This window comes from Zingiber officinale, chromosome 9B (assembly GCF_018446385.1).
Source record: "Zingiber officinale cultivar Zhangliang chromosome 9B, Zo_v1.1, whole genome shotgun sequence".
In the NCBI taxonomy this organism is placed as follows: Eukaryota; Viridiplantae; Streptophyta; class Magnoliopsida; order Zingiberales; family Zingiberaceae; genus Zingiber; species Zingiber officinale.
In genome coordinates, this window is record NC_056003.1 from 119776428 (window position 1) to 119828676 (window position 52249).

The following is a 52249-nucleotide window of genomic DNA, read 5'->3' on the forward strand; positions in this document are numbered from 1 at the left end:
AAGCAAAGGAAACTTTGCATGTAGGGAGTGGAAACAAAATTTTTTGGATAGGGGGACTGCATGCAAAATTAAGAATGGGATTGGGGATTTTTCTCCAATTTACCGTTATTTTAAATCTTCAAATGTAGGACTAATACACCTTTAATTCATTAAATTTGTTAATCTAACTTTCTTAATAATATGTTACTTATTGTCTTATTCTAGTTTTAATATTATGACGGTAAATTGGAGAAAAATCCCCAATCCCATTCTTAATTTTGCATGCAGTCCCCCTATCCAAAAAATTTTGTTTCCACTCCCTACATGCAAAGTAGGGTTTAGGGTTTAGGGTTTAGGATTTAGGGTTTAGGGTTAGGGTTTAGAGTTTAGGGTTTAGGGTTTAGGGTTTAGGGTTTTGGGTTTAGGGTTTTCATCTAATTGAAGTGAAAAAAAAATCGTACTCAATTTGATAGAAAATATACTGTATTCTAATTTTAATGTACTGAATTTAAGAGAAATGATACTGATTTTTGAATTTTTTATACCCAAAAGTATCATGGGCAATTAGGTAAACATATTTGACTAGGGAGTGAAAATAAAGTTTTTCACCACTAGGGACTGCATGCAAAGTTTTATTTACCAATGGGGAGTGCATGTAAAATTTCCCTTAAAATAAATAGGTTAAAAAATTAACTCGATAGAAATGTAGAATAGTCCCACATTAAAAAATTTTAAACAAATGACTTAAGTTATATTGAACTACACCATTAATACTAATAAAATATTATTAAATAATTTAATAAATTTAAGATATTTTTATAAATAAATAAATAAATAAATAGATGGTTAATCGGAGGTTCAAATTGTCTGTTGGATTTTTTGGAACTCAACCCTTAGGGCATCCATAGTCATTGGAGTTCTTAGAGAGCGCTCCTTGATCAGATTGCAAAGTAAAAAAACTTCACACATCTTTTCATTGTCAAAAATCTCTCAACAGTTTCTTTGTTTATATTTTTTATTATATATATTTCTCATCTCTTCTTTATATCTTATATTATATATAATTAAAATTAGTGGTCGTGCACACGTCGCAGGTGTAATATAATACATTGAAATCATATTGACCTTTTATAATGAAATTATATTAATTAAAATATTTTAGCATTAAAATACTAAAGTAGAGTCATTAGTAGAGTCCTGACTTTTGAAAATCTGAATTATTTGGGTCTTTGAAAATCTAAATTGTTTGGATTTTTAAGTGTCACACTTACGTTCAAAATTAAGAATTAATTATTTGGGTAAGATTCGTCAAACCCATGCAATAGTACAATAATTCAAGGTGACGCGCTAGAGAATCCTAGCAACAAACTACTGTAACGGACTTCCCTATAAAAAAATTTAATTTAATTTAATATTATACTTATCTTAGTAAAAAAATTAAGAAAAATATATTTTTTTAATATTATCAGCCTAAAATATTTATAAAAACTTCTTTAATCATAGTGTTGTCAATTCTAAGATGTGGGACTAAAGAAACTATATTTTTTTATATAAAACAACCAGAGAAAATTAATGATGAGAAAAATTCATAATAATATGCCGCAGCTGAGTCTCGAACTCTAGATCACTAATTGTTTCGCTTGTGGAATTACTAATAAATCTTGAAATTATTTTTAGTGTGAATAGAAAAAAGGATATTAACATAAATTCATTTTAGGTTTAACTAAAATTAGTTAGTAAAGGGGGAAGATTTTTAATAAAATAGTAAGATTTTATAAAATTTAAATTCATAAATTATTAACCTAAAATAACATTAATAATTTTTTCATCTCCCATCTTTTTTAATATCTTAATATTTTGGTTGGATGCTTTAGGGATTGTGGGTTGTAAATCATGTGGAGGTCGCATCCAATTATGCCCCGCAAGTAATTGTGCTACTAAGAGAATTGGAGGCACTATTACTTGCTACTAAGAGAATGGGAGGCACTCGTGGTTTGTGTTGAGGTTACAAGGTTGCAAAAATAGTTTCACATTGAAAACACATGGGAAAGATCATAGATTTATAAGAGAAAATATATCTCCATTAGAATGAGGCTTCTTGGGTAGAGCCCAAGAGCAAAATCACGAGGGCTTAGGCCCAAAGTGGACAATATCATACCATTGTGAAGATATTTAAATTCTTTTCGATCCTACAATTAGTATCAGAGCTCGGACTGCCAGAAGGTTTAACCACCGACTGTGCACAAGTAGGAAGTCCTAGTTGCGACTAGGCAAGGAAGAACTGTCGAAAATCGGACATGGGAAGCCTATGGTTCTTTGTTTTGAGGGGAGATTGTTGGGGTTGCAATGTTGCAAAATGGGGGGCGTAATTAAAGGATACTGGGCTTCTGGACTGGCCACCACGTGCACTTCCCGATTTACCCTGGTGACCGGTGGAAAAATTCTGTGGAATTGAACCGGTCAATAGTCAATGGTTAACTGGGATTATCATTTTTTACTAAGAGAATTGGGAACTTTGTACTAGGTACAGTATTATTATCAATTTTGTTAGGAGAATGGGGAACTCAAGATATCAAACTCAACACGGACTAAAGAGTTTACATGAGATATTCTAGAGGTCGAGAACTATGTAGAGAACTCGAGAAATTAAGTAGGATGAAGAAACTCAAAAGGTCAAATCACACGGACTGCTCGCGAGTCCAAACTAGTAGGGTCGATACTGGTAGTATGAAAAAATAATAATAAATTCAGTTAGTTTCTTTGATTAGTTTTGAGGTGATTAGCCTTGTCCTATAGGATTTTTCCACCAGCCATTATAGTAAATCGGAAAGCGCTTACGGCAAGTAGTCAAGAAGTCCAGTATCCTTTAAAATTACATCACATTTAGAATGACAATCTGAGTGCTCTAGTACTATATCATAACCCCGAGGGTAATACTATAGTTAGTATATATATATATATATATATATATATAGCTCTCTCTTTCTTTGTTAAACAAAATGATCCTAGGAAGTTAGGAACGCCCAAACACCTTTTCTTTTATATACCATAGATGGCACAAGACTCCCACACCATAATTGTTTCCTTCACTGTACTCCACTTCAGCTAGACCACATCCATCTTCCTCTTCCTCCTCTTGTTAATTAACTCATTCATTTGCGCCTTTTTGCCCTTCATTCAAGCGATCGATGAAGGTTAGACCGATCTAGTTTGTGTTTCATTATGGTTATATATCTATATGTAGTTCTCTTCGAAGTGTACATATGCTGGTACATTTTTTGTTATTGATCTATGTTTCTTCATTTGCAGAAGATTGTGCTAAATTTGGACATAAACGACGCGAAGGAGAAGCAAAAGGCCATGAAGGTCGTCTCGTCCCTCCCAGGCAAATCTCCCTCTCCTTCTTCTCCCCCTTCCAATTTGACTTATACTAATTGCACCGTACGTGGTTCACTCGATCGGGCAGGAATCGATTCGATAGGAATCGATGTGAATGAAAAGAAAATGACAGTGGTCGGGTCGGTGGATCCCGTTAGCCTCGTGATGAAGCTGAGAAAATCTCGGCACACCGACATCCTCTCCGTCGGCCCCGCAAAGGACGAGGAGGAGAAGGAGGAAGAGGAAGCAATCGAGGTGGAAGTAAAAGAAGAAAAGCAAGAGGAGGAGGCTAAGAAAGAGGTGCCCGACGATGATCAGCAAATGGCAGCAGTGGAGCTTGTGAATCCATACAAAATCTACTACAATCCGTACGATGCCGCACAGTTTTACTATGTGCAAAGTGCTCAAGACAATCCAAATTTTTGCACCATCTTGTGAACATGATCATTAGTTTAATCAGAGGTGCTAATTAAACTGTCTTTTGGCACACGAATAAGCTAAGGGTTTGGAAGGTAGGGACTGTTCATTCTTTTTCAAGGCTGGAAAGTGTTGGTGCATGCTTGGCTTTGGCCTTTGGGGTGTAGTAGCTGCTGCTTGTTTGGAGCTTTGCTGATGGAATCTCTTTTTCTATGTGAAGAATTGCTCACTCTCCAGCAAAATTTTACTCCTGCCCTGATCTTCCATCCATTAGTATTTAGAGTGAAAGCTGTTATTTGACGTACGATTGCACCTATAATCTTCTCAATCCACTTTCTCTAACTTGACCATTTCAAGATAAACTAACAGAGAGAGGATTGCACCTATTTTCTCAGGACCTCACATCAATAGGACTTTCATGCAATGGACTGTCTTGTTGCATGAAGTTGACTTACTATTAAGCTTCTATTATGTCCCTTTTGGCACATGCATAAAAGCTTTGCAGTCAAATGTCATCACATGAACAATAATTAGTCCTTTCTTATTCATACTTTCTCTTGTGTATCAAACTACAAAGGGCATATTCACTAGAGTCGTGACCTAAAAATGTTTGAGGACTTGTTGGTGTAATCATATCATTAGATGGTTTTGATGCTTAGATAAAAGTTTAAGCTATTGTATGTGATGTTTACTAACAAAGTGTAAGTGTGCATGTGCAAGTTACTTGACATCAGTAGTGTAGGTACAATAAGGAAAGTCTGGATAAGTTAAAAATAATCAAATACTCAACAAATGAAAATTTTTATAGGTTAAGAGTGATTAAATGCTATACAGAAAAGAAAGACCTACAAGTAAGACTTCTTTGCAAACGAAATCTAAGGAAAAGATACTCTTAGCAATGAGAGCATTTGTGCAAAAGAAGTTTACTCATGGTCTAGATTAGACCAGGAATATATAAAACTTTAGTTAGTGGTCAATGACACAATTCATGAATGTATTTTGTAACCAATTAAAGCTTGAGAAGCTGATAAGTCAACTCAAGATAAATGAAATGTCAAAAGAGTTTTGTAAAAAAATTCATATAGCTGAACTATCTAGTGAAATAAAATTTAATTATTGTTGTTGTATTCCACTTGATCTCTCTTTCCCTAATTATAACTTTTCTCTTATGCCAAAAGTTTCATTCATAAGAAGAGTAGAAGATATCTAAATTTTGGTCATAGGCTATGATCCTGTCCGAGCGCTGAGTCGATGGACGCTGGGAACGTGGCGCTCTTCGCTGTCCTCGGATGATGGTGTAGACCTCCAATGAACCTGCAAAGAAGCCGAGCCGGGAGGGGTTTCCTGGCGACGACCCTCCGACGCTCAAGTCAGGCAATGAAGAAGAAGATGAGCAAAGTAACGCTACTGTGACTACAGTGATGAGAATCGCATACCTCCGTCGAAGTCTGGGGGTCCTTATATAGGACTCCAGGGAAGCGCGTGCATGCTTCTCGATGCGTGCACGCTTCCCCAAACATACCTCAATAGAGTTGTGTCAGAAAAGCATGTCTGACGTCATTCCGCAATTGTCCGAGCATATCCCTGATGTGTCGGTGGAAACTTCCACCGTACGATACTCTGTCTTGTCCGGCCGCCGACCATGCTGTTTGTCGGCGGCAGGTGTCTCGAGGATGATTGTTACTAGCTGTCCCTTTGCGCCTCTTGCCTATTCCCAGTCTGAGCGGACCATTCTCTCGGCGCTCATGGCCTCCAGGAATGCGCATACCTCGGACTGGGCGGGGAAGCCCTGCTCATGTGCCCGGATGGGATTGCGCCTTATTGTTCTGTGGCTCGGCCGAGCGGCCTGTCCGCTCGGCCCAGAGATTCTTTTACCTTGAGCATCGGAAACCCGACCCTGGTCGGGCTGTCTTTCGTCCGGCCTGGGAGCCCCTTGGCCGGATGTTCGGTTGGTCGAATGCTCGGTCGGCCCCCCAGTCCGCTCGGGGTGACCTCTGTCCACTCGGCACGACCTTGGGGTTGACCCTCTTGGCTATTGATCTCCATGTGTCGTTGACCTCCCGCCAACGAGGGTCCCCCGTCCTTACCACCAGATCAGGCTATATAGTAAGAGTTGGTCGGGGTTTCAAATCATATAAATCCTCTTGTTTGCATTGTTTTTTCACATGTACTGGAAATACTGTTGGAGACACCTTCAAATGAAGTTGAAGGTGCCTCCGAGGCGTCTCCACACTTTCACTATGGAAGGCGCCTTTCATGTATGGAAGACATCTTCGATGAACAGTACGAAGGCGCCTTCGACCAGGCTGAGTTTAGCCGTTGTCAAAGGATAAAGTTTTATCCTTTGACGCCTCGTTGGAGGCGCCTTCCAGTCTGTTGGAGGCGCCTTCCAATTTGTTGGAGGCGTCTTCCAGCCACGGATAACTTTTCCCATGGGTTATAAAAAGACCCCTGGACCTAGGAAATATGGTAACAACTTCTGTATTCATTTCCTAGTTACTTTCCGAACTTACAACGCGTGTAAGAGGCTTCTTCTCCTTCAAAAAAAAAGATATTTAATGTCTTTATTTGTCTTGGATTAACAACCTTTCTAGTTATAACCAAATAACTCTTTTAGCAATATATTTTTTTGTTCATTTATTCTATTTTTTTAATACTACTAATCTGAGTTAAAAATTCGAGAAAAATTTTTCTTAACGGATAGTTCACCTTCCCTCCCTCTAACCTAACTAAGCTAACATATATGTGATAAAGACAAATCAACAGAACTAATTAACCACAATAACAACTAACTAACTAACTTGAACACTATCATCCATTAATGAATGCAAATCCTTCACGTCAGCATTGTGACAATTAATAATATTATATTAAGGCACCTTTTTATTTTTATAAAAAAAACAAAAGCATAATAATGTTTATTCTAAAAACATTCTTCTTTACTAGAATAATTCTCTTGGACTTTCATCTGCTAAGACCTTCACCTCTTGAACTTTCATCTGTTAGACCGGCCAAATTGCAAAAGGCAAGCTTCCTAAAATTTGATCGCCAACAATCTCATTGATTCCACTATTAGGAAAGTTATAGGGTTGGGGATAGATAGCTCGCAAGACTATCGGTGTAGCATGGACGAATCCAAGAATTAAAATTTGCGATGAGCTTGAAATTAATATAACAATCTAGTGCATGAAGCTCTTGTAAATACGGAGTTCTGGAGAAAAATTTTATAATTTTATCACCACACATGCTCATATTATTATGAAAGATATAGTAAATCATATATATAATAAAAAAATCATTATATTACATTACACTCTCCAATAAAACAATTTCAAGGCTGAAACTAAAAGTCTTATCCTCTTTGATAAAATAAGAGTAGCTCTGGTTGGAGATGAAGAAGGATTAGGGTGCTATAGTCAGGCTGGAAAATAACAAAAGAAAAAGAAGAAGAAGGGTTAAATCAAAATTAAATCAATCCCGATTTAAATTAACATATTCCTTATTTTCATATCTATCCGATGAAATTTATTTGACCTCAATCTAATTTCTAAATCATCATCTTCACTACTTCGTGTTTGATGATTCGATTTATTTATTTATTTATTTTGTTAAAAATTAAATACTTAATAAAATTTATATAGATAATAATAATTAAAAAAATTAGGATGAGTTAACAGCCCAAGACAAAGCAAACGAGGTTCCGTCCACAAATTCTTCACTTGGAATGAGATTTAAGAGCATCCACAGTGGTTAAACCTCACTGTGAGCTCCTTCGTTGTCACATCTGTGCCACATCAAAAATTAAAAATCCCATACCTCTTTCCACTATCAAAAAACCTCTCAACAACTTTTTCATGGGTCCCACACTTTTCATTATATATATTTCATTATCTCTTTTTCATATTTACATTTTATATAATTAAATTTTAATAAAATTTAAATTCATAAATTACTAACATAAAATAACTTTCATAATTAAAAAAATTACATAAATATCACAATACATATATCACAATTAATAAATTATTTTTCCACTGATTACAATTATAGCGTGTCCAGATATACTCAACTAAGTCGGCTCGAAGTTGATGATGTAGCTGATTATCACGTAGCTCTTAATTTCTACGGATATATGCTTGAAATTCTTGAGTGGAGCCTTGAAATATTTGTGATTGAGAATCTCCTTCATCGTCCGACCAATTGACTACTGCATCTCCCTCATTCTCAATAATCATGTTGTGCAAAATAATACAGGTATACATGATGTCCTTCAAATTATCCTTGTACCAAAATCGTCCTGGACCTTTTATCATTGCCCATCGTGATTGGAGCACCCCAAATGCCCTCTCGACATCTTTTCTCGCAACCTCCTGTCGTTCCTTAAATATTTTTCTTTTAGGATCCTGGGACATGGAAAGCTCTTGACGAAAGTAGCCCATTCTGGATAGATCCCATCGGTCAGATAGTATCCTTTTGTATATTGTGTATTATTAATCGTGAAATTAACCTCTGGTGCATTCCCTTGTAAGACGTCGTTGAATAATGGTGATTCATTAAGCACATTGATATCATTGCGTGACCCTGCAATCCCAAAAAAGGCATGCCATATCCACAAGTCCGAAGATGCAACGGCTTCGAGCACAATTGTTGGGACGCCATGATCTCCTCGAGTAAACTGACCTTTCCAAGCGACGGGGCAATTTTTCCATTGCCAATGCATACAATCAAGACTGCCCAACATGCCAGGGAAACCATGTCTCTGCTCATGCATTTCAAGCAAGTGTTGGATATCAGCAGCATTAGGTCTTCTTAAATATTGGGCACCAAACACTTCAATTACACATCGGCAAAAGTTGAATAAACATTGGATGGCAGTTGTTTCAGCAATCCGTAGATACTCATCATAATGATCAGCAGGGGCTCCATACGCCAATTGACGAATAGCCGCTGTGCATTTCTGAAGTGGTGACAAACCTTTTTTCCCTGCTGCATCGACCTTCCATTGAAAATATTCGGAATGATTTTTCACGGCATCAACTATACGAAGGAATAACTCTTTTTTCATTCGAAATCGACGTCGAAATATGTCATCAGGATATACCGGATCATCAGAAAAGTAATCATTGAAAAGACGAGCATGCCCAACTTCACGATCCCGATTCAAATACCTTCTCCTCTGTGTTCTACTGGAAGAACTTTGAGCTCTTTGATGTACCGTTTGTCGCTGCTCATATAGTTGGAGCATTCTTCGTTCATCTATATCCTCCGCATCTTCCGCCAATTCATTTCTCCAGAATTCCTGAAGCATAGATCGATCTGGATTGTGAGTCATTGGAAATAAATCAAGATATTTTTGTGGTTGAAAAATATAGAGAATTGAGGAAAGAAATAGAAAGCAAAGATAACAAGGAGATGAATGAAAAATATAAAATCGATCATGTATTTATAAAAAAATAAATTAAAAAAATAATAATTATGACCGTTGAACAACGGCTAAAAATTAGCCGTTGTCCAACGGCTGTTCTCACTGAAATGAGAAGCAGATTTAATTATTAAGTTTTTTGTTTTTTTTTAATTATTAAATAAAGAAAAAATGAAAAAGATGAAGAAGCGGCTCCACAGCGACGGAGCCGTTCTTCATTTTAATCAAAAAACCTCCCTCCACCATGGGAGGGAGGTTTTTCATCCCATCCACGTCACAGTGGGAGCTCGGAAGAGCTCCCACTGTGGTTGCTCTAACTATTAAGATGGAGATCCATCCGAATAATCTGGACCCAATTAAAATAGTCTTTTTTTAGTTTTTTCCTAATAATTGTTTACTTTTATTTTTTAATATTTCATTATTATTATATTAATATTACGTTATTAGGTATATAAATCAGCTTAATTTTTAAAATATAATATGATTTAGCCTTAAGAAAATTATAAATTCAAGACCATCTGAATCAATTCAAATCTAAACGGATCCTAACACAATCCAAAAATTCTTAATTCGAACTTAAAAATCTCCAATTCTAATATAATATTTTTCAGATTGACTCGGATCGAATTAACAAATTATATTTATTTTTGACACCCTAGATTGGCTCATCCAAGCTAATCAATCCAATCAACCCTATCTAGATCAACTAAACTAACCAGCTTTTCTGAATTGACAAGCCTATTTAATCATAATTTAAACCGACCAACATGATCTAATCAATTTGTTTTGACAACCCCTCTTAACTTTTTGAGCAACACCGTCAACTTAGCAATCTTGACGACTCTACATTCTTTAGGAGTAAATTACGAGGACATTTGTCCTATCACAGCGTGAGGCAGGGGCGTAGTCAGGATTTTTGATTAGAAGAGACAATTTTAAAAAATTCATGAAACAAGAAAGGAATAACTTACAACTCTTGGAAGATCATTGTTTTTGAGAAAAATAGAGAAGATAAAATAGAGAGGAAAAAGTAAAAAAAAAAAAAAGAACTTTACTTTCTTCGTTAGAAACCTTGACTAGCTTCGGTGAGCTCGGCAATAACACAAGGAGAAAAGGTAAGATAAAACATGATTATTTTGTTGTGCCAATAAAATCTTAAAAAAATACCAGAAGAGGAAGAAGATAGGGGGGTTGATGGCTGCTTGATCTTGTTGCTAAAAGAGGACAGCAACTGGTATTGCATTTCTTGCTTATAGGAGAAGAGAAAGGAGAAGAAAAAAACTCTTGTGCTTTAAAAAGGAGAGGAAAAAATTATAGGTTTACTAACATTGGAGAAGAGAAGGAGAAGAAGCAAATGAGGAAGAAGAGGAAAAAAAATAAAAGAGAGGAATGGACGAAGGGGTGACATACGGTACGGTTGGGGTGTAACATGCATAGGGAGAAGAGGGAGAGAAAAAAAAATGAAAAGTTTCGTCAAAAATATCCTAATTCTTTTTAAATCGTTCGAACTCGTTTAAATATTAAACTTAGTTTGGTCATAACTCAACTTCAAATCAATTTCAATTTGAACCAACATAATACTTATCTTCATATCTATCCGTTAAATTTAGTTCAAACTCGATTTAATTTTAATTTAACTTCCTTACTTTGTGTCCTATAATTTAGTTTATCCGTTTATTATTATATATTTTATTTTTAAAATTCAATACTTAACGGTGTTCGACATTGAATGGAAATGAATCAATTACTCAAAGTGAGGATAAGCACTTTATATATATATAGATATATATAATTTTTTAATAAAATATGAGTAGGGAGGATAAGCACTTTATATATATATATGTTTTAATAAAATATGAGAGGGGGTGGTCGCACCCCTTCTCCTTAAGGTGGCTACGCCCCTAGCGTGAGGTACTATGCGCGCTTCCAAATTTATTCTGATAGTCGATAAAAATTTTTTGTGGAGCTGAATCGGTCACCTCTAAGACTTAATATATTCAAAAAATTGAATATATATACAAATCTGTTAGTTAGAGCTCTAGAGCCAATCATTTGATGATTGTATGGACTCATGTATATCATACTCTTGTATATTAATAAAGGCATTTGTTTGGTTATTATACTTATTTATATTAGTGCCAAATAGACTAAGTATAATAGCGTCCTTGAGTAGAAGGTTCATACCTATATCAATCGATTAGTTGAATCGATAGTGAGATGATATAGGGAACACTACTCTAAATCATTCCTAGTCGAGTATTAGCATTCAGGGACAATGTTAATACAATAAGACTAGCATGTAGGTCAGCTCGATGACTTGATCTCACAAGTCATGGATATAGAGATATCAAGCTGACACATGGGTATGCATTAGAGAATGTATACTGAATGACCCGCCATGAGAAAGTATCATGGATCGTTATATGAGTGTCATATACTTTCTCATGTGGCTATTAGTATGACTATTAGTCCTTAGACCTGAAGTCACCATGGATCCCTACATAAGGAGTTATGCACTTTAGTTTCGTCAAACGTCACCCGTAACTGGGTGGACTATAAAGGCGATTACTGGGTATATAACGAATTATGTAGAGGGATGTGAGTGATGTAGATGGAATCTATCCCTCCCATATGACGGGAGCGACATCGCGCGGTATTCTTGATAGAGTGAGACCACTAAGTGCATGACCATGCCCAAATGAGTCAACATTAGATGTTGAGCTCATTTGATCGAGTGAGTGTACTTGGAGTTCAAGATTTAGATTGATTAGAGGATGACACGGTCTATGCCTCATATTGATCAATTTAGATGTCTAGGATAGAAGGACACTTGTCATTATTTTGTGAGTAGTCACAATTGGTAGTCACAAGGTGATGTCGGATCTCGACATTCTTGTAACTTGGGTAGTAATGATGTGTTGCTAGATACCGCTCATTACTTATGCTCCTAAATGGGTTTAGGGCATTGCCAACGTTACAAGAACCTATAGGGTCACACACTTAGGACAATTAGGTGGAGATTAGGTTCATATGATGAACCAAGAGGATTAGATTCATTTGATGAATCAAATTAGATTAAGAGTAATCCTAATTGGGCTAACTTGAGTTCGACTCAAGTTGATTCATGTGTTAAATGAGTCTAATTTAGATTTTGACTCATTGAATCAATTTAATTTAATGAATTAGATTCATTATATTAAGTTGGCTCGAATCAAATGGTTGGATTAGATCCACCATGGTAGAGATTGAGTCAAGTTTGACTTGACTTGAGAAGGAAGACCAAAGGTCAATTTTGACTTGACCTTTTGCCACCTCATTGGTGAGTTGGCATTAGGTGGACCAATAATGATGTTCCACATCATCATGGGTGCCACCTCATGGAAGTGACAAAGTCACTCTCTTAATGATTTCATATTAATTGCAATTAATGCAATTAATGTGATTTTATGGTTTCATATTAATTGCAATTAATGCAATTAATGTGAATTTTGAAATGTGGCCGGCCACTTTGTTTTGGGTGAAGAAATTCATTTTTCATTCATTTGTGTGCATCTTCCTCCTTCTCCCTCTCAAGCTCTCCCTCTCCCTCTCCTCCCTTGGCCGAACCACATAGGTGCTAGCACACCTTGGTTTTTGGTCATTTCCATCTAGTGTGTCCGTGTGGATACTTCTAGAGGACGGTCTTGAGATCCGGCATCATTTGGACGAGCGGGAACGCGAAGGGCATCGCATCAAAGGTATAAATGGTTTATCCTTATATAGATCTACTGTAAATTAAAGTTTTTCAAACTCGTACTCGTATTTTCGTTCGGTTTTACCTTGCACGAGATCCGTGGCTTGGGCGATTCGGGATTTCCGCGACGCGAAAAGCGGTTTTCGCGGCCCGAAAAACTCAACAGTGGTATCAGAGCCACGTGCAAGGCTTGTACGAGTTTATTTTTATTTTTATGAAAAATAAAACCTTCTGTGATTTTCTGTAAAAATTAGTTTTTTATGATTTTATGGGTAATTTTTCCATAGAAGCGAAGCACAAGTGTCTCGGCACTTGTAGGCTTCGGCTACCGGAAAGATCTTTCAAAACCGGCTTCGTTTTGCCCCAAATCCTTTTGGGACAACGAGCTTGGGTGCCATTAGATCGCAAAGGAGCAACTCACGATGGTTAGATCGTGGGTAGGGGTACTGCCCCTAACCCCGCAAGGGGATTTGCTCCGCGATTGCACTCGAAATCGCTAAAAACGAACCCGCCGGGAAGATTTTTCCGAAACGGCAATGTCTCGACCCAAATCGTTTTGGGACAGCGGGTTTAGGCGCTGTTGGATTGCAAAGGAACCCTCGCGATGGTTAGATCGCGGGTAGGGGCGATGCCCCTGGGCCCCGCAAGGGGATCCGTTCCGCGATTGCGCCCGAAGCCGCTAAACGGGACCGCCGGGAAATTTTATTCGTAAAATTGTAAAAATTAATTTTAAAATTATAAAAAATTATGAAAATATATAATTTTGAATTATATATATTAATTTGTGATAGTCATGGCCCAAAGCCCAATATGATTGGTTGTGTTGTAATTCATAATACGGCCTGCGTGCCGTTATGTGTTTGCGAGTGTTGTATTATATTCGCGACCTGCGTGTCGTGCCTTCTCATATTTTCTTGTTGTAAATTAGATTTAGACTCGAATGTAACTCGAGTTTCAAATTGTAATGTACAAATTGGAGCGGTGGAGGGTCCACACGAGACGGAGTTCCGAGGCGGGCACGAGCAACACAAGGTGGTCAAAGGGAGGCGCTTGGAGAAGCTGTTGACCCTAGGTTGACCAATCGATCTTCTCATTGGCTTGAGAAGATCGTAGTAGGGTCATGACTAAATCACAAATAGATTAATTAATTAATTATTATGTATTTGATGCATGTTTAATAATTAATTAATTAATTAGTGCCTTAACGATTAGATTAGATCTAAGTCGTGCACATGATGCACCCTTGCGATTAGATTAGATCTAAGTCGTGCACAAGATGCATTCTTCTCGATTAGATTAGATCTAGATCGAACCAACTCTAAAATGCCTAACCGTGCCGTGATACCTATCACTACCTCGATCACATGTATTGTTGAATCTGCCAAAGCAGAGTAATACATATTATCTTGCTAGGGTACGGAGGGACAATCTTGGTCCCGCCTATCAACGCATGGGTGAATACAAACTCAATTAGATTGAGTATTCCTAGTTGCTCGGTTAGATCGAGTCAACTATAGGCATTCTTCTAATAGTTGGAAAGATAGGTCAATATCACATCTAACTCTCGGGCATAGCCAAAGCTAACTCGAGTTTTAATATAAATGCGGATATTGATCCTATAAACAAGAGTTGCATAGAGATGTAATTGGTAATCGTTACCTACCGATCATACTAAGCCTTGGGCGTATTAGCCAAAGCTAACTCAAGGGTTAGTATGATGTGGATCTTGTCCCACAAGAATTATAGAATTCAGTGGGAGCATCATTTAATTAAAAGGCCTAATTAAATGATTTTTAAAGAATATGATATTTATTTCTGCAAATTTTCTGTTGTAGATAACCATGACGTCAAACACGAATTCCTTCTCCCGCGATCCGTCATTGAGAAGGACAAGCTCAACGAGCGAATTTCCTGGTACAGGAACTTGAGAATAGTTCTCACCCGGGAGCGTAAACTGGAGCAGCCCATTCGGAGGCTCCTCCCGCCAATGCCCCGTGAGCCGACAAAAATGCTTACAAGAAGCATCAAGACGACGCATTAGATGTGTCTCTAATGCTCGCGACCATGAACTCGGAGCTTGAAGCAACATGAGTTGATGAACGCTACGATATGGTTGAACATCTTTGTCACCTATATCAAGGACAAGCAAGGCAATCGGAAGAGGAACTCCAAAGAATACCTAGAAGATCTTAAGAAGAAGAGAAATAAGATTTCTACTCAGGTATAAATGTTATAGAAGTCAACCTCTATTTCTTCATCGTGGGTATTAGATACTGGATGTGCTTGCACATTTGTACTAATGTACAATCGCTGAGAGGCATTGACGAAGGGTGAGATAGACCTACGAGTAGGCAATGGAGCACGAGTTTGCTATTGCTATAGGAACTTATCATCTATCTGCCCTCCGGGCTTGTACTAGATTTAGATGATTGTTGTTATGTGCCCGCTTTTACTAAGAACATAGTTTCGTTTCTTGTTTAGACAAGAAAGGGTACTCTTTATAATAAAAGACAAATGTTGTTCGCTTATTTGAAAGATATGTTCTATTGTAGTGCACCACTAATAAACGGACTCTATATTCTAGACCTTGAGAGCCCTATCTATAACATTAGTACCAAGAGGTTCAAGTCAAATGACATGAACCAAACATACCTCTAGCACTGTCGCTTAGGTCATATAAATGACAAGCGCTTATCCCAGCTCCATAAGGATGGTTTGCTGGACTCATTTGATTTAGAATCATATGAGATATACGAGTCATGCCTACGAGGCAAGATGACCAAGACCCCCTTTAGTGGGCATAGCGAGAGAGCAACTGATTTGTTAGGACTCATACATAGTGATGTATGTGGCCCTTTCAATGTTGCTGCTAGAGGCGGTTATAGATACTTCATCACATTTACTAATGATTTTAGTAGATACGGTTATGTGTACTTGATGACACATAAGTCTGAATCCTTTAAAAAGTTCAAAGAATTCAAGAATGAAGTACAAAACCAGCTTGGCAAGAGTATTAAGGTACTTCGATCAGATCGAGGTGGTGAATACTTAAGCCATGAGTTTCGTGACTACTTAGCTGAGTGTGAGATTTTATCTCAACTCACTCCTCCTGGAACACCACAGTGGAATGGTGTATCCGAAAGGAGGAATCGTACCTTATTAGATATGGTGCGATCTATGATGAGTCACACAGATCTTCCGACATATCTATGGGGATATGCTCTAGACACGGCAGCTTTCATACTCAACCGAGTTCCATCAAAGGCCGTGATAAAGACATCATATAGGATATGGACTGGGAGAGATGCCCAGGTGTCTTTCATGAGGATTTGGGGTTGTGAGGCTTACGTTCACGTCAGTCTCGGACAAGTTAGGACCCAACCGACAAGTGCTATTTCATCGGATATCCCAAGGAAACTAAGGATATTACTTCTACATTCGACAAGGTAGTTGTGGCAAAGACGGGGTCTTTCTAGAAAGGGACTTTGTTTCTAGAAAGACTAGTGGGCGCGCTTCGATCTTGAAGAAGTTCAAGATGCGAACAATAGCACGAATGCCTCGATGGAAATTGAACCGAACCACAAAGTGTTGTGGATGATGTTGTTCCACAAGGAGTTGAGGAACAACAACCAGTTCAAGTAGACATACCTCTTCGCAGGTCCGATAGGGTACGTCGTCACCGAGAGATACTCATTTCTCTTGTCTGACCATGATGACATTGTGCTCATAGAGGATGAGCCTACCACCTATCAAGAAGCTGTGATGAGACCAGATTCTGAGAAATGGCTAGAAGCCATGAGATCCGAGATAGAATCCATGTACACCAACCAAGTATGGACTTTGGTTGATCCACCTGAAGGGGTAAAACTCATTGGGTGCAAGTGGGTCTTTAAGAGAAAGACTGACATGGATGGACTTATCTATAAGGGTCGCTTGGTAGCTAAAGGTTTCAAGCAGATTAATGGTATTGACTATGATGAAACCTTTTCTCCAGTGGCGATGTTTAAGTCCATTCGGATCATGCTTGCTATTGCAGCCTACCATGACTATGAGATATGACAGATGGATGTCAAAACCACGTTTCTGAATGGAAACCTACTCGAGGATGTGTACATGACACAACCTGAGGGTTTTGTAGATCCACAGCATACTAGTAGAGTATGCAAGCTGCATAGGTCCATTTATGGACTAAAGCAAGCTTCTCAGAGCTGGAATCTTCGATTCGATGATGCGATCAAACAGTTTGATTTCATCAAGAACGAAGATGAGCCTTGTGTCTACAAGAAGGTTGTAGGGGACATAGTTGTCTTCCTCATATTATATGTGGATGACATACTACTCATTGGGAAGGACATCCCTATGCTTCAGTCTGTCAAGACCTGGCTAGGGAGTTGCTTCTCAATGAAGGACTTAGGTGAGACATCCCGCATTCTAGGGATACAGATCTATAGAGATAGATCTAAAAGATTGCTTGGCCTAAGTCAGAGTACATATATTGACAAGGTACTCCTTCGGTTTGCCATGCAGAACTCTAAGAAGGGATTTCTGCCGATGTCACATGGTGTGAGTCTTCAAGACTCAAGGTCCCTCTTCTAGAGAGAGAGACCGCATGGATCGATCCCTTATGCCTCGGCCATAGGATCGATCATGTACGCCACGCCTGTGTACTCGACCGATGTCTCGTATGCTTTGAACATGACGAGAAGATACCAGTCTGAAACCGGATAGCGGTCAAGAATATTCTTAAGTACTTACGAAGGACTAAAGAATATTTCTTGATATATGGAGGCAATGATGAGCTAACTGTAAAGGGTTACAGTGATGCCAGCTTTCAGACCGATCAGGATGATTACCGATCGCAGTCAGGGTTCGTATTTTGCATTAATGGTGGTGCTGTCAGCTGGAAGAGTTCGAAGCTGATTCTACAACAGAAGCCGAGTATATTGCTGCATCAGAGGTAGCAAAGGAGGCAGTTTGGATCCGCAAGTTCATCACTGAACTTGGGGTGGTTCCTAGCATCGCTGACCTAGTTGAGCTCTATTGTGACAACAATGGAGCTATAGCACAGGCGAAGGAACCTCGCTCACACCAGCGGACCAAGCACATACTACGGCGCTTCCATCTCATTCGAGAGATTATCGATAGAAGAGATGTGAAGATTTGCAGAGTACCTACAGAGGCTAACATCGCAGATCCCTTGACCAAGGCTTTGGCACAGAGGAAGCATGATGGTCACACTAGGTCTTTAGGCCTTAGAGCCTATACTGATTGACACTAGTACTAGTGGGAGATTGTTAGTTAGAGCCCTAGAGCCAATCATTTGATGATTGTATGGACTCATGTATATCATATTCTTGTATATTAATAAAGACATTTGTTTGGTTATTATACTTATTTATATTAGTGTCAAATAGACTAAGTATAATAGCGTCCTTGAGTAGAAGGTTCATACCTATATCAATCGATTAGTTGAATCGATAGTGAGATGATATAGGGAACACTACTCTAAATCATTCCTAGTCGAGTATTAGCATTCAGGGACAATGTTAATACAATAAGACTAGCATGTAGGTCAGCTCGATGACTTGATCTCACAAGTCATGGATATAGAGATATCAAGCTGACACATGGGTATGCATTAGAGAATGTATACTGAATGACCCGCCATGAGAAAGTATCATGGATCGTTATATGAGTGTCATATACTTTCTCATGTGGCTATTAGTATGACTATTAGTCCTTAGACCTGAAGTCACCATGGATCCCTACATAAGGAGTTATGTACTTTAGTTTCGTCAAACGTCACCCGTAACTGGGTGGACTATAAAGGCGATTACTAGGTATGTAACAAATTATGCGGAGGGATGTGAGTGATGTAGATGGAATCTATCCCTCCCATATGACGGGAGCGACATCGGTATTCTTGATAGAGTGAGACCACTAAGTGCATGGTCATGCCCAAATGAGTCAACATTAGATGTTGAGCTCATTTGATCGAGTGAGTCTACTTGGAGTTCAAGATTTAGATTGATTAGAGGATGACACGGTCTATGCCTCATATTGATCAATCTAGATGTCTAGGATAGAAGGACACTTGTCATTATTTTGTGAGTAGTCATAATTGGTAGTCACAAGGTGATGTCGGATCTCGACATTCTTGCAACTTGGGTAGTAATGATGTGTTGCTAGATACCGCTCATTACTTATGCTCCTAAATGGGTTTAGGGCATTGCCAACGTTACAAGAACCTATAGGGTCACACACTTAGGACAATTAGGTGGAGATTAGGTTCATATGATGAACCAAGAGGATTAGATTCATTTGATGAATCAAATTGGATTAAGAGTAATCCTAATTGGGCTAACTTGAGTTCGACTCAAGTTGATTCATGTGTTAAATGAGTCTAATTTAGATTTTGACTCATTGAATCAATTTTATTTAATGAATTAGATTCATTATATTAAGTTGGCTCGAATCAAATGGTTGGATTAGATCCACCATGGTAGAGATTGAGTCAAGTTTGACTTGACTTGAGAAGGAAGACCAAAGGTCAATTTTGACTTGACCTTTTGCCACCTCATTGGTGAGTTGGCATTAGGTGGACCAATAATGATGTTCCACATCATCATGGGTGCCACCTCATGGAAGTGACAAAGTCACTCTCTTAATGGTTTCATATTAATTGCAATTAATGCAATTAATGTGATTTTATGGTTTCATATTAATTGCAATTAATGCAATTAATGTGAATTTTGAAATGTGGCCGGCCACTTTGTTTTGGGTGAAGAAATTCATTTTTCATTCATTTGTGTGCATCTTCCTCCTTCTCCCTCTCAAGCTCTCCCTCTCCCTCTCCTCCCTTGGCCGAACCACATAGGTGCTAGCACACCTTGGTTTTTGGTCATTTCCATCTAGTGTGTCCGTATGGATACTTCTAGAGGACCGGCGCTTGACGGTCTTGAGATCCGGCATCATTTGGACGAGCGAGAACGCGAAGGGCATCGCATCAAAGGTATAAATGGTTTATCCTTATGTAGATCTACTGTAGATTAAAGTTTTTCAAACTCGTACTCGTATTTTCGTTCGGTTTTACCTTGCACGAGATCCGTGGCTTGGGCGATTCGGGATTTCCGCGACGCGAAAAGCGGTTTTCGCGGTCCGAAAAATCCAACAAAATCAAGTTAAACAATCATTTTAACAGTTTGATTTATTTAAAGATCGATTTGATTTAGTTTGATGATTTTTTTATTTGGCATTAGGTCAGTGTTTTAAACCAACTAATCCTACGAATGATTGATTCAGTCTCATAGAAATTTTCTATCGACCATCAATCTCACAAAATTTTCTACCGATCATCATATAAATCATGAAGATTTATTCAGACGATCAGTATTCTTATCTAAGAATACGCTTTTCACGAGAGAAAAAATCTTTAACAATACACCACAACTAAGATTTGAGATTTGAATCTTAATCCCTTGATTTTCCATTGAAAACCCAATCATTAGGCCATTGTCCCGCGCTAACTGGGTGAGCTTTGAATAATATAGGGCGTTATTTATTTGGAAATGATGTTTAATACTTTAATGAAAACGAAAGAGGAAATAAAAATGATTTCTCTCTCCGCTTTTGCCTGGCCGTATATTAAAATTAGGGTTCGCGAGCCCAAGTTGAAGCCTTTGCGGTACGCTCCCCCGTTTCTTCCGTTCCGCTTCTTCAGTCCTCGCGCATTGCATCTTTTCCTGTTTGTCTCGGACCAATCCCGCCCATGTCTGTGCTTCTCTGTGCGATCTCGACCTTCGGTTGATCCATTCGCGGAGCCATGACGTACCAGGCTCGCAATGCCGATACCGGCCTGATCCTCGGCGCGAAGCTGGGGGATGGCCGGGCGAATGGCGATTATGTGAGGCTGGGTGGGGGAGAGCCCGTCGGGTTTGTGGCGGAGCCTCCCGATTCCGGTCCTAGGATATGGAATTCGCTCGGGCGGTGGGTGAAGGTGGCTCTCTGCATTTGCTTGTTTGCTGCGACTGTGCCGCTCGTCGTCTTCGCCGGCCCTTGGATTCTCAAAAAGGTCTCACCTTTCGTCTAATACTACTGTTCGTTTGGATAGATCAATGTTGGATTTCTTTGTTTCAGTCGTTGGAAGACGATCTGGTCGATTATTCTTCTTCGTACGCACAATCCTCAGTGTTAGGGTTGCCCTGAGGGAAACTTTTTGGTGTCATATAATTAGTTTCTTGACAGACATCGATATCAAAGATCGTTTCCATAGAAAATAATCTCTATGGGGAGCCAAAAGAGAAGAGACGTTACTTTAAGACATTCTAAGATCTTGATTAACAATGATAATAGGATGTTGACAATTAACAATTTGCATTGTACGACTGTTGAGTTCATTTGATCATGATATTCAAGTGTTGAATGCTTGTTGTATGACCTCAACAACAAACAGAAAACCATTTGGCCAACTACTTGATTCATGGATTTATTCCACTTCAAAACACTGCATCATGCCATATAAATACTTCTTAAGTGCTGGTTATGGAATCACAAGAGTGATTGTGATCAAATTTAATATTATCTTTCTTATAAATTAAATTTAGTTGGATTCAATGAGCCACAATCCTTCTTTTTCTCATACCATTCACTTTGCAAATCCGAATGTAAGTCATCCAAACATTTTTGATGTGATAGAACGTTTTGAACCCCTCCATAGTAGCTGTTTGATCTGGAACTTAGTTGTTAAGTAGACCTTATGATGTCCAATATTATCATTGAAGTAATTAGGGATTGTTACTTTGTTCTTCTTTTTAAATTTAACTGCTAGGAGTTTAATGTGTTTCGAAATATGGATGTAGCTACAGTTTAAATGTATAATTATTGGCAAATCATTTTACCAAATCTTAAACTAGACTGCATTTTCTCACTTGAAAAATAATCTTCAAAACTAGACAGAATTTTCTATATATTCCTTGCTTGCACTGATAGATTTTATGCTTCTGGCAGGTGGTTATTCCTGTTTTGGACTGGGAAATGGCATCCTTTAGCAGACTAACACTTGCTCTATTACTTTTTGCTACAATCGCATTGTTTCCAACTCTTCTGTTGCCCTCATCACCCTCTATGTGGTTAGCAGGGACGACATTCGGTTATGGTTATGGTTTTCTGCTGATTATGTCTGGGATGATAATAGGCATGTCATTGCCTTTTATTATTGGTTCATTATTCCATCACCAAATACACGTTAGTCTCTGCTTCTGATCTACTTCAGTATCACTTGTAATTCTTAAGATACTTATGTAACTTCGGTCGTTACTTCTTAGAAATGGTTAGAGAAATGGCCCAAGAAAGCATCTTTTGTAAGATTAGCTGGTGAAGGAGATTGGTTTCACCAGTTCCAATCTGTCATCTTGATCAGGGTCTCTCCATTTCCATATATAATTTTCAATTACGCTGCAGTTGCTACCAATGTTAGATATGGTCCATATATCTCAGGTTCAATGGTAGGAACCATGCATGAGATCTTTATTGCAATTTACAGGTTAGTAAATCTCCTCGCGGATCTGCTCTAGTAAACTATATCAGTTTTTTATTCGTGCTGCTATTATCTTCTCCTTTGCAGTATGTGATAGGGTCATATAGATTCACAGTCTACATGTTTAGATTTCATGATCAACTTGTAGTCTGTTTATTTACACCTAGTCATTATTCATACATTACCTTAGTTTCTATTCCTTTGAGAAGTAAACTGAATGCTGTTGCCAACATCTCCAAATGGCACTGGTTTAATGGTTTCATAACTATCCTTTAGTGCGTGAATTTTGCATTTGTGACTATGTAGTGAACCAAAAGGTTATCTGTGACCAGACGACTTAAATGAGATTTAGGCACTTGTTTTCCTGTTTTCATGTGTTTCATTATTATTATTATTTTTTATCTTTTACTTTCCAAATTTAATATGGTAAATGTGCTTTTACGAGTCAAATTAAATTATGCCATGTAATGTGACAGATGCTTTTGCAGAAATTTGTTCCTCTTCGAAAACTAACATTGTTTCATTCTCCTTACAACTTGTTTACATGAGCAGTGGGAGGCTATTTCAAAGCTTAGCAGATGCAACTGATGATGGTGGTTTCTTTTCTTTGGAACAGATTATCTACAATATAGTTGGCTTTTCCATTACTGCCGGTGCCACTGCAGCTATTACCATCTACGCTAAGCGAACTCTTCAAACTCTTCGAGTGGAGGATGAGCTTAGCTAGAATAGAACAGTTTGCTAAAAGATACTCAAAACTGCTAATCACATTCAGTTTGAGGTTTGTTGTGTATTTATGACCAGTTGTGAGTTCTGAAATACAGGTTTCCTGGTTGGAGCTATACCATACTAAGCTCGACTACGGGAAGATACATACAGAGTTGCAAGTTATTAGTAGTGCATTTTCTCAATCACATTCTTTTGTAAATGTCAGAAGCTTTTGTTGTATCTACGATCGCTAAGGACTAAATGTCCCAATGGGAGGGATGTATACTTGGAATTGTTTGTAGGAGCAAGTTCTTTTAGGATTTTTGTTGTTTCAGCTCAAGTCACAAACTGTGTTTATGTCTGCGTTAGCTATGATTTTTGATAGTATTATTTAGTGAGTGAATTGCTGTGCAGAGTTATATGGAATGAGACTGTTTTTATTTATTTCTTTTCCTTTTATAATTCTTTCTTATTTTTGTTTCACTGGCTTCTAAGTGTTCAAAATTGGGGGTTATTTGACATAAATCTTTTTTTATTAGTTGATCAAATAAGTTAATTTTACGTTCATTGAAAAAGTTTGAAAAACCTTAAAAGGCCAAAAGCTTACAAATGGACTAGATACGCGCCATGAGGGTTTAAGTACAAAATCACTAAGTTCTTGAAATAGATCTAGTTCTTGTCTTTAAGATGACTCCACTACTTGTTTGGGAAGACAGACATGAGTTTTGTATATGCCCTTGGAAGTGAACCTTCTCTTCTTTTATTTCATTCATCCTTCTTCTCGACACGAGGATGATTGATTGTGTGAACGTAAACTCCTAGCTGAGTGAAACTCAACCTTATACTAAGTAGTACACAATTAACTAATACTAAATAAACCTTCTACTAATAAATTTCATAAACTTCAACGCTTTCTTCAACTAACATTCTTATATTAACTTCAAAAATTTTACATTCTTTTAACACTTTCTTCTAATCTAAGGATAGAAACTCTTGATGTCCTTTCGACTGACATTCTTATTTCTTAGCGCCATCTTTTTTACAAGGTGTGTTAATCTTAACTTTGTCATTTCATGATGCTTCTTTGAACTCGAAGGATGATGAGCATCCACCTTTTTGTGGCTTTTCTTATTCATATCTTCCTTCGCAACAAAAACTATACTTTTTAGATTGTTCTATTTCACAAAAGAATTCATCTATTTTAGTAAAAGATGAGTCATGAATACCTTATATACATCTATCAATCATGCAAAAATGATGGGGAAATACCTCTAGAACATACCTTTTCCCCTTTTTCTTTAGAGGGCCGAGTTTGACAAAGCAACCGCCCTATGGGAAAATACCTTTAGAACATACCTTTTCCCCTTTTTCTTTAGAAAAAACCTTTAAAACATACCATGGTTCATTTGTGCTTTCCATATTTACCCAGTGGGCGATAAGAATCTTCTATGGAATTGGATCGGCCATCTCCAGATTAATGAAGAGTACAAATACCTGGGCTTCAGAGAAATTATTTATCATTTACTCTTTGAACTTTTAGATTGACCTCCCACATTACCATGCAAACACCATGACTAGACACTAAACATCATCTATTTAGGCTCGTGCCTCGCATAGTTCAAGTGCTCCAAAAAGTCTATCCTACCATTACTAACAATATAAGACATTACTCAATCCATAATGCAACTCAATCTAAAATGCAATTAATTGTCTCAACACCAATAAGAAAAATACAGCATGTATTTTGAAAACAAAAAACACAAACAAGTCTAAGAAAATCAATCTCGTCTGGATATCTGAAACAACATTCTCGCGACCTAAGTAGCAATTCTAAATTTCAATTACACTCAATACAATATGCTATAGGGAGGGGTAAAGCACACAGCTCTGTTGGCTGAAGTAAATATTAGTGAACTTGCAACCACTTCTTTGTGCCAAATGAAGTTCTTTTAACTCGTACGCAGATCCTGTTAAAGATACGATATATTTGCAGGTTTCATAAGAACAGCATTAGAAGATCATGAAGGCGACTGAGGCAGAGGTATTACAGGAAGCATAGGTAGAGAGGAATTGCAGAATTATGAAGCACCTACCTGAAAATCTACTATGTATCAGGTGAATATTACTCATGTAGTGAGAGTGAGATCCTTGAAGTACTCGTGCTTCAGAGCGTGTCGAGCTGTGATTCTCTTACTTGGGTCTAAGCTAAGCATTCTCTGATAACCAAGGTATTAATTGGGAGATTAGTGACAAGGGGCTTAATTTGGCCACAAGGGGAGGATAAGTAATAAAGGAGACACATCAACTCAGTGAAAACATAGTAACTTTATCGGCATAATCTGATCAGAGTGGCATCATCATTCAGAAACTGATGTTAATTTCCATTTTCCAGGGAGGGAAGGCTAGTTGGATACCAGCACTTGCTGAGATTTAAGTGAATCTAAATACTTCAAATATGTTGAATATACTACGAACAATAGAAAATAATATCAGATATGAGATATGTTCATTGTGCATATATATCAATTTTGGTAGGACTTACTGAGAGAAGATCAATCCCTGGAGCTTCAAGATTCGGAACTACTGTTGCCAGATCCTGCAAAACAGAAATCCAATTACATGTCTTTTAAGAGCAACTTAAAACATGATAATTGTGTCATGGCACTGAACAGTGCCACAAGCCCAAATTGAACATTGTTTTAATCAATTTGGAGTTGTTTCACATTCAATGATTTATCCAAAAGACAATCTCATAGATCTTGTCCGGTAGGACATAAAGAGGAGAGATTCTTTTTCTTCTCAATGAACCAAGAAAATGTTGGATAAACAATCTGTTACCGAAGATTTTTGGGACTTAGCTGAATTTAAAATTACAGAATTTAAATTCAACTTACAATAGAGATGATCTGAGCGCATAATCTCAGGCTGCTAGCAGGAACTGGTTTCTGCTATATGCAAAAGAGCGGCAGATCTGTGTTGCCGAGCGGGCAGATTGGCCGAGCGGCAGAGCAGCACTAGCGGACGAGCCGATCAGAAAGGCCGACCGGGCCGACCGGGCGAACAAAGAAAGGCCGACCGGACAAAGTAGTCGTCCGATCAGAGAGACAGAGAGTCGACCACATGAGTAGACAGGCCTACAGGCCAGTCGGGCGGACAAAGAGGCAGATCGGGCAAGCTGGTGTCGGTCGGGCGAATAGACAAGCAAGTCGGCCGAAGCAAAACAGGTCGGGTGAGAGGCAGACCGGGCGGACAGACAGGTCTGGCGAGAGGCAGACCGGGAGGGTAGACAGGTCTGGCGAGAGGCAGATCGAGCGGACAGACAGGTCTGACGAGAGGCAGACCGAGTGGACGGACAGGTATGGCGAGAGGCAGACCGGGCGGGTAGACAGGTCTGGCGAGAGGCAGACCGAGCGGACGGGCAGGTCTGGCGAGAGGCAGACCGAGCGGACGGACAGGTCTGGCGAGCATACATGCCGACCGGGCGAGCAGACAGGTCGGGCGAACAGACTGGCCGACCGAGCGAGAAGACAGGCCGACCGGACGAGCAGACAGGCCGACCGGGCAAGCAGACCGAAGCCTGATATTAACGTAGTTTCCTTGACGGCAGTGCTTCGAGGTTTACTCGGGTCGTCTGTTTCCCAAGATACAACGGTTGACCGTGATTCCACCAAGCACTAGTGGTCACGGCGAATTGAGTGTCACTCGAATGCTATCACGGCACTCTGCCGAGCAGGAGTTGCTTGACAGAGGATGAGAGTACGGAGGTGGAGAGCTTCTGCTTGTGTTGCTGTCTATCTTCTACCTGTGATCGCAGCCTCCTTATACAGGAGCTCAGATCAACGACAGTGTTAATGGTTGATTAATGACCATTACTTGCCGAGTAGTGAAACGCCCACCGTTTCACTCATTATCGCTCGACCGTTTTGATTATGCATTAATCTCGACTTCAATGCATTAGTTACACAGCAGCAAAAGGTTGGTTGTTCCACTTGGGCAAATTTTGCCCCGGCCGGTCCGACATTCGGCGCGCGCAAGTCGTGCCCGCACACGAGTCAACATGGTTCAGTGCAATCCGAGCCCTGGATTTGCACCCCCCTGCGCACCCACACGTAAGAGAGAGTCTCTCCCCATGCATTTGTTTACATCCTCAATGCATGTGAAACTAACCAACATGCCTTGAAACTTTCAATGTGGGACTAAAGTCCCATTCACAATGGATCTTCTATCCTCTTCCACCTCTTCTCCATTCACACATATTCAACAGAAAACACCACATTGTTGAATCATGGATCCTTAGAATGAATTTGTAGGCCAAGTAGTAACAAATCACTCGCTTTCTTTCACTTATCCTATTAATGTGTTGTGGGGGAAGTGAAAAAGATTAAGCAACCACTCGTGAATGATTTTATTCACTTACAATTCACAAGGCCAACATGTGCAAGAAAAGAAAATTATCCTTAATTAAATACCTGAGGCTGCCACTTGGGGAAAGCAGACTTGAAATCGGGTAGTGAAGTAACTCCTGGCCATGTCCCTTCATTTGGGGTACCCAATATGCTGCAGAGGAATAAAATAGGTGCAAAGATTAAGCACGAGGAACCGATACCAGAAGTTAAGACGAGCATTTTCAACATTTCACTAATAACAAAACCTGAATATCTTAAACAATTCATCAATCTCAGAATCTCCAGGAAATAATGGTCGTTGATTCACCATTTCAGCAAAAATACACCCCACTGACCACACATCAACAGGCGTAGAATAGTGTCTGGATCCAAGGAGGATTTCCGGAGCTCTATACCAGAGCGTCACAACCTGAAAGATCAAACATAATAACAATAGAGATATACGAGAATTTGAAAGCCTTTCATTGATAACATCTAAATGACCTGTGAGGACATAGCCTGAATAAAATTGAATACACAGAAGGTTCTAAGACCTGTATGTCAGGCTTAGCCTACGACTGCACAAAATAGCTAGAGATGACCTTGTGAAATAAAAACATTGTTAAATCTTTTTGCAATTGTGTTGTTGCTAAAGGATTGGAAATTTAAAAGCCCCTGAGTCATTATGCTTTGCTGAATTCAGAAGCTCCTCAGCATGCCAAAAGAAGCCCAATGAATACAGCATTTGGTACATCTAATCAGCTCCTAGAATGCCCCATGATCTGCACAACATTGATAAAGGGGGCAATGGTGCATAGTTACCATGCAAATAGGTTATCATGATAAAGCTACTATAGTCTTGATTCCTGAAAATATATGTTGTGCAATATGTAGGGGAAAGAATTAGAATCACATTCCTACAATATGGTTTGTTGAACCAAATGTCATTTAAAATGTCTGGCAAGAGGCCATACTGCATTATCATCAAGTGGAAATCTTTAGTGTTCTGACCAAAACATACCTTTCTTTTGATTATTCATAAATAATGGTCATATTGCCTAAAATAATGTGAAATATTCCTATTTGTGTTACGTCAGATATTCTTTTAATATAACATACTAATCTTATATAAGTATAAAAAGTGAAGGCCAAAATATGTTATATAACATGAAAACCAAAACATTAAAGCAACATTCTCAATAGTGTTGAACCAATTTTCATGGCCTTCAATGATGGCAAGTTTAATTTCAAGAGAACCAAATGTACAACCTCACATGCCTATCTATTTAATCAACAGAGATTCTAGAAATGTGGTTCTTTATGGGGGCTTCAATGCCCATGAATCAAATGAACTCTTACCGCAAAATAATTGCCACATGTCATAGAAGAATAAGCTTAAGTTGCTAAAAGGTAAATCTTCATTTCCATGGAAATATTGATAATAAAAACATAACTTTAAAGAAAGCTTCAAGTATATATTTAAAGGTGATAGTAAAAGCAATATAATGCAAATTAGCACCTCATGTGTGAGCGTCCGAACAGGAATGCCAAAAGCTCTAGCCAGCCCAAAGTCTGCAAGCTTCAATACATTTGTTCTTCGATCAATCAAGAGATTTTGCGGTTTTAGATCTCGATGAAGCACCCTATGGGAATGACAATAGGAAATGCCACGAAGTATCTGATACAAGTAAGTCTGCAGATGAAGCAATTAGAGATGAACACCTTAGATTTAGCCGTAGAAACCAGAACATATTTCTTAGATCCAGTACATAATGATATAGCATAGACAAATAAAAAGAACTTCTAGTTGTGCATAGAACTGTGAATTTTCTGCAAACTCATTCTCATGCAATTCGTCGACATGGTAAATTTTAGTAGCATTATCACAAGCATCAACATTATGAGTCTCCCATCATAAGCCAGTGAACTCTAACCTTGAGGAATACATGTGTTTTTAGAAAGTTAAACATTGACCAGAGAAGACATAAACATTTTAAGAGACAGACCAAGGAAATGAATTCACAAACATATTTTGTTCAACAAAGCCTTGAACTCCCTCAGCATATCTCATTAAGCTAAACCTCACCAAGATGATTTTGCCAACCAATGTCCATACCAAAAATTATTTGTAAGTGATTAATGAGTCTAAATCCAAGAAGACAGAGAAGAAACTCACTTTGACTAGTCGTGGATCTTTAGCAAATTCTGGGCAAGAGTCCATGAATTTCTTCAAGTCTAAGTCAAGATACTCAAATACTAAATAAACTCTTTTCTCAGTGTGGACTACATCCTGCAACCTGTCGTGCCAATAGAATTACTAAATCACCCTAAAGTATAATACAAAGATCAGAATGTAATGTCCAATTGAACTGACTTATCAGATCCATGCTTATGAGTATCCTACAACCTTCAGATAACCATGAACCATCATCTTTTTAGAGGAAGAACACAAGAGCCAGACCCTAGAAGAATGCCACCTCAATTTGATAGGCAATTCATACAGTTCTATTCTATCATATGCCCATAAAGTTCATCCTCTTGAGCAATATAGGTTTTACATTTTGCATAATAGACCGCTGGTCAATTGCAAGCATTTCCTAGTAAATGAAATAAACCAGTAGATAGATTCTAATGTGACCCTCAGAAGTTACGTTTATACTGCAGGCGTACACGCAGAAAGCGAAAGGAAGAAGCATAATAAGATTAGGTCGATTACATGTGAAAACAACTATCAAAATCCAAAGATGTGAAGAGAAATGACCGAAGAGAGGGACCTGACAACATTGCTATGCTGCATTTCCTTCAGGAGAGAGATCTCTCTGATTGCAGTACTTGAAACCCCCTTTTCTTCATTCTTCAGCCGAATCTTCTTCAGAGCAATCGTCTCGTTAGTGAGACGATCCCGAGCCCTGTACACCACCCCATAGGTCCCCTCCCCAATCTTCTCCACCTTCTCATACTGCTATCAATCCGCCACTTTACGACCATAAACAAAAGGCATCAAAAACTTTTATTTGCGAGAAGCGCTCACCTGGTCCATTCAAAATGGTGGAAAGCGACTCTCCTCCCGGAATTCGGAGAGCAGGAAATCGAAATCTAGCGATAACAGTCAAGTGAAAAAGAAAGAATATTTATACAAGATTGGCAAAAGGAAGCACATTTGCACCAAAACCCTAATTCAAACATTGTTTCGAAAGCAGAACTGCACAAGACTGACGCAAGAAACAAACCACAGATAAAAAAGAACAAGAACAAGAAATCCTACCCACAAAATCACGGGGGAAGCAGGAACACTGACGGAGGCTGATCGAGCAAGTGCGATCTGACTCCAAATCAGTGAAAGGTTGGAAGATGGATAGGGGAAGGGCGAGGAGGGGCCGTGAGAGGTAGAACGGTGGCGGGAGAGCGAGACGGAACAAGCTCGCTTCAATCTGTAGGGGAAAGCGATCCGCTGTCCCAACCACATCAGGAAACCTGGTAGAATTATCAAGTGGGCCCCAGAGTGAAACGTTCGACATGCTTACCTAATTTACCTGCATTCCATAAGCCGCGGCCCCTCCGATGGATCGAGGTACCGTAAGGTGTATGTATTGGAAGCGGTGACATCATCCGACGTGTCATTTTCCTGTGCTTCGGTTAAGAACTCGGGAGGAAAGTAGGGGACGGCAATCTGCTGTGCCAACCGACAAAAAATTGTCTACGTTTGGTAGGGTGTGTAATCTATCTTGTAATATAATCAAGATTATATTACAATATTGATTATTTTATTTGATTTAATTTTAAATTTATAATGTAATATAATTTGGATTACAAAAGATAGTGAAGTTTTGTAATCTAGATTACAAAGTAAATACTATGTAATCAGATTACATTACGATGTCACCGTTTAATCAAAATTTAAATGTCGAATATACCCTTAGTCTACCGTCGCCGCTGTCCACTATCGTCGGTTGCCACCGCCCAACGCCGTCGGCCCTGCCTGCCGGCGACCACCGTCGACCACCACCGGGGACCACCGTCGGCCGCCACCGCCTTTGTCGTCGCCGCCGACGGCCGTCGCGGTCGCCGATTGCCGGTGGCGACCGTCGGTGGAGGAGGCCAACGACGACTGTCGTTGGTTGCCGCAAGTTCCGACGGCCGTCGGTAGAGGTCGCAAGATATTTTTGTCATTTTATAATAAGAAGAATTACATTTCTTATAAAAAATAATGGACACCAAACAAAAGAATATAATAATCCTTGTAATAAAAAATTACATATATTAAATTACCAAACTTAGTAATGTAATCAAGATTACATTACATTACATTACATTACAAATTTAATTACAATACAAACAAGATTACATTGCACCCAACCAAACTTAACAGCAAGTAGACCAAAGGATCTGTGCTTACTCTCTTGCGTTCCATATGCCACAACACTACCGACTCAATCTCACACGGAAGTTTTTCATTGACACCGACATAAATTAAGAAGTGCTTGTGACATAAGTCATAGTTGTGAATTGAATCGTGAATATTTGGAGAACAATCTAAATATTCTACCATGACACAATCAATCAATTAACATCCCAATTTTATTAATAATTTAATCATCTATATAAATTTAACTCTAGTTATCCAAGGAGTCATGATTAAATTTTCTAATAATAGAACAGAGATTTTAGAGTTCGAGACACTGACATATTATTAAGAATGTTTTTCTTTAATAAATAACAGATTTAAAAATATTTACTGTTAGAATAAATCTTCATGTATACTTCCTTCCTATTATCATCATACTAAGCCTAGAGTGATAGAGGTGCAACAATTATTTTTTTAGCGTGTACTAGGCATCTAGTCCTTCAATCCCATTAATTATAAGGATGATCGATCTAATCTTATGAAAATTTTCTACATCCCATTAAAGTAAATGTGAAAACTCATGGGGGTTAACAATCTAACATCCTAAGTTTGTCATTCCACCGGAGGAAAATACTCTGCAGTATATCGTAATTAAGAATCAAATCATGAATACTAAAGAGACTCTATGGACATTCTATCACTTCACCATAGCTTGATAGTAAGAGGTACAATAATTGTGATGCAAAAAGATAATAACACTCACCTCAAGCACCCTTCCACTGTTTGGCCCAAGATCTTATGGAAGAGAGGTAAATCACGATACTAAGCGGTCTCCTAGATTGAAAAAAAACTTATTTCTAATGGAATAAATCCTAAGGGATTAACTCTAACAACAATTATGGCAAAAAGAGGCGAAGCGCTTGCCCCAGCGCCTTCACTAGTCCGTCTCAGGATCAATATAGAAGAGGTAAATCACGGTGACTAAACAGGCAAATGTATAGAGGGTGAGTTACATTGGGTGTAGGGATTTATACTCCACTAACCCCTAGATTTGACTCTAATACCTTATATTACAAACAACCATCTACTTACTACCTTAGACATGTGGGAACTACTTTGTCAATAATTGTGTGTGTACTAAAAGTGGATGAGGGCATTCAACGTGTTAATTTTTTTTATATCCAATTTTTGCATCGATTAATCTTAAACATAACTTATTCAATTCAATGAAAGTTTTCCATTAACCATCACAATAAAAATAAAAAAAATACTCATAAAGGCCCGTCTAAACAGATAATTTTCTTACACTAGAAAAAAACCTCAACAATATGTTGTGGCTAGAATTCGAATATTCACCATCTGATTCACTATTTAGATGTCTAATCACTATAACCTGAGCATCCGATGTGTTACTTTTTGTGAAATACAGTCAATAGACAAATCACGTGTTAATTGAACGACCTTGATACTTAAAGTTGTAAACCAACGACTCAACTCAAGTTTTATAATGTTTAAATTTATTTAATAAGATATTAAATCAAATATAAAACTAATTAAATTATTAAAATTATTATTCAAATTTGATTTATTTTTTAGGAACTTATTTAATTATTTAAAATTATTTATAATTTTAATTTTCTTTAATTTATTATTAAATTTGATAATATAAATTTATTTATTCATTTTAAAAAATATTTATTTATTTATTATATTCATGAATATTATTTATGAATACACGTGTTCAATATTTTTATTTAATTTAATGAATTATTTAATTGATTTATATATATTGAATAAATATATATAAAATTTTTATCTAGTCTAATATTAAATTTGGTCATGAATCAATATCAACATACTCCATCTATATTTCACACTCTCATAGTGAGATATTATAAACATAAAATAAATTTACTTTAAATAAATATCAATAAAGGTTAATTAGGATTTTGTAGCATTAAATTGGAATATTGAGATTTCATGGGTTGTTTTAGAAAAAAATCATGCACGCTTTGGTTCGAGTTACTCGGGGCCGATATGAACCAAGTTGAACCGGTTCAGTGGATTGGTTTGGTTAGGTTTTCGGGGAGATTAAAGTCCCTGCTTCCTCCCGTTCGGCACGAATCCAGTTCACCGCCGGCGCCGCTTGGAGCCAACTTCACCCACGACGGAACGCCTCCCTCCTCCTCCTTCAATTGACGCAGCTCCGCCACCGAATTTTCGTCATTTCTCCGAACCCCTCTACTTCCTACGATCGGAGCAGAAGAGCGATCCTCGATCGAAGCTTTCTCTGTCCCCTTCGTCTCAAATTTCTTGCTCCTTTTTTTACGACCGCTAGATCCGCCGCCGCACACCGCACCTCACGGATCGTTGGTCGCTTCCTCTTGTCTTTCCTTTCTGAGTTTTGCTGGTGATTGAGTACGATTGTAATAGTGAAGAAGTGCTTTAATGATTCATAGCCGTTTTGGCAAATCTCTGCACAGAGGTATGTGTCATGCATTGACATGCCTAATTCTGTGGGAAGTCCCGATATTGCCTTGTTTATTCACCTGCCTGTTATTGTTTGTATAGTGCCTTTTGAATGGATTTGCGTTGAGCATAAGCATCACGTTAGTTAAGTTTGTAAGCTGTTACTTGTGTTAGTTGCATTATTTTTTATTACTATTTACATGCTTATATCATACATGTATTATGTTGCTCATGTTTTTAGTTATTGTAGTGCAGATAGTTAACCTGGCGGTCACATGATAACCTATAATAGAATATAATAACTGAATAGTATTTCTTATGATTGTGGATTATAAAGAGAATGCTATACTGTTGATGAGAACTTTAGCCTGTTAGGATGATGATGGACCACATAACATATTGTACCACCATTTTTTTACACTCCAACCATACTTGTCCTGCGGATGAGGGTGATGGACCATGTAACATATTGCAGATGAGAAAGTTTACACTACCTTTGATAGTCATGCACATGCACATGTTGGAGTGTAGGTGAGTCCCACTCTACCACAGAATGGGAGAGTGTAGGGGTTCATGCCCATTGGATGGACCCGACTCACTCAATGATTGGAAAGTAGTAATTTAATATGGGGTATTTTTTGTAGCTAGTAGATTTTTTTTTTTTGCAATTTTTTGCATAGTAATATTTTATTGGTTACCTTATAATTATTCGCCATATTTCTTGAGTTGCTCAATTTTCTATACTAACCTTTTCCTTTGTTACTCCAAAAATACAAGTGGAAGTTATTTTGGGTTGGTTAAAGATTTGGCCATGGGTAAATGTAGGTTTTGAGGATATTTTACAATGTATTTCATAGCTTTTGTGCTTTATATTTTCCATCATTAGTTTATTGCTTACCAATGTGTTTAGAATTTTTTTGCATGTATCAATTTTTATGCCACCTTTATCCTGTTGCTAGTGTGTCATAACTTTTCTTTAATGTTCATCAATCTGTTCATTTATTGTTTATTTAAGACCTTTAATTAATTATGCAAAGGTCATTTTCTTTTGGTTCTTCTTTATAAAGGGTTAAAAACAATTTATTAAACCATTATATGTGATTCTTTTCAATTAGTTGGTTGGCCAAGTAGGTACTGGGGTAATTGTTGTGTGGCCATACCTACAGCCATGGAGATCAACTTTGGGCATGATATATTGGCAATCAATCAAGTACCAATTCTCATGTTGTGCAGTTGAGCTAGCTAGAGGCCTATTGCAATTAAGTAACCAACTAAATCCCTAAATTAGTTTAGATTATAAGCAAAGCTAGCGGAATGTGTATCATTGTGCAGTGTGTTAAAAGAAATGTTAAGCTTTAATCATGTTAGAATAGTCTAAATAGCATATTAAGTTATGTATATTTCACGAAATTTATCACTATAAAGAAAGAAATAACAGCTAGCAATTAATATTACTAAACATGCAACACACTATTTATAGCAAATAATAAGCAGTAACATATTTGCATGCCATAGTGTATATGTACAAAAGAAACAAGAGTTGATATAGAAAAACAAGATAAACAACTAAAAGCAAAAGATCTAACAGTTCTTCCTCTGTCAACTATAATTTCCAACGAAGGTCCCCTTACATACCCACAAAGCACCACAACTTGAGTTTATTCATGTCCAATTAAGGTATAATACTTAGCATGGTAGCAACCAAGAACCCTGTACATTCTATTATAGTTTTGCTTTAGAATTCATCAATTTAGTTTATTCATATCCAATAAGTCTTGAAACTATATCAGCATGGACAGACTACTGATATTATATCATTTTAGTTTTTAAAATACTGAAATTCAAACTTGCTAGCACCACAACCACTGGCATCCAAATAATGACTCTTAGATCCCTACTCTTCATTTTAGGCAGTAGCTGTACGGTTTGAAATTGCCAAGATTCTACCTATAACACTTCGCAATTACCTCTAAGATTTATAGAGCTATGCTCTAATATTTCATTTATAATCATTTTGTTTGTCTATGCTATGGATTTCATCCATTCAGTTTTAATTACCTTTTATCATTAAACCAAGGTAATATATTTTTGGATGGGATTGACAACATGGAGGGATGTGTGGTGATAGATCGAACTATTTCTAGATCTGGTCTCCATCAAGTTTTTCCCCACTTTGTAGGTTCTCCTCAATGCAAAATATTCTTGCAATTGTATCTATGTAAAAGGAAAAATACACAAGCACAATTTTAACAATGATTCACCCTCTAAACCACTACGATAGCAGCACTAGTGTTGAAGGATGACTCTAATAGTGAGAGTAAGGATTCTACCTCTTTTGCATGTTTGAGGACATTGCCACTAGTACAAGGCCATTATTTGTTTGCTAATAGCACATGAATTATTGTCCAAATTGAAGAGAATACCAGTGTTAAGACTAGTCCAACATATAAGAAAACTCAGGGTCTTACTGTTGGATAACTTGCAAGGTTGCTACAATAGATGCAGACACAATAAGGCAGGAACCTGATGGATCTTTTATTCAGTGTTGTCAAAATCAAGAGTTTAGGTAAAATCGTTAGAGCAGTCATAAAATCGGATCGTAAAATCGAATCGTAAAATCGCAAGATTTTATATCATTCTTTAAATCAATTTTAAAAGAAACATGATATATTCTTTTTAATTGATCATTAAATATTTTAATCCAAATTATAACATAAATTTACATATAGAACATTTTAATTCATATAATCATAAACTACTCATAATTTTAAACTTTTAAACAACCAAATACTTGCCATGAAAACACAATATAAACATAAATTCAAGTCTAAAGCTTAAGTCCAAAGATAAATAAAACACAAGATAACAAATTAATATAAATCATTAATAGACAAGTGCAAATCTAAAATAATCCCAAAATGATATCGTTTTGTCCAAAATGGTTCCTTTTTATTAATGACACAAAATCGATAAAATTATCTCAAAAATCATGTTTTTTACAAGTTTAAATGCGATTTTACGATTTTGATCCGATTTTACTTTAATACACGATGTTATCACGATTTCACTCGATTTTCATAAGTAAACTCGTGATTTTGTATGAGTTTATGAGTCAACTCACGATTTTGATAACATTGCTTTTATTGGCTACCTAATAATGAAGGTATACATGACTTGTTAGAAAACCTTCTAGTTGTTTTAAAGATTATGACATCCATAAGGCTTAGCTGACAATCAACAGATTTGACTTGATTTTGTGTCACACATCCATAAGAAGCACTCATTTATTTTGGGTCAGTGATAGAGAAAAATGAGGCCCGATTGTGCAGGAGAAAAGCAGGGCTTGGTTTCACTCACTGCTTATGGAGAAATGCAAGTTAACTATGATTTGACTTGGATCAGGTGAAAAGAGGTGCTCATAGTTGCAAGGATGACTCAGGGAGTACTTGTGTGATGAGGAAATGTTGGCAAATGGAATTGGAGAGCAATCCAAGGATTTAGAAGATGAACTTGGGTGAGGAGTGCCTTGCTATTTAAAGGAGGGGATTGCCTTTCTACACCCATTGGTTGAGTCCTATAAATCTGTAAAAACATAGTTAGTCTCCTTTCTTTGAGTTGGTGGTGTGTGACACAAATGTGGGAGAGAGCAGTTGTGGCTGCTCACCTTAGTGGGAGGACTAATTCCTCTTTGCTTATGTGAGAATTAGGATGGGACGAAGATAAATTGGGTAATGAGTTTTGATCTTGAGATTGGACTATTAGGTCAGGTTTTGTAAATGGTGTAATTGCGAGTGAATAAGTGATAGTTTAGTTAGTTGAGAATTGAGTTTTAGCCACCTATATAGTTTACTATCTGGCTTGATTTGTGTCATACTAGGCCACTTCTAATCCATGAGAGACCCAAATAATAAGCTTTTATTTTATATGTAGATTTAACAACCATTTTCATTAAATTATATTTTTTATAACTATTTACAGATAACTATTTACAGTTGGCAATATGGATCTTATAACTCCAATAAGCTTTGTTAAATAAAAATAATATCATTAGTAATATTAAAATTAATTAAACTATTTTTTATTTATTAATATTTTCTTTGGTCATTCACACTCTATTACACCTTCCACTCTAATAAATTAACTCATTTAAATATATTATCTATCGACCAATTTTTACTATGCCTATTATTTTTAGCAATTCCACCCACCTATCTTAGTGTATCATCTCTTTTACATTAACCCAATAACTCAACATTTATTTATAAATTATGGCAAGTTGTGCCATAGCCTATAATTTTCCTTTTAGCCTAAGGGGATCATGACAATTATCTAACATTATATATTTTCCTCTCTATTTTGACTCCCCAATCATTTTCTTATTATTTATATTTTGATCAATATCTTTTTCTTGTTGGATTATATATTTGAGATACCTAAAACTATTATTGGCAAGACATTATCCATCCATATAGACTCTTTTATCATTTTTTTTTCTGTTTTGAAACTACATTTTTATATATTTATTTTTTATTTGACTTATTTTAAATTCTTTAGATATTTTCTACCATAACTCAAGATTTAAATTTAATCTAAATAGAAGATTGATTATATTATAGTTGATTATATCATAGTTAACATAATGGGCCAATACCTGTATAGATTGCTCGAGCAGTAGCGATATTTGTAATGACTGATTCAATAATTGTTTAGAAATCGATATCTCACAAAAATTGAGAAGTTTATTAAAAAATTAGAAATTATAATTCATTAGGTAGAAATTAGTTAAAGAATATTAGAAAATTAATGAAATCTATTGAAATTTAATTGAATTGAGAATGAAAATGAAATAAAAATTTGATCAGATACTGATGATTTTAGAAAATTTGACTCATCAAGCCTTCCCTTTATTTATTACTTGATTCTTAGAGAACTTGCATAGGAAGTAGGGAGGAAGGAGGGAGTCTTTGTTGCCCTTGTAAATTGTTTAGTCTTGCCATAGCTTGAGATTCACCAGGGATCAAGGGTCAGTTGTTGTCGCTAATTAGACTTGACTCTATCTCACTCATTATCACTCAATACTCTCACTCTATTGAGGTTATTGTGAATTGAGATACTATTGTGCAGCAAGAGAGAACACAATAATGCCTCAATCAACATAACATGGATCCTAAAATCGTCCAACAAAAAATCACTGTGAATGTAACTAGGAACATGATTAAACCCTATAGGAACACAATAATACCTCAATCAACATAACATTTTCAGAGTGAATATTAAGATCAATTTGGGAAAACTTGTACTGATTAATAAATTTAAAAATTTGGATTCTATAATTAGACTGATTGATTCGATTAAATTGTAATGAGTAAAGGATAACCGACAGAACACAATAGAGGGATATAATCCATATAACAATCTTCAAATTGTGGCGAACAATTTGAGGATCATGATGAATAGTACACCTTAAGGAAGAGAGGTGTCTGTCATCTTGATTGGACAGAATATTTGTCTTAATCGTCAGTGTGGAAGAACTAACAATCAGGCTAGTCTGTTGCCATCTTGTTTTTATGACATTGTTGGTGGTTCTAACCATTTGATTGGGTAATTGAGAGGAAGTTGAGAATATTGTAGGAATCTCCAGAGAAATGGAGATTTCTTGGATGTTTGTTCTATAAATAATGGTTTCACTTGTGTTGGATCTCTTGAATTGTTGAGTATTGTTCTGAAAATAGATGTTCTTTCTTTCTTGGAATTCAAGCATGAAGGATACCCTATATTGGAATATAATCTCTGGTGATTCCATGGTTTGATTATTTATCTTTTTTACACGGATATTGATAACTGACAAAGTTTGTTTCAGGATGTCGATGTTGGAATTTCGAGCTGGGAAAATGTTTCTTGATGGCACTCGAGTGATACCAGACACTCGGAGGGGTCTTGTACGCATAGGAAGAGTATGATTTACTATTGGATCAGTTATTCCTTCTTTTATGTTCAATGCGTATAAAATATTTCTTATTCCTTTATCTTATCTAATACCAACTATATTTTTCATGTATTGAACTGTTAGGGTGAGGAAGGGCTAGTTCACTTCCAGTGGCTTGATCGGACGCAAAATATTGTTGAAGATGTATCCTGTGAAAACAAACATCAAACACTTTTAGCTTCTATCGGAAACTCATGTTATTTCCATTTCCAGCTAATGGATTATGCAAATACATCTCCAATTTTCTTTGTCTGATCAACAATGTCCTTAATTTATTTCACATTTATGAAGGAAATCATTCCCACTGTCTGCTATGCAACTATTCAAACATCCTTAATGTTGATAACTTCTCTAATAAAAAATGTTTTTTCAGTCCACTTGCCTTCTTGATGCATATCTGTAATGTTATAGAAGTTTGCTTGTTTATCTTGTGGTAGGTTTTGTTGTGTGGATATTATTGCACATTTCCTTGACCAGATAATAGGATCAGATTATTTTTCCAGATGAAGCAATTTTTGAGAAGGTTCATGTTTTGTGTGACTATTTACTTTTATTTGATTATGCTTGTTAAACTTTTATGATCTTCATAGTTAATTGTTAATTGCAACTTCAGGTGTCTCAATCATCAGACAGGGTGTACATTCTGAGGTTTAATTCTGATAGTAGGAAGTTTTTCTTTTGGATGCAGGTCAGCTAATTTATGTAATAAATTAAGGCAACTTGTATGTACACCCTTATAATTTCTACAATTCCATGCACTCCATTTCCCTCCTAAATTATCAACTATAGTCTGAAACATATCTCATTCATTCCCAATTAGTATAAGTAAGGGTACACATGTAATTTAACCCTTATTTATTCAAAATTTCCATGTATTATTCTGACCATATCTTTGGATTGCCAACTTCTAATTAATCTTAGGAGCCAAGAGCCGACGAGGATTCGCAGATCTGCACCTCTGTTAATTTCTACATTAACCAACCTTTAGGTAAGTCAGAATCATGGAGGCATACACGATGTTCATTCTGATTCACATTATCTACAGAGTTTACTTCACCAGATCTGATGGCAGAAGATGAGACTGAAGCTTCAGTACCACTGCAAATGTCTGACACAGGGGAGGATGATTTTTCATCCAGGTATTAGCATGATAAGGCACATATTAAGATACTTTTACCATTTTTATGAATAATTACATAGTTAAAAATTATGGAATTCACTGGTATATTCTTTGATAGATAATACGGAAAAAAGCAATGAGCATATGATTAAATAAAGTCAATTAGGAGACATGTTGAGTCTGCTGTATAACTTTGTATTACCGAATATGAAAAAAGGTTCCTAGCATGAGACGTTAACCTCTCTGTACTACCTAGTTGTTACTTGTCAGATGTAATTGACAATGGAAGACAGCTTGATTTAGCCATTGCTTTGAACCATTTGTCTCACTCTACAGTGATAATCTTTTGCATTGCCCTCTTGAGTAGTTAGATTATGGTTAAACCATTTAAGTTGCTCTTAAAAAACATGTTCCATTCTTTTTTGTTCTGTTAGTTGTGAATTGAGATGACAAAAGTAATGGAGAAGAGACTGAATTTGTCAATCTTTTCATGAGATCAAACTGACGTTTCATGGTTGAGTGAAGATTGTAAATATATAGGGAGCATTCAAGAAATGGCCAATTTGCTTTTCTAACAGTATTCATTTTAATATTTGGCAAAGTTTTTGTGTTGCCATTGCACCTATTCTTAGTAATGTATCTGTTTCAAGGCTCAACTGTCATTTATTTCGTGAAGCAATTGACTTCATTTTTTTCTGATACATAGAGCTGGAAACCTTGTTGATCATAATATGGCCAGCGAGCTAGGTGGAGAAGTTACTTCTTCTGGTGGACCGGTGCGGTTGGAGGATTTGCAGAGGATTCTAAGAAGCATCCAAACACCAGGTATTGTTGAATAATGATTCTCTTGTTAAGGTTTTTTTGGGGTTGGATGTTTTAGTTCCTGTCAATTATTGTGTGGCTCATCTCATGTTTGTGTTTCCAGATGCTGTTGAAGATCCCGATGCAGGTAAGTTTCTGACATGATTAGGTGTTGTACGATTAAATTGCAGTGCTTCTCACAATCAGAGTTTCAGGATTTGGCTTAGCTGATATTTTAAAGCCTGATTTGATCTTGCCTGTTGTCGAAACCTTGCCAGTTGAGCAACACTTTTCACAATACTTGCCTGAGGTGCCTACCGATCAGTAAATTTTGTGGATATGGTGATTTTGCTACGATCTCTTTTTTATTTTGGGATTCTATTTCAGGGCTCATGGACTCCTGCTGATCTCATGGAGCTGTTGCAGAGTCCACAATTCCACCAGCAAGTAGACACATTCACTCATGTAAGCATTGGTTTCTGTTGGAAAAAAGATAAGACCTTTCCCCCAGTTTCTCAGTGTCCTACTTTATTGTAAGCAGGTGATTCGAACAGGGCAGATAGATCTTTCGCAATTCGGAATCAACCCGAGCAAATGTAAGTATCTTCTTGTTTTGACTGCCATCCGTTTGCACAGTGACTATAACTAAGATTAAGCACATCATACGACTGGACTTGGTGGATTTTTTTTTTCCTAAAAATTGTGCTCTAATTAAATTGTGTATATTTTACTTTTTTGCATAGAAATTTACACATTTTTCTCAGAACAGATACCAGAGTTTGGATGATGTTAGAATCAAGAGTCCAATTATTTTAGCATGTTCTTTGTCACCTAGAACATACGGTAGTAGTACATTCAATATTGGAACACCTGCTGCAAAGCTCCTGCAGATTTTTCCCATGGAATGTTGTATCATGAGGACACGAAGAACCTGGCAATGCTTACAAAACTCATCTTCATCTATTTGTATTCCTCATTGATGAAAAAAAAAAATCTAGGAATATGCCGCTGCTCTCATCTGATTGAATTGTTTATTTTTTGGATCTCTTGTTTTATAGGGTTTGCTTTATGTTATGTTGAAGTGATGGCTAAACCTTATTTCACAACTCACGCAGACAAATTTACCGTTCTCTCTTTCCTGGAGGCTCTGGAGGACTCCGTGACAAAAACATCAGACACTGTCGGAGAAGAGACACAAAGGGATGGTAGTCGTGATGCCATGGATGAGAGCTGAAACCATCAATTTCATTGCTGTTGAACAAGTTTCTCATGTGCGGCTGTTTGGTAGTGGTCTGGGGAATTCTTTTTCAGTTTGATTCGACTATTCAATAGGGGATTTGGCTGTAACATTATACCTAATTTACAAACTTGGACTAGATGCATTCATCAATAAATTAATTTACTTGAGATTCAGATAAATGTTTAATCCTGGTAGTTAGTAGTTAATGGAAGCCTGTCATTTGCTTGTTGGATTTGATATCCACATGGTTTCATATGATTAGGTGAATTTGGCATTCAACATTGAATTTCTGATTTTATATTTCATCTAGGCATTGTCACTGCTGCTTTGGTAGGAGATCTCCAATCCCCTTCTCTACTTGTAGTTGGTGTCCCAAGTGATTGTGATGTTTAACAAAGCCTTTTTAAATTGTAGTGTTCTTGTATTCTTCAAGTTGGTGTTGGTGTTTTAAGCGGTTGTGCTTATTCTTGTTCTTTAAAAGGGGCACTCCATATCTACTATCATTGTTGGTGTCGGTTTCTTTGATGATTGGAAATGATCTAGGTTTTGGTGTGTGAATAAAAAATTAAAAATTTTGATGTGTGTATTTGAGTCGTATAGGACTTGGTGGAATACATATGGAGACGACTTAGCCACACCAATTCATCTCCATCTAAGTCTCAATGTACTTAGACATACATATCAAAGACAAATGCAAGACTTAGTTAACCTCTTTAAGTCTTGAGCTGAATCAACTTGGCCATGCCAAGTCACCATCACAACACAACTTGATCATGTCAAGTTACAAGCTCCATAAGCTTTATGTACTTGTTACCAAACCTTGCAAACGCCACACTCACATCATCATTACAATCAAATACCTAACGTAAAATCCTATGCCAAACACATCAAAACATGTTGGTCAAACCCGATTGCTTAGGACATGATTGCACCAATAGAGCAGCAAAGTATAATTAAGTTGGAAGAGGTGAACTTAGGTGAAGCATGAACAATGATATATTGAGTGAGTTGAGCATTTAGTGTATTCAAGGTATGAGTAGCTTGATAGGGAACAACCGTGATGGAGAAGGGGATGCAAGGTAAACTCTTAAGTGAGTTGAGAGTTAAGAGATTTGTCCTAGAGGATTTTCTTCGACTTAGGTGAAGACTTAACCATTAAGATAGTCATGGTCACCCATGTAGTCAACTCAAGTAAATCAAATAATGAATTGAATATTTTTTATTCATGACTTAGTCGACTAGATTATGGATTGATATAACATAAAGCCTACTGATGATAACTTTCAGTTGATTGATGACAATAGAAAAGCTAGAGATAATTATTGATGACCTAAGAACTACAATAAGCTAATGGGATGATGGTGGAATTTAGTAAATCAATTGAGATAGTCATTAATAGTCTAGGAGTTATATGATAAAAAGTAGTTAACAATGATAGATCCGCTAAATTGATCGACAATAGCACAATAAAATGGCAAAATAAAGCTAAAGATGATTAAAGCTTATGAAAGGGGACCAAGGGTAGCAATTTGCAACTAATGTTAATAATATTTTTTTATTATGAAATTTTCAATGTGAAACTAAAGTATCATTCATAATAGAGTCTCATTTTTTTTTTCATCTCTTTTCCAATTACGTTTTCAACAATCTTGATCAGTAAGAAGAATACACGTGTCGAGACTGCGTTTGATAGGGGTAATCTACCTTATAATATAATCCAGATTATATTACAAGGCTGATTAATTTGTTTGATTTCATTTTTAAAAAAATGATTAATCTGGATTACAAAATGTAATGAAGTTTTGTAATCTGGATTACAAAACAAACACATTGTAATCCGATTACATTACAAGGTCATCGTTTAACAAAAATTTAAATATCAAATATACCCCTAATTTGTCGCCGCCCATCGTCGCCCTCCGTCGCCCGTCGGTGACCGACGACGGCGGCGGTCGGCGGTTGGCCGGCGGCCGGCGGCGGCGGCGGCCGACGACGGCGACGACCGCAAACTCCGACAAAGATGTAGCGCCCACTGGTAGAAGTCGTAGGATATTTTTGTCATTTTATAATAATATGAATTACATTCCTTATAAAGAATAATTGACACCAAACAAAAAAATATAATCACCCTTGTAATCAAATATTACATACATTACATTACCAAATATAGTAATGTAATCAAGATTACATTACATTATAAATTTGATTACAAGCTCAATTACATTACACTCAATTAAACGTAGTCTTAGGATTTAAGTTTAGAGTTGAAGATCTTCGTAGAAAATAAATTAATTTTAATATCCAATAATAAATTAGAGGACAAGTGAAGGATATCACTGAACCCTAATAACCGGCCAAACACCCGACGTCAAGAATCTCTAGTCTCTTTTAAGAAACGATCCGATCATGCCCGAGAAGGCCGACGACGACGAAGATGCGAGGAATAACGACGGCGCCGGCGGAGACTCGAAGCCGAAGAATTCGGCTGGAGTCATAAAGATCCCTTCTTATCAAGAGGTCTTCGGCACAGCGGGTTCCTCTACCCCTCCACCCCACAATCCTTACCCTTCCTTCTCGCAAGCCTTCTCCTTCATTAAATCCTCCGAGTTCTATACGCCGCCTCCTGCTCCTCCTCCTCCATCTTCCGAAACTACCCCGCCGTCGGTGCCGCCTTCCACGGTTTCCTCGGTGAGTGGGTCGGGTCAGAATCGGAATTCAATTCTTGTGAGCCAACGCCAGGTGACAGCTTTTGTCTTTATCATTATCATTATTATTATTATCATTTGTTTACATAATTTACTTCATTCTGCTACGCTCTGTTCTTGAGTCCTGAAAATGAGAAATTTTGTTTGCTTGTTGGCTTCCGATACGCAGAAGGGGAACCCATTGCTGAAGCATGTTAGGAATGTAAGATGGATGTTTGCTGACGTTGTTTGCGACTATTTTCTGGGCCAGAGTTCTTGTGCTCTTTATATAAGGTACACGAGGTTTCTTCTATCATTTACAATATTCCTTTTTTTTTATTCTTAATTATGTTTGTTTTTTGGAATGTAGTAGAAAAACTTTTGGAATTTATGGTGGTAATTGTTTAAATATTGTTACTTTTTGTTTCTCTTGTAACTCTTTTCTTTCATCCCCCTTTGTTCCTCTTATCACTGACATCTATAATTTGCAGCTCCGTTATCATCTTCTTCATCCTAGCTAATATTATCATTTACAGTGTTGCTGTTGTTGTTTTTATTTATTTATTATTTTTAATCTTAATTATGTATTTTTTTTGAAATGTACTAGAAAGCTTTTGGAATTGGTAATTGTTTACATATTACTACATTTTGTTTCTCTTGTAACCAGAATCGGCTATTGCTAATTTCTTAATAGTTACTCATTTCTTTTATCCTCCTCTTTTCCTCTTATAACTGGTATCTACAATTTGCAGTCTCCGTTATCATCTTCTTCATCCTGACTACTTATATTATCGAATTAGAGAATTACAAAACAACTATAAGCTGCGAGTTGTCTTGTGCCATGTTGATGTGGTAAACCTGATTGACTTGAATTTCTTATTTTTGAAGTAATTTTTTGAGATATTTATGTTCTAGATCTACTCACCTTATCTCCTTAGGAAGATGTTGTGAAGCCATTGCTGGAAGTTACCAGGACAGCCATGCTTCATGATTGCACTCTTCTTTGTGGATGGAGGTACTACCGATACAGAAATTGAGGAAACATAATGACAGATGTAATTGTGTAAAGTTGGTCTGCTGAAGTTTCTTGCATACTATATTAGGTTCACTTGGTTTTTGTGTATTGTTCTTCATATGAATGCTTCTTAGCAGTGATGTTACTTTCAGTTTTATCAACAGATGATTTTGGGGATTCTTTTAACAAATTTGGTATATTTCTTTATATTGATAAAACCATAAATTCTTTGAAATAGGATATGCAATAGAACAATTTTCTTGGAAAACCATGACATTGTATTATCAAATCCGTCTAGTTCTTTATAGTTAATAAACATTTTTGCTTTGTATGAATAAATATTTCTCTAACATTGCACATAACAACAATTTATTATAATAGGCTTCACTAGGAGCATCCTTTAATAGTGCTACAAGCGCAGCTAAAAAAGGTGGGGTTGCATTGAGCCCTTACTACCAATGTAAAATTATGTCAACAGTCCCATGAACATGGATCTAATATTATCTCGGCAAAATAATCTATGGTGATTGTGTATCTTGAGCAAATTTTGCCTCATCTTATTCTTTCTGTAAGGGACCAAAAAAAATTATTTATTTGCAAATACGATTATTAAATTCTGTGACAATGTTATGCAAAGACAAAATCTAATGTCTGAATGTATTGCCTTTATAGTCCTTAGAAATGAGTGAGGCTTGATCAGCTGTTCGTCTCCATTTTTGCTTCCAGTCTCCAAGTTCTCCTTACATGACAATTTTTTGGAATACCTTAAATGTTTTATCTTTTGTAATCATTTTCTGCATTTTTACCCCATTTTATTTCTTGTTAAATAAACCCATAAAGGTTAGCTTTTCCTAATAAAAAAAATGTTATTTACGAATTCTTTTTCCTTATTACCATCCACCTATTAGTCTAACTGATGCAAACTCGATAGAGGCCTAATCTCACCTTATTTCTTCTCATCCATTTTGTAAAGAATTATCCATGGATTGTGTAAAAGCTTAATACTGTTGTAGAAAATCACCACTTTTGTGGATATTTATTACCTCATGCTTTCTAGTTTTGTTTTTGGGAAACTTGCCTGTGTTTCAGATTGTTTCTAGTTTGCATAAATTGTTAATTAGAATTTTTTTTGGTCTATGCATTTGTTCGTTGTCCTGTTCCATTTGTATGTATAGCTGCTCCTTGAGTAGTAGAGATGCAGCTCAGGTTCTAAACTTTACTGTTTCATTTTAATATTTTTATTCTTTTCTAGCTTTGAAGAATGTGCTCGATACTTGGAGACATTAAAAGTGTATGAGAACAAACCCTCCGACAGCATTCGTGAGCATATGCATACAGACTATCTTTCACGGGTATTCTTCCATCCCAATATCAGGACTGTTGGTCATTGTTCTTCATCTTGGACTTATATAGTCTAGTCCAGTAGTTTGTCCTTGTAAAATTTTTATTTCATTTTGAATTTAATGGAAATGGGCATATGTTAAGTTTTAATATTCCAGACTTGTCATCAACTTTTCTAGGTTATGTTAAGCTAGGGAGGTTATTCTGATTTTCATGCAATGGATTGGAGAATCCGATTAGTTTAATTTCTTAAACTTCAGCAATAACATTAACTTGGTATTTTCTTTCCTATATTTTTCTCTTGATATTAAATGCCAGCTCATTTGTCTTAATCTCACTTTTGCATCTTTCTTTATTTAATCACTATTTTGCAGCTAAATCATGCACTTACTAGCATTAGACATGTGAACAAGACTGATGTAGTAACACTTGGTTCAACTTTTGGGGTGAGTTTGAAATCTTTTTATGCTGTTTTGCTGTTTCTTTCACTTCCTAATCTATTTCTCCAAACTGGTAATGAAGAACTAACTTACATGAAATTTTAGAAAATATTGCTCGATATGCCTACTAGATGTGGTGGCCTGTAGGGCATGTTGGTCAACATTCATTCTTACTTTGTTCTTGTGTACATTGCAGTCTCTATCAGGTATTATGGATGCTTCCATGGAAGATTTAGCTCGCTGCCCTGGCATCGGTGAAAGAAAGGTGGGCTCTCTATGACTATACTTCATATTTACTCTTCCTTCGTTGCTTTTGCACGTCTCATAACCATTAAAAGAGGCTGTTGTAGACTGCACTAGATTATGATAGTAACAGGTTAAGATATTTGAACAACTTCTAAATATTGTTCACCTATGTCTTCTAAGATGATTATAGACAATTTATGAGGTCTCTTGTATGCCATATATCTTTTATGGTCCAGACGCCACTTTCCTTGACACATTAACAACAGTACAAATTAACGACAGTTTAGAATCTGTGACAACTTTAAAGTACTACTTGAAGCCTCCTAAACGTAGCAACATTCCTTTAATGACCATCGACACACTCTGCAGAGCTGAAGTTCTTCAATGCGCCCCTTAATAGCAACCTTCCACTCTCCATGTTTTATCGCCAACACAATAGCTTACATAGTTAGGATTTTAATTATGTTATTTTAAACTTTAAAAAGGTTGTATAGATTTATTTGGCCATTTATTAAACAGTTGATTTTTTTGGATAGTGCAGTCAAATTATTTTTACTGGAAATCAGTCGATTAATATTATGTTTCTCTTGCACTGAGCTAAGCAGTATTTAATGTTGTAACAAACTAACAATTGGTATCACAATGAATTCATAATTTTCAGCGTCTTCTATTTCTCCCTCTACATAAATTTTTGGACTTGACATCACATTGAACGATCTTGTGACATTTTGGCAACCAATTTGGTTCTTGGCCAACATCATTATCACTCTTATGGTTCACTATCCACAACCTTTATTATAAGGTTACCCTTTAACTTTTAATTATTATATTTAACTATTTTAAGTCACAATTAATTGCTTTTAGGCTTGTTTTAAGATTTAATTTACCTTTTTCCTATAGACCTTTGTTTTATATTTTGATTTGACTAATTGCTTTGAAAATCGCTTATTAATTTTTATAATTCATCAAAAGTTAAGTTCCATCATCTTCATTTGCAAATGCTACAAGAGCTCAGTGTATAAATATTCTTTGGGTTGACAATTCATCTGAGGCGAGTCACTCTATGTAGTCTTCAGTGCAATTTCTCTTAAAGTTCTTTTTCTTGTTGCACTTGAAACATATGAGAACTTGTTTGGATCTTTTGCTCTTCTTCATTACCATCTTTACCATATGATAGCTTCATATATCCTTCAATGTGCATGCTTTTAGATCCTTAGAAGTTGTGTAAGCATCCACCGTTGATGTCCATATTGGATTTCTTGAAAATCTATTGAGCGCGTGTCGTAGTAAGTTATGGGTGGTCACTTCCTCTTCAATTGCCTTTTCCTTTTCCTTTTCCTTTATAGGTTCTTCAAATCTAGAAATATCAGATTCCTTCTCTTATTATCAGTCACACCAAGCAAGCTTCTTTCTTTGACCTGAATCCTGTTCTTGATTTGCTACTTTTTGCAAAGTCCCAGAAAGAGAAATTACTATTATCCATTGTTTCTTCATGTCCTTCGAGTGCTTTTTTTTTTTTTCCTAAATCCATTGTATGCACAGTATATGCAGCTTCAGAAAGAAGCCCAGTCAAGATTAAGCCCTGAGATGCTTCGTCATTCTCATTTTACTTCATCCTCTCTCTCTCTTTATCTTTGGCTAATTTGAGGTGGACATCATCAGCTATGTGCTGATCTGAAATCAAAAGGGACTGTTGCCTGTGTGCTCATCAACTATTTCAAGAACCATGCTGCAGAAAATTTTTAAAAATAGATATTGTATGAAAATCAAACAAATGTCAAGTAGTTAATATTGGCAAAATCTTGATTGAGATCCACTACTGGCGATCTGCTTGTTAGAGAAGTTGCCTTTTTCTTCACACAGTGCATATCCCTCATTTGTCTGGGATATTAACATAAACCACTTGGGAAGTTGAATTAACAATTTGATGTTGAGTCCATATTTCAAGACTTGAAAATTCAACAGATAGTAGATGCTGGTTGCATGATTATGCTCTTTAGGTTGGCATTCAATTCTCGTAGTAGAGGTAAAATTGTGAATTGATTGTTGCAGGTGAAGCGTCTCTATGATACTTTTCATGAACCATTCAGGCGAGTTTCTTCACGGCCTGCTAGTGTCATTCCAGAAACTCCTGTCAAGGACAGAAATGCTGAGGAAGCTAGTACCTCTGCGCATGATACCAATGAGCTTGCTGGACAGCTGACGAATCCTTCCGGATCTCAAAAAGAAACTAATCCTCCTAATATTAGATCGGTGCTGAATGCTGCCTTCGCTAAGTATGCTGAAAAGGTACGTAGACAAGACACAAAAGCCACCTCACCTGAACGAGGAAAATCCGGCAATGGCAAGACCAAAAAGGATGGATAAGACTGAGGTTTGTTAATCCATTGAAGTAGAGTAAACATATGCCATGATCAAGAGGAAACCAATCTCTTCACTATGCAGTATAGTATGCCTTTAATCATTCATATGGATAATTTTCTCTGCGATGTAGATGAAGGAAGATGTTCAATGTTTTATCCCCTTGTTCTTTCTGAGTTCTTATCCTTTTTCAAGTGATACTTTGTTTGGTGAAACTATGCCCTATGCCAAAACAAATATTTTTATCAGCTTTTAGTGACATTATTAAACCTATTTTATATGATCCTTCAGTATGCTGGTCTATATATCTATAGAGAGAGACGTGATACGCCGTGCGCTTGAGGGGGCGCGCTGCGTGCACTGAGAGGCACGCAGCGTAACGGTCTCATGTGTGTGTATATATATATATATATATATATATATATATATATATATATATATATATATATATATATATAATTTTAATAGAACAAATGTTTAATATCTGTGACATATTCTAGCAACTTTCTTTAAAAAAATATAATTTTCTGCCATAGCTTTCATCTTTAGTAAGCCTCTTAGTTTCTCTCCTTGGCTCTAGCTCATGCCCTAAATCCTTCTATAGGCGAATGAGCAAACAAGCGAACAAGCCTTTTAAAAAGTGG

General features: G+C 36.9%; 5 protein-coding genes and 1 pseudogene across 13 annotated transcripts; 4 read left to right on the forward strand and 2 right to left on the reverse strand.

The window, feature by feature from the left end:
* Positions 1 to 3016: 3016 nt before the first annotated feature.
* LOC122025182 (heavy metal-associated isoprenylated plant protein 39-like) lies at positions 3017 to 3914 on the forward strand. Of its 2 annotated transcripts, XM_042583955.1 has the most exons (3): positions 3017 to 3173; positions 3289 to 3364; positions 3446 to 3914. In XM_042583955.1, exons 1-3 carry the CDS (start codon positions 3168 to 3170, stop codon positions 3793 to 3795), a joined length of 432 nt encoding a protein of 143 aa, XP_042439889.1. In that variant the 5' UTR covers positions 3017 to 3167; the 3' UTR covers positions 3796 to 3914. The 2 variants fall into 2 exon arrangements, with proteins under 2 accessions (XP_042439889.1, XP_042439888.1); XM_042583954.1 differs by having other exon boundaries at positions 3289 to 3914.
* A 3855-nt stretch (positions 3915 to 7769) lies between these two features.
* On the reverse strand, positions 7770 to 9130 carry LOC122023345 (annotated as a pseudogene).
* An 11441-nt stretch (positions 9131 to 20571) lies between these two features.
* On the forward strand, positions 20572 to 23506 carry LOC122022261 (uncharacterized membrane protein At4g09580-like). 2 transcript variants are annotated; one of them, XM_042580213.1, is made up of 4 exons: positions 20572 to 21000; positions 21936 to 22172; positions 22253 to 22470; positions 23017 to 23506. In XM_042580213.1, the coding sequence occupies exons 1-4, from the start codon at positions 20752 to 20754 to the stop codon at positions 23189 to 23191; spliced, it is 879 nt and encodes a 292-aa protein (XP_042436147.1). In that variant the 5' UTR covers positions 20572 to 20751; the 3' UTR covers positions 23192 to 23506. The 2 variants fall into 2 exon arrangements, with proteins under 2 accessions (XP_042436147.1, XP_042436148.1); XM_042580214.1 differs by having other exon boundaries at positions 23081 to 23506.
* Positions 23507 to 25188: 1682 nt separating this feature from the next.
* On the reverse strand, positions 25189 to 30643 carry LOC122024549 (cell division control protein 2 homolog A-like). Its single transcript, XM_042583203.1, has 8 exons — positions 30589 to 30643; positions 30332 to 30516; positions 29734 to 29854; positions 29077 to 29250; positions 27824 to 27987; positions 27642 to 27729; positions 25715 to 25768; positions 25189 to 25388 (listed from the first exon to the last, which is right to left on the reverse strand). The coding sequence occupies exons 1-8, from the start codon at positions 30595 to 30597 to the stop codon at positions 25299 to 25301; spliced, it is 885 nt and encodes a 294-aa protein (XP_042439137.1). The 5' UTR covers positions 30598 to 30643; the 3' UTR covers positions 25189 to 25298.
* A 3314-nt stretch (positions 30644 to 33957) lies between these two features.
* Positions 33958 to 43697, forward strand: LOC122025244 (26S proteasome regulatory subunit RPN13-like). Of its 7 annotated transcripts, none has more exons than XM_042584011.1 (14): positions 33958 to 34387; positions 34474 to 34524; positions 40232 to 40325; positions 40442 to 40501; positions 40842 to 40880; positions 40971 to 41045; positions 41279 to 41345; positions 41403 to 41496; positions 42184 to 42302; positions 42403 to 42426; positions 42494 to 42588; positions 42666 to 42743; positions 42820 to 42874; positions 43394 to 43697. In XM_042584011.1, the coding sequence occupies exons 3-14, from the start codon at positions 40233 to 40235 to the stop codon at positions 43510 to 43512; spliced, it is 918 nt and encodes a 305-aa protein (XP_042439945.1). In that variant the 5' UTR covers positions 33958 to 34387; positions 34474 to 34524; position 40232; the 3' UTR covers positions 43513 to 43697. The 7 variants fall into 7 exon arrangements, with proteins under 7 accessions (XP_042439945.1, XP_042439947.1, XP_042439946.1 ...); XM_042584013.1 differs by having other exon boundaries at positions 34474 to 34515; XM_042584012.1 differs by having other exon boundaries at positions 34474 to 34511.
* Positions 43698 to 45848: 2151 nt separating this feature from the next.
* On the forward strand, positions 45849 to 51860 carry LOC122024417 (DNA excision repair protein ERCC-1-like). Its single transcript, XM_042583041.1, has 8 exons — positions 45849 to 46257; positions 46393 to 46496; positions 46955 to 47054; positions 47141 to 47217; positions 48470 to 48569; positions 48933 to 49004; positions 49195 to 49263; positions 51297 to 51860. The coding sequence occupies exons 1-8, from the start codon at positions 45925 to 45927 to the stop codon at positions 51609 to 51611; spliced, it is 1170 nt and encodes a 389-aa protein (XP_042438975.1). The 5' UTR covers positions 45849 to 45924; the 3' UTR covers positions 51612 to 51860.
* Positions 51861 to 52249: the final 389 nt, after the last annotated feature.

What these genes read in the sequence shown, in the direction of transcription:
- LOC122022261 (XM_042580213.1), top strand. Translation starts at nt 20,752, where the DNA reads ATGACGTACCAGGCTCGCAATGCCGATACCGGCCTGATCCTCGGCGCG. An exon ending in GCCCTTGGATTCTCAAAAAG is followed by an intron (nt 21,001 to 21,935) that starts GTCTCACCTTTC and finishes TGCTTCTGGCAG; the next exon opens with GTGGTTATTCCTGTTTTGGA. An exon ending in TATTCCATCACCAAATACAC is followed by an intron (nt 22,173 to 22,252) that starts GTTAGTCTCTGC and finishes GTTACTTCTTAG; the next exon opens with AAATGGTTAGAGAAATGGCC.
- LOC122024549 (XM_042583203.1), bottom strand. An exon ending in AAGATCCACGACTAGTCAAA is followed by an intron (nt 29,251 to 29,733) that starts GTGAGTTTCTTC and finishes CTTCATCTGCAG; the next exon opens with ACTTACTTGTATCAGATACT. An exon ending in TCCCCAAGTGGCAGCCTCAG is followed by an intron (nt 25,769 to 27,641) that starts GTATTTAATTAA and finishes TCTGTTTTGCAG; the next exon opens with GATCTGGCAACAGTAGTTCC.
- LOC122025244 (XM_042584011.1), top strand. Translation starts at nt 40,233, where the DNA reads ATGTCGATGTTGGAATTTCGAGCTGGGAAAATGTTTCTTGATGGCACT. An exon ending in GTCTTGTACGCATAGGAAGA is followed by an intron (nt 40,326 to 40,441) that starts GTATGATTTACT and finishes TTGAACTGTTAG; the next exon opens with GGTGAGGAAGGGCTAGTTCA. An exon ending in CTACATTAACCAACCTTTAG is followed by an intron (nt 41,346 to 41,402) that starts GTAAGTCAGAAT and finishes CATTATCTACAG; the next exon opens with AGTTTACTTCACCAGATCTG.
- LOC122024417 (XM_042583041.1), top strand. Translation starts at nt 45,925, where the DNA reads ATGCCCGAGAAGGCCGACGACGACGAAGATGCGAGGAATAACGACGGC. An exon ending in TCTTGTGCTCTTTATATAAG is followed by an intron (nt 46,497 to 46,954) that starts GTACACGAGGTT and finishes TACAATTTGCAG; the next exon opens with TCTCCGTTATCATCTTCTTC. An exon ending in TCTTGTGCCATGTTGATGTG is followed by an intron (nt 47,055 to 47,140) that starts GTAAACCTGATT and finishes TTATCTCCTTAG; the next exon opens with GAAGATGTTGTGAAGCCATT.